Consider the following 70,876-nt stretch of genomic DNA (forward strand, 5'->3'; position numbering starts at 1 on the left):
AGGGCAATACTAAATGCAGTCAGAGAGAAGATTTTCATGAAAGACAGAGTTATAACCAGCTTATCTACTCATAAATGTGGGCCCACACACTATTGAATTTAGCATTGTGGACTTAAAATATAAAATATACTGATATTAAATGAAATTGAAAAATTAAGAAATGAAGAAAAAAAACCCCCAGAAATTGAATGGAATGAAATTAGGTGCAGTGAAGTTAGCCATAACTTCATGAAATGATAGTCATTGAAATCTCAGGATTTCATTTCCTTTCATGGAAATGAAGAATTTTCCATAAAAAGAAATGCAATGAAAATCAAGGAATGGAGTGAAATGAAAAGACATGAAAGGAAATACAAGGAAATGAAATTGAAAAGAGAATTCTTAGGACAAGTTAAATTCTTGAAAGGGAATGGAATGAAATTAAGTGCAGTGGAATTACGCAAAACTTCAAGAAATGATACTCAATGAAATTGCGAAATTTCATTTCCTTTCCTAAAATGAAGAATTCCATTTCATGAAAGGAAATAAAATCTTGAAAACAGTGAACAAAGTGAAACAAATACATTGGGAAGGACATATGAGGAAATCAAATGCAAGTGGAAAAAAAAGAAAAGGAAAATTTGTAACTGGAGTGAATACATAGACATAGATTAGGATTAAATCAGGGGCAGTGAAAATAATGGAAACTTGCAGAAAACCCCCTTTTCCACTTCCAATTTAGATTATACCAGAAAATTAGAAAAAAGCAAGGCAGCCAATTCATTTAATTAATGGAAGAAAGAGGAGACCAAAGTTTCCCTGGATGTCCATTTTCTTCTGTGCGTTTTCTTCTGTGCTTTCTCTGTTGGAGGAAAGCCTTGGTTTTTTCCTAAAGAGGTTGGGGTAAAATGAGATAAGCTTTGAAAGTTGCTGAAAGACAGGTGAGAAAGTTTGTGAGAACTGTATTGGCACTTTGTCATTTCCACTGTAGCAAACAAATACTGAGAGCTCCACACTTCTGAGCCAAAGTCTAGTTAATATCTTTGAGCACCTGTTTGCACAGTTATAAGAGCAGGGATATCAAATAAGAAGATTCAAACTACTGGAAAATGTTTTGGAAAATCTAACTGAATTTGCCATAACTCTGTTAAGCATATTTCTGGCATCAGGCTTGCCCAAGGACCAAGAAAAAATATCTTCAATGTCAGTAACTTGCAGTATATCACCCATTTCTTTTCATAACCAGATTCTGGGATTAAAAAAAAATAATTTCTTCTGATCTTACTAACAGGGAAAGGTGCTCAAATCATTGTTGAAAATAGTAAATCCTTTTTTTTTGGAAAAAATAGCAGGAATAGCCACAGAGAATGAGAATATTCTTCCTTCTGCAAAGAGAAGTTACCACAGATAAAACTGTCCACACATGCCAGTAAAATGTCCCTTTGAACTGTGATGTAACTGTGATGATATTACTGAAATTGAAGGTTTTGGATGATTAGATTAATTTTGAGAAGACTGGTAGTAGTCTTGTTATCATGGCCTTCTTCATATGTAGATAAAGAACATTTGTCAGGAGAAAGTCATGTATTGGATTACCATTTCAACTGGAATAAACCTGTGACCTCAGGGCAAAAATTAATAAAAATTAGGAAAGCAGAGAAGATAAAATAATTTATTTCCTTAATGTTGAAACAGTTATGTTTTTCATATGTATTTTGTCCTTTTGTCTTTGTTTTTTCTCAATGTCAGTTTCAGAGTAATAATGAGCTCAAACAAAATATTTCAACTAGTCTGGTTTCCAGTAAATGTAGTAAGTGAAAAGAATCTAAGCCTAATTTTATCAGTAGTGTCTCATAAAATTATTAAATTCCCATAAAAATAAGTTCATTAAAATTTTAACTTTGGGACCAGGCAGTATTCTCAGTCCCATTCCATCTCAACTTTTTAAAATCAAAGTGCCTGAATCCTTCTCGAACCTCACAGTCTTCAATATGAAGGACAGCAGGTAGATCTGTCCTCTTAGAGTACAAGATCCATGTCATGTGTCATCTGTACTCTGATTTTTCCTTTTAGGTGTCAGCAGTACAGCAGTACTTTTCTTATGAAAAAACTTTTGATCAGAAAGTACTCCAAAAGTCTCCAGAACTCTGGAGCTATGTACTAATGGTATTTCCTCTCTATCTTTACATGCAAATTCACCAAAGCCATGTGACTAGCTTAATTCAATTTTTTTTCTACATTCCAGACTAGGTTCTCATAAATGAATTAGGTATACATTCAGTGTGTGTCTATTCCACAATGTGTTTGCATTCTGTATTGCCTATAAACATGGAGTAATTTTGCTGCGGTACACGACAGTAAGATAATATAAACATCAAGGTTGAGTTTATAATATATCTCAAGTAGGCACTATATTTATCGAATGGTGAAGATCTGAACTAGGAAATCTCTGTCCTTGGTCAGATTCCAAAGCCAGCTGGGCACAGTGCTGCTCAGCCTCGTGCCGAGGTCACCAAAGGTAACTGCTTTGGCAATGAAGTTGGACTAAATGATCTCCTGAGCCTTCTTCAACTGCAGGCATGTTGTTTTTCTGTGATACACTGTGGGCAAAGATGGTTAAAATCTCCTCTATTGAATTGGCTCAAATATCTGTCATTAAAAAAGGCCGAGTCCCCTGTTGCTGCTACCTGGCTATTCAGCAGATAAGCTGTTGGACAAAGGTCTCCCTTTTGTTGCTAAGAACCAGGTATGTGACTGGAAACGTTCCTTCTGATGGGATTACAACTCTGCCCAACATTATCAGGAGCCAGGACTCAGCTCTTCTGCTCCTTACTTGTCCCATATCCTGTAGTGGTCTGGGCTTTTATGCAGGGCCCTGTGTTGAATGACAAATAACAAGGTCAAATTTCTGCTCCTTAGCCCCATGATGAACTTCAGCTTAGCTGCCTATGACAGTAAGGCAACAGCAGGCTGGTTGTAGCTGTTGTTTCCATTCTGCTAAATTTTTGTAATTTAGATAGCAAATAATGATAACATTTACTATAGAGAAAAATGTTAATGTTATTTTACTCTTTAAAGCGTGGAGAACAAAATAAAACTGGATAAAATTAATGAGCTTTATGCTATGCTCAGTAAAGCTTTAACTAGGGTAAGGCTTAAAATTTTTTTGTTATCTTACTCTTTTGAGGATGCAGAAAAAAATAAAACTGGATTAAACTCATATGGATTATACCATGATTATTAAATCTCTAACTAAGTCAAGGCTTCAGTCATGACTTCAGTAATTAAGTACTCATCTTAATGGCCATAAAAAGGAGGGAAGAAACTATTTTCCCAACCATTTCTTCACATACTTGAATGTGGCAAGATCATTTTCACTCAAAGTCTCATAAAAATATAGCCTCTGGCAACAAGTTACATTCTTCGCCTGAAAGGATTTGGAATGATTGACAGAATTGACATGATCCATTCTTCATAAAATAATATGAAACAGTACTCACAGGCCCTATAACTACATCCACCTAGAGCAGGCTAAACCTCTCTATTTTTAATTATAACTGTCAGCTAAGCAAACAGAACAGTGAAATAAAAGCCTGAAAACTGATCTTTTCACGAGCTGTAACCTGAGAATGAGCTTAACTGTGTACTTTAATCAAACATTGCATAATAGAGCACATATTGAAGCTTAAGCAATATTTTAGATTAGTTATTTTATTTATGCATTACAGGATAAATATTGATTCTGGCTAGACTCCTGTGACATGAGGCCAAGTTAAAATGAATTATTTAAAGAGTATGCATCATAGAACAGACCAAAGTAGCATTTAGCCATGCATGCTAGGTACAAGTGTGGACAACAGAAGATCCGACATTTAGTGATAATTATTCAAAATTGTTTCCTAGACTCCTACCTGTCTCCTAAAGACATCTTGAATCTGGATGTTCTTGTATTTCACAGCCCTCTGGGAATTTATCTTCCATGAGACTGTTACTGCCCTTTGAAAGCGTCTTAAATTTAGGGCAGTGTCCTGCAGTAGGGTTTTGCTTCAACTGGTTACATACTTTTAGAATGTATCAAGAGCTATGACTTCTCTTACTTCTAGCATGGCAGATCTTCCCTTCATGAAGAAGGGCATGATCTTCAGGTATCATGCATAGCATGCCAGCTTGAGCCTCCTGGTTTATTTTTTAGCCTAATAAAAATGGTTGCCATAAACCAAACAGATGATGTTTGTGTGTGTCATCCCTAGATGCTGCTTCTGTTGTTGGTTGTGTCACTACACAGTAAAGCTACAATTTACTGTGGCTTTGCTTTTGTTTCATGGATTTCTAACATACTTCAGACCTGCCTTGCTACAAGGCTTGCTTCTGGAAGCAGGAGGCGGACCCTTAGCCATAATTTTGATGTTTACATCACTGAGTGGTATCATTTAGTCACCTACAGGTAACAGCTTTTTTTGATAATAAGTTGGGAATATTTTGTAACCACCAGTGTTTGCTTTACATATTAAGACACTACTGTAATGAACAGACTGGGCAGCTACTTACCTGACTGGCATAAATGTGGAAGAGTGATGGGTAGATGTTCCTGCCCTGGACTTTGGTCTTGGCTACTTTTTCCCTCCACTCAAATCTGCTCTGAAGTGAAAAATGAAGCACTGGTCCCAGACTTCTGAGACTTTTCACATGAGCAGTGCTGGGACCTCAAGGCGATTTGCTGTGCCATATGTATGGTAGATAGAAGTTTTCTGTGGGATGGATGTGTCTTTGCTCAGACTGTGGAAGTCTGCTGAGGTCTTCTCAGGGTGTTGGCCTCTGGGGCTTTCCTAGAGGCTCAGAAGAAACTTCCCAGATAAGCTTCAGCTATTCCTCCACAAGCACAGCCTGCCCAAGCACAGAAAGGTTTGTAACAGCAGCTCATGCTATGAGGTCGGTGTGCTGGCCTAAAGGACAGCTGTGCCTTCCCTGGGAGTGAAGGACATCTCTGCAGCCTAAGGAACCTGACAGAACTTGGCATGAACAATGCTCATGCAGTGACTGAGCAGCATCATTTTCCTCCAGACCAGCATTAAAGATTCTGAGACAAATATTTTTTCCCTGCTACTGGCTGCTGCAGACAAAGATGAGACATGGCTCTGAGCCTGATTATAGAAGGTCTGTCTTACACAAATGCTTTTGTCTTGTTGGTTCTCTCCATACAACGGGAGAGTGCTTCCAAGAAACCTGCCATGCATTTATGCAAGTATTCTTCTGCAAGAGTTAGTTCCCCATATAACAGATGACAGGTTTTGCTACCTGCGCTTTTCAGGTGTTGGATCAATATTTCTGTGGAGTAAATAAAGTTCACAAATGAATTAATTAAAGATTCAAGACTCATAAAAATACATATTCTTTTTAATAAAAGAGGGCTTTGATGTATAAAATCTATTGCCTCTCTCATGGGGGCATTTCTTCAGAGCAGCTCTTTACCCCTCTCTTCAAAGTTACGTTTTTCATTTGTCCCTCACCCTGCAATTTTCCAGCCTGACAGTATTCAAGTTTGAGGAAAAGGATATTTTTTGCATTTCTTCCTCTTCCCCAGTGTGCTTGTACTTGGTATGTGTCACCCTAGCTGGAGATCACTCTACTCTTACCCAAGTCAAGAGCTACTAAAGGTTGGTGAGAACTCAGCTGGGAAGTGTGGCAGTTAAGACCTAATTAGTGAAATATTTTCCCACTATAGTCTGGTCTGTGTATAAGGAGGCTTTCATGAAGGAGTTTTGCTATTTAACCTGAAATTCTTTGTATGATATAGTAATCATTCTTATCTGTGTCTCTTTCAGGTGAAATCCATTCGTAACCTTAAGTATGTCATCAGTTCATTGAAGAAAGGGATGATCCAGCAAAGCTAGTCTCGATGGCCTCTGGTCAGTGGCCTCACTCCTTCCTGAGGCTTTGAAGGACTCCAGTTACCAGCTTCTGCTGCTGGTCATGAGACAGAGACGAAGTGTGGGAACAACACTGGAATTAATGAAGAGTGAAAAATATACTAACTTGACATTCTACAGTAGCAGGAGCATTTTTGTTTTCTTGTTGCACTGACTTTTAGATCTCAGCAATTCTGATGCAGTCTGCACCTACAGCTGTTATACAATTGTTATATAAAATGGGAAATACAGTTTTCAAGCCATATGGTGAGACAGACTTGAAGCTGGACTGGACACAGGTGTCTGTGCTATCTTACTGTCATAAAGCACTCTTCCATTATTGGCTGGAAAAGAAAGGCCTGGAGGACTGAGCTTCAAAACCAGTTCCTAAGTGCTGTCCCTGGTACATCAAGGAAAATATCATCAGTTTAAGAATTCTGTAAAACAGGATGGTAAAAGCTGTGAGTAGTTAGGAGTTTTCTCAATAAATATCTGCATTCATTCTTCAAAGGCAGCAACTTTGGGGTTACTATGAAGCAGAAAAGCCATAAATGTTAGAAGAAAATTAATTAAATGAGATAAATTGCTCACTTGAAAAGAGACATAAATCTTTTTTCCAAACGATTTGTGGAAATTTGTTTCACGAACAGATTAGTGAGTCTGGTGAGCTGTGCTACTGCTGAATATTTTTATCTGTTTTGAATGTAAAATCTCTTCAACTTTATACAGTGAAGCAAATCTCCATATAGGGAATGGATTTTACCTAGGGAATATGGAAAGAAAGACAAAAGGTCATGCTAGGATCAAAAAGGTGAATGGTAAAGATGAGGGAGTCTTGAAATGAAGAAAGAAGTAATGTGAAATAGAAAGAAGGGAGAAAGTTTCATATTTTTCTGTCTGTGTTTTTCCTGAGATCAAAGGGTACTGTGTATTTTGAATAACTTGAAGCTATAAAAGTGCCTCAGATTGCAGATTTGAAGAGACAGTTGACCAGTATCAGGTACATCAAATGAAATATGAACACTGCTTTTCCCTCTGGAATTAATCTGGAGGTATTGAATGGAATCTAATTAGAAAAAGTGAGACACAAGCAATCCTGCTGGAGCTCAAACTAATTAATTGATTAAATGAATCAAACCTGCTGACCATATGAAAAAAAGAAGAGAAAAATCATGAGGGTATTAAAAATAAAAAGTGAGTTTTACATTTTTTTAAACTTTATGCTTAACATTTGACATTTGGCCCATGATGAATGCACCTAAGCAGAGTCCCTCAGCAGAGCACTCCTAGGAGACAGGCCAAGATCCAAGCAGACACACAAATGGACTCTTTGCTTGGTTCTGGGGATTGCCTGGGCACTGTAGAGGAATTTCAGCTAGTCTGGCACACACATCTTTGCTGAAATAATCTTCTGTATTCATTAGCAATGAATACAGAATGCAGAGTTTCCTCAGGGAGAAAATAAAGTGCAGAAATATCGCATTGTTATTGATGAGATGCTGCATGAAGCTGGGGAGGACACATGGACAGTTGTGAGATACCTGTATTTGAACTTGAAAAAAGACTTATTGGGAAGCTAGATACTGATACAGTAGCTTTGTTAGTCTGTGTCTTGCAGGGCTTGAATTGCCTGTTTGTCATCAGCTTTGCCTCTCAGGAAGTGGTTAGATGTCTTTGTATTGCGGTTGCCACCTGGTCCTTCTAGAAAAAATTGTTTGCTAAGACTCAGTGCTGCACAGTCACTGGAGTGAGCTTGTGTTTGTTAGAGGTGATGCTACCAAGAGAGCTATGTTGCTAAGTTTATCCTGAAGGCAGCAGAAAAGCAGTTACCACACAATGGTTATCATACCAGAGAGTGGTTAACCAGGTATTTCAAAGGAAGAGATGCTCAAAGTCTTGTTTCCCTCTCTGTTCCTTTACATCAACAGAGGTGTCCTGTTCCCTCCTCTCCATACCCTCTAAGGGTAGGTGCAACGGATGCCCTCCTCCCAGTTTTTCTTCCAGCCCTTGTCTTTCTCTGCAACACACCACTGGTGCTTCAGAGGCAGCAGGAGGTGAAAGAATTGGGCCAAGATCATGGGCCAAGATCATAGGTGGTTATTGGTCATGCCCATCTTCCCGATAGCTAGGCAATTAGCATTTGAATTAGCCCCCAGGCCATTAGCTATCAATTCTTCTTTAAACTTTTTAAAGGATTGATTAACAGTGCCATGTCTGGAACTCAATAAAAGCCACTACAAAACATGTGCTGAGAAAAATCAGAGAACATTTTGGAGTTCTTTTTGCATGATTTTCTAGCCATAATACCATGATATTTGAATAAAACTAAATGTCTGATAATTCAAGTGGAAGAAACCCCAGTTCAAATAATGTCTTCAGAAAAGGAATTAAATTATCTTTGAGCATACTTAATTTTCACCTTATGCTTAAGACCCGAGATGCAAGAATATACCTACTGATGTCTTATGTGCTCTACTGAGCAAGTTGCATTGATAATCCTGATTTGTGCATTCAAATTCACATACTGAAAATTAAAATGTCTTTTTCATTTTCAAAAGAATGTGGCAGGACTAATTATTTTCATGCATCTGGATGACCTGTTTCAAATGCCTCTTTAATCAGCTTAATTTAGCATACTTTACATTTGCCTTTTATATTCAGCCTCATTTGTATTGCCACATTACACTTTGAATGATATAATTACTTCTGTACTAAAGGCTCCAGAGCTTTGATTATTTGAGGGGCATAGACCAGAATGGGATTAATGGCAGGTGTGAAGGTAAGAAGACATTACTGCATTGGCAAGAATCAGAAAGTCTTCCATGACATCACTGAGTGTTTTGTGGCATTCTTCTTTGCTCCTTCCTCCCCTTCCTCTTTTAATGTCAAATTGTATAGATACATGATGAGGCAACAGATGATTTCTTGAGGTCCCTGGCTTGGCTCCTCACATTTATTGATGAAGTTCTAGCCAGAGACTTCCAGCTTTAAAATCAATTTTACCAAAATAGTTGGGGAAGATCTGATAAAACAAAAAAAAAAACAAACAAGGAAATAAATTTTTGTGGTTTGTCAGGGTTAAATCCCAGCCAGCAGCTAAGTACCATGCAACTTCTCACTCAGATCATCACCCTCCTCTTCTACTGGTGACATGGGGAGGAGAATCAGATAGAAGTTAAACCTGTGTGTTAAGAACAATTCAATAACTGAAATAAACTATAATAAAAACAAAATAATATTATTCATAAAAACTAATAATAATTCTGAAAAGAAAAATAGAATAAAGCCCAGGAGAAACAAGGGCTGCACAACACGATTTCTCACCAGCCACTGCCCAATGCCCATTCCATCCCTGAGCAGTGATCAGCCCCTCCTGGCCAACTCTCCCAGTTCATTTACTGGGCAGGACACTCTCTGGGCTATGGAGTGTCCCTTTAGCCAGTCTGGGTCAGCTGTCCTGGCTGTGCTCCCTCCCAGCTCCTCGTGCACCTGCTGGCTGGCAGAGCACGGGAAACTGAAAAGTCCTTGGCTTGGGGTGAGCACTAACAGCAACAACTAAAACATCAGTGTGTTATCAACATTATTCTCATTCTGAATCCAAAACACAGCACTCTACCAGCTACTGGGAAGAAAATTAACTCTGTAGTCATTGAGACCAGATAATGGTTAGGGAATTTGTTGACATATATCTGATATTTTTAGGTTAGTATAAGATTATTTTTCCAGCATTGTCTGTCATGACATTATCTGTATTTACTGGCCTACTCTTTCATACTATCTTGTGTAGTATTAATGGGAGGGAGAGGGCAGTTAGCCATTGCAACTTTGGCAACTAACCAATACATTAATAGAGATTATGAAAGCTGTGGAAAATTGCTTATTTCCTACCTTGTTCTAGAGTGGAGATTACAAGAATGGAAACTCTCCAAAAACAGCAAAGTTGAGCCTCAAAAAACAGCTGTTGAGAGGAAAGTTAAGAAGAGACGTGGGAAATTTTGGGTAGCAGAAGGAGCAGAATATGCGTCCATAGACAAACTATAGTGGAGTAATCTGATATGATGACAAGCTTTGATCTGATCAGGGAAAAGGACCAGCATGAAGAAGAATCTACTATTCTAGAAGAAAAGAAAAGATGAAGGAGGATCCTAGAAAAGTTTACAACACATTAGTTCCCTGGCCCAAAGGGTCGTTTAGAGAAGTCAAGAAAATCCACCCTGATCTGGTACTGAGGATTAGCTATTTTTCATCCCTGTAGCAGTACTTTCTATATGGTAAAGTCAACATTATGCATGATGCTAAAAGATCCTTCCTTCCTTCCTTCCTTCCTTCCTTCCTTCCTTCCTTCCTTCCTTCCTTCCTTCCTTCCTTCCTTCCTTCCGACACTTCCTTCCGACACTTCCTTCCGACACTTCCTTCCGACACTTCCTTCCGACACTTCCTTCCGACACTTCCTTCCGACACTTCCTTCCGACACTTCCTTCCTTCCTTCCGACACTTCCTTCCTTCCTTCCTTCCGACACTTCCTTCCGACACTTCCTTCCTTCCTTCCTTCTTTCCTTCCTTCCTTCCTTCCTTCCTTCCTTCCTTCCTTCCTTCCGACACTTCCTTCCTTCCTTCCGACACTTCCTTCCTTCCGACACTTCCTTCCTTCCTTCCGACACTTCCTTCCGAAACTTCCTTCCGACACTTCCTTCCTTCCTTCCTTCCTTCCGACACTTCCTTCCGACACTTCCTTCCGACACTTCCTTCCGACACTTCCTTCCTTCCTTCCGACACGTCCTTCCTTCCGACACTTCCTTCCTTCCTTCCTTACGACACTTCCTTACTTCCTTCCGACACTTCCTTCCGACACTTCCTTCCGACATTTCCTTCCTTCCGACACTTCCTTCCTTCCGACACTTCCTTCCGACACTTCCTTCCGACGCTTCCTTCCTTCCTTCCTTCCGACACTTCCTTCCTTCCTTCCGACACTTCCTTCCGACACTTCCTTCCTTCCTTCCTTCCTTCCTTCCTTCCTTCCTTCCTTCCTTCCTTCCGACACTTACTTACTTCCTTCCTTCCGACACCTCCTTCCGACACTTCCTTCCGACACTTCCTTCCGACACTTCCTTCCTTCCTTCCGACACTTCCTTCCTTCCTTCCTTCCTTCCTTCCTTCCTTCCTTCCTTCCTTCCTTCCTTCCGACACTTCCTTCCTTCCGACACTTCCTTCCTTCCTTCCTTCCTTCCTTCCTTCCTTCCTTCCTTCCGACACTTCCTTCCGACACTTCCTTCCGACACTTCCTTCCGACACTTCCTTCCGACACTTCCTTCCTTCCTTCCTTCCGACACTTCCTTCCGACACTTCCTTCCTTCCGACACTTCCTTCCTTCCTTCCGACACTTCCTTCCTTCCTTCCTTCCTTCCGACACTTCCTTCCTTCCTTCCGACACTTCCTTCCGACACTTCCTTCCTTCCTTCCTTCCTTCCTTCCTTCCTTCCTTCCTTCCGACACTTCCTTCCGACACTTCCTTCCGACACTTCCTTCCTTCCTTCCGACACTTCCTTCCGACACTTCCTTCTGAGACTTCCTTCCGTCCTTCCTTCCGACACTTCCTTCCGACACTTCCTTCCTTCCTTCCTTCCGACACTTCCTTCCTTCCGACACTTCCTTCCTTCCTTCCGACACTTCCTTCCTTCCTTCCGACACTTCCTTCCGACACTTCCTTCCGACATTTCCTTCCTTCCGACACTTCCTTCCTTCCGACACTTCCTTCCGACACTTCCTTCCGACACTTCCTTCCTTCCTTCCGACACTTCCTTCCTTCCTTCCGACACTTCCTTCCGACACTTCCTTCCGACACTTCCTTCCTTCCGACACTTCCTTCCTTCCTTCCTTCCTTCCTTGCGACACTCCCTTCCTTCCGACACTTCCTTCCTTCCTTCCGACACTTCCTTCCTTCCTTCCTTCCTTCCTTCCTTCCTTCCTTCCTACACTTCCTTCCGACACTTCCTTCCTTCCTTCCTTCCTTCCTTCCTTCCTTCCTTCCTTCCTTCCTTCCTTCCGACACTTCCTTCCGACACTTCCTTCCGACATTTCCTTCCTTCCAACACTTCCTTCCTTCCGACACTTCCTTCCGACACTTCCTTCCTTCCTTCCGACACTTCCTTCCTTCCTTCCGACACTTCCTTCCGACACTTCCTTCCTTCCTTCCTTCCTTCCTTCCTTCCTTCCTTCCTTCCGACACTTCCTTCCGACACTTCCTTCCTTCCGACACGTCCTTCCTTCCTTCCGACACTTCCTTCCGACATTTCCTTCCTTCCTTCCTTCCTTCCTTCCTTCCTTCCTTCCGACACTTCCTTCCGACACTTCCTTCCGACACTTCCTTCCGACACTTCCTTCCTTCCTTCCTTCCTTCCTTCCTTCCTTCCTTCCTTCCTTCCTTCCTTCCGACACTTCCTTCCTTCCGACACTTCCTTCCGACACTTCCTTCCGACACTTCCTTCCTTCCTTCCTTCCGACACTCCCTTCCTTCCGACACTTCCTTCCTTCCTTCCTTCCTTCCTTCCTTCCTTCCTTCCTTCCTTCCTTCCTTCCTTCCTTCCGACACTTCCTTCCTTCCGACACTTCCTTCCTTCCGACACTTCCTTCCGACACTTCCTTCCGACACTTCCTTCCTTCCTTCCTTCCTTCCGACACTCCCTTCCTTCCGACACTCCCTTCCTTCCTTCCGACACTTCCTTCCGACACTTCCTTCCGACACTTCCTTCCTTCCTTCCGACACTTCCTTCCGACACTTCCTTCCGACACTTCCTTCCTTCCGACACTTCCTTCCTTCCTTCCTTCCTTCCTTCCTTCCTTCCGACACTCCCTTCCTTCCGACACTTCCTTCCTTCCTTCCTTCCTTCCTTCCTTCCTTCCTTCCTTCCTTCCTTCCTTCCTTCCTTCCGACACTTCCTTCCGACACTTCCTTCCGACACTTCCTTCCGACACTTCCTTCCTTCCTTCCTTCCTTCCTTCCTTCCTTCCTTCCTTCCTTCCTTCCTTCCTTCCGACACTTCCTTCCGACACTTCCTTCCTTCCTTCCTTCCTTCCTTCCTTCCTTCCTTCCTTCCTTCCTTCCTTCCTTCCGACACTTCCTTCCGACACTTCCTTCCTTCCTTCCGACACTTCCTTCCGACACTTCCTTCCAACACTTCCTTCCTTCCGACACTTCCTTCCTTCCTTCCGACACTTCCTTCCGACACTTCCTTCCGACACTTCCTTCCGACACTTCCTTCCTTCCTTCCGACACTTCCTTCCGACACTTCCTTCCGACACTTCCTTCCTTCCTTCCGACACTTCCTTCCGACACTTCCTTCCGACGCTTCCTTCCGACACTTCCTTCCGACACTTCCTTCCTTCCGACACTTCCTTCCTTCCTTCCTTCCTTCCTTCCTTCCTTCCTTCCTTCCGACACTTCCTTCCTTCCGACACTTCCTTCCTTCCTTCCTTCCGACACTTCCTCCTTCCTTCCGACACTTCCTTCCGACACTTCCTTCCGACACTTCCTTCCTTCCTTCCTTCCTTCCTTCCTTCCTTCCTTCCTTCCTTCCGGCACTTCCTTCCGACACTTCCTTCCGACACTTCCTTCCGACACTTCCTTCCTTCCTTCCTTCCTTCCGACACTTCCTTCCTTCCGACACTTCCTTCCGACACTTCCGACACTTCCTTCCGACACTTCCTTCCTTCCTTCCGACACTTCCTTCCTTCCTTCCGACACTTCCTTCCGACACTTCCTTCCTTCCTTCTTTCCTTCCTTCCTTCCTTCCTTCCTTCCTTCCTTCCTTCCTTCCTTCCTTCCGACACTTCCTTCCTTCCTTCCTTCCGACACTTCCTTCCTTCCTTCTGACACTTCCTTCCGACACTTCCTTCCTTCCTTCCTTCCTTCCTTCCTTCCGACACTTCCTTCCGACACTTCCTTCCGACACTTCCTTCCTTCCGACACTTCCTTCCTTCCGACACTTCCTTCCTTCCTTCCGACACTTCCTTCCTTCCTTACGACACTTCCTTCCTTCCTTCCGACACTTCCTTCCGACACTTCCTTCTGACATTTCCTTCCTTCCGACACTTCCTTCCTTCCTTCCGACACTTCCTTCCGACACTTCCTTCCGACACTTCCTTCCTTCCGACACTTCCTTCCGACACTTCCTTCCGACACTTCCTTCCGACACTTCCTTCCGACACTTCCTTCCTTCCGACACTTCCTTCCTTCCTTCCTTCCTTCCTTCCTTCCTTCCGACACTCCCTTCCTTCCGACACTTCCTTCCTTCCTTCCTTCCTTCCTTCCTTCCTTCCTTCCTTCCTTCCTTCCGACACTTCCTTCCGACACTTCCTTCCGACACTTCCTTCCTTCCTTCCTTCCTTCCTTCCTTCCTTCCTTCCTTCCTTCCGACACTTCCTTCCGACACTTCCTTCCGACACTTCCTTCCTTCCTTCCTTCCTTCCTTCCTTCCTTCCTTCCTTCCTTCCTTCCTTCCTTCCTTCCTTCCTTCCGACACTTCCTTCCGACACTTCCTTCCTTCCGACACTTCCTTCCTTCCTTCCTTCCTTCCGACACTTCCTTCCTTCCTTCCTTCCGACACTTCCTTCCGACACTTCCTTCCTTCCTTCCTTCCTTCCTTCCTTCCTTCCTTCCTTCCGACACTTCCTTCCTTCCGACACTTCCTTCCGACACTTCCGACACTTCCTTCCGACACTTCCTTCCTTCCTTCCGACACTTCCTTCCTTCCTTCCGACACTTCCTTCCGACACTTCCTTCCTTCCTTCCTTCTTTCCTTCCTTCCTTCCTTCCTTCCTTCCTTCCTTCCTTCCTTCCTTCCGACACTTCCTTCCTTCCGACACTTCCTTCCTTCCTTCCTTCCGACACTTCCTTCCTTCCTTCCGACACTTCCTTCCGACACTTCCTTCCTTCCTTCCTTCCTTCCTTCCTTCCTTCCTTCCTTCCTTCCTTCCTTCCGACACTTCCTTCCTTCCGACACTTCCTTCCTTCCTTCCGACACTTCCTTCCTTCCTTACGACACTTCCTTCCTTCCTTCCGACACTTCCTTCCGACACTTCCTTCTGACATTTCCTTCCTTCCGACACTTCCTTCCTTCCGACACTTCCTTCCGACACTTCCTTCCGACACTTCCTTCCTTACGACACTTCCTTCCGACACTTCCTTCCGACACTTCCTTCCGACACTTCCTTCCTTCCGACACTTCCTTCCTTCCTTCCTTCCTTCCTTCCTTCCTTCCGACACTCCCTTCCTTCCGACACTTCCTTCCTTCCTTCCTTCCTTCCTTCCTTCCTTCCTTCCTTCCTTCCTTCCTTCCTTCCTTCCTTCCTTCCGACACTTCCTTCCGACACTTCCTTCCGACACTTCCTTCCGACACTTCCTTCCTTCCTTCCTTCCTTCCTTCCTTCCTTCCTTCCGACACTTCCTTCCGACACTTCCTTCCGACACTTCCTTCCTTCCTTCCTTCCTTCCTTCCTTCCTTCCTTCCTTCCTTCCTTCCTTCCTTCCTTCCTTCCTTCCTTCCAACACTTCCTTCCTTCCGACACTTCCTTCCTTCCTTCCGACACTTCCTTCCGACACTTCCTTCCGACACTTCCTTCCTTCCGACATTTCCTTCCGACACTTCCTTCCGACGCTTCCTTCCGACACTTCCTTCCGACACTTCCTTCCAACACTTCCTTCCGACACTTCCTTCCTTCCTTCCGACACTTCCTTCCTTCCGACACTTCCTTCCTTCCTTCCTTCCTTCCGACACTTCCTTCCTTCCTTCCGACACTTCCTTCCGACACTCCCTTCCTTCCGACACTTCCTTCCTTCCTTCCGACACTTCCTTCCTTCCTTCCTTCCTTCCTTCCTTCCTTCCTTCCTTCCTTCCTTCCTTCCTTCCTTCCTTCCGACACTTCCTTCCGACACTTCCTTCCTTCCTTCCGACACTTCCTTCCGACACTTCCTTCCGACACTTCCTTCCTTCCTTCCTTCCTTCCTTCCTTCCTTCCTTCCTTCCTTCCTTCCGACACTTCCTTCCTTCCTTCCTTCCTTCCTTCCTTCCTTCCTTCCTTCCTTCCTTCCTTCCGACACTTCCTTCCTTCCTTCCGACACTTCCTTCCGACACTTCCTTCCGACACTTCCTTCCGACACTTCCTTCCTTCCGACACTTCCTTCGTTCCTTCCGACACTTCCTTCCGACACTTCCTTCCTTCCTTCCTTCCTTCCTTCCTTCCTTCCTTCCTTCCTTCCTTCCGACACTTCCTTCCTTCCTTCCGACACTTCCTTCCGACACTTCCTTCCTTCCTTCCTTCCTTCCTTCCTTCCTTCCTTCCTTCCTTCCTTCCTTCCTTCCGACACTTCCTTCCTTCCTTCCGACACTTCCTTCCGACACTTCCTTCCGACACTTCCTTCCTTCCTTCCTTCCTTCCTTCCTTCCTTCCTTCCTTCCTTCCTTCCTTCCTTCCTTCCTTCCTTCCTTCCTTCCTTCCTTCCTTCCTTCCTTCCTTCCCTCCTTCCCACACTTCCTTCCGACACTTCCTTCCTTCCTTCCGACACTTCCTTCCTTCCTTCCTTCCTTCCTTCCTTCCTTCCTTCCTTCCTTCCTTCCTTCCTTCCTTCCTTCCTTCCTTCCTTCCTTCCTTCCTTCCTTCCTTCCCTCCTTCCCACACTTCCTTCCGACACTTCCTTCCTTCCTTCCGACACTTCCTTCCTTCCTTCCTTCCTTCCTTCCTTCCTTCCTTCCTTCCTTCCGACACTTCCGACACTTCCGACACTTCCGACACTTCCGACACTTCCGACACTTCCGACACTTCCTTCCGACTGCTCAGGTGCCATGGCAGATGTCTGTATCAAAGGCTCACCTTATGAAATCTGATCCTTCTCCATTTTTTCATCAAGAAATATAACTACCCTAAAAATCCCTCCTCATTACTTATGTCTCCTAATTATTTTTTCCTCCACAAATACAGGGTTTGGCTTTTTATTTTTTTTCTGGTTCATGAGAATGAAATATTCTTCCCAGGAATAATTGGCCTGACTGCCCTTTCTTGCAAAAATACACTGGAAATCCTCGGAAGGTTTCTCTGGAATACTTTTCCAGAGAAAAGTATTTTGGAAACCCTACTCTAACACGATGCTATTGCATGACATGACACTCATAATTTACAGGTCATTTTCCCTCTTTTTCCACAATTAGGGATGACTGTCCCAACTAATTCTTATGCCAACAGGTAAAAATGCTTACTAAACACATTTTCTTATCTTTAGTCCAGGACATGAGGTTCAATGCCAAGGGAAGATAAAGAAGAAAAATTAAGTAAGCTGCTTTTTGCTTTGCTAGGGTGGCTAGCTGCACATGAAGAATCAGCACAAGTGCTATTTCATAGGACAGCAACTTTTAGCTGATGTCAGTCAAATAAATGGTGCAGGTGGTGCCAACTTTGTGCCCTTTGGCACTCGTCATTGATCAGATGGACCAGGCCATGTGATATCCACTGGTTTCAGATTATGCCTGTACAATAGTTAGCCTTTCTGTGCTGACAATATTTTACAGAAAGCAGGGAGATGAAGGGAAAAGCGAAAGATTTTGTATGGACTGGGAAAAGTAGATGTAAAAATGCAGGGCTAGATCATCCCATGAGCACTGCATTACGGCTCAGGGACCAGGGAGAGCCCTGGATCTCTCTTGAATCCCTGGGGGAGAGCAAATGGCAAAAGCATGCAGGTATGTAGTTGCTGGTCCCCTTCCTTCCAGTGCCCAACAGGCAGCAGTCAAGAGATGGAGATAAGAAAGGATGGCATGTAAATTCTTGGCATACATTTTGAGGGAGAAATATTTTCTCATTTTTTGTGACACATCAATCCTTTTGCCAGAGACTTAAATATTGAACCTGAGCCTAAAGCCAGTTCCTTTACTGGGGTCACTGCAGTCAGCAGCTCATCATGTGAAGTGCAGGATAAACACTACTCACTGTAGCTCAGGTTATATTTTCACCACCTCCCTAAGCACTGATCAGTTGTTAAACAATGACTGAGCTCATTAAAGAAATGTAGAAATGAGTAATTTTTGTGTAAGCACCAGGAAAACAGGCCTCTGTAGTGCAGTCTGACGAGTGGCCCAAGAGTGCCTGTGCCCCTGTGCCCTCCTGGGCTCCAGCGGCCGGGAGCAGCCGGCCACACTCACAGGAGTGTCCTCAGCTCAGTCTCTAGTGCACTGAACACCTCTCCCAGTCCCAACACATTTTATCTAACTTTGGTGAGAATGATGAGTGATATAATACAGAAAAAAAAGAAAATCCCAGCATTGAGTGTTGGAAAAAGATGAACTGCTTTGAGGATTTTGATCATGACATTTCAATTCCAATCTGCATTCTATTCTATCTAACTGCATGTCATTCTATTTTCTTATATTCTGTTTATAAACTCTGAGTTGTAATCACAGAATTATTAGCATGATGCCTGAAAATTTTCTAAGTCATTTTCCTAGAATGCAATTGCATTTGTCTGCTTATCTTGTTAGTTTATGTTCAACTTCTATTGATTTCAAAGGTTCATATTGCATAAGGTCTTTGACTGCTACTGCATATTTTACAGCTTCAGAAAGAGGTAAGTTCTTGTTCATAGGGTCAAGAAAAAAAAAAAAAGAACTAACCAAGCACCATTTAAATGACAATCTGTGGGTTTCTCCTTCTACACAGCAGTTCATTCAGTGACAGAGAGAGAAGAAGAATGGAAAAGTCCAGGAAAACAGTTTTTGATTTCCTAGATGAGAATGATGAGTGGTATAGTAAAGAAAAAAAGAAAATACTAGCAGCAAGTACTGGAAAGAGATGAGCTGCCTTGAGGATTTTCATCATGATATTTCAATTCCAATCTGCAATTCCTGTCATTCTATTTTGTTCTATTCTGTTTCTAAACTCTGTGTTGTAATCACAGAATTTTAGGCATGATGTTTAGAAATTATCTAAGCCCTTTATCCTAGAATGTAATTGCATTTGTCTGCTTATCTTCTTAGTTTATGTTCAACTTCTATTGATTTCAAAGGTCTTTGACTGTAGCTGTATATATCTTTACAGGTTCAGAAACAGGTAAGTTTATTGCTCATAGGGTTAAGAAAAAAAAATAACAAACCAAGCACCTATTAAAGGACAATCTGTGGGTTTCTCCTTCTACACAGCATTTCACACTGTGACAGAGCCTGTGTCTGAGTGAGAGAAAGAAGAAGAATGGAGAAGTCCAGGAAAATATTTATTGGTTTGCTAGATAAGGCAGTGGCAGCTGCCAGCTCCATGCATCGTGATGAACTGCTCTTTTCTTACAAGGGAATTCTCTACCCTACTACTCTTTGCAGTCCTGAAATTTTCAAAGCCTTGGAGTCCTTTGAAGCCAGAAAGGATGATGTAATTTTGGCAGGATACCCTAAATCTGGTGAATATATTTAAATTCTTTTTATAAACAAGGTTCTGTAATAGCAAGTAACAAGGTTTGTACTAAATATATGAAATATATATGATATGATACATAACTTATGCTAAATAATTGTATTTAGAATGTTCACCAATATTTTAAAACTGATTTCATTCTCCAAAAGCTCCAGAAATTGTTTACGAATATTTGACATAGGAAATTTTCCATTAGACTGTGAAAAACATTCTGGTTTTCTTTCCTATAGCATCAGATGGTTTTTGTTATTTTTACTTTTATAGTCATGAAGGTAAATGCACAAATTGGAGAGAATCAAAATACAGTTTTTTACACCAAAGGTAACTAGATCGCCTGATATTCCATGATCTACTCAGTTAAGAGTTTTATATTTTTACAATGAAGCCCTTGGTACCTTCAAATGGTATATTCAATATTCTTTAGTTTATTTCACATAGATGTAAGGAAATAGCTATCAAAAATACTTTTGTAGTCCTTGAAGTGATTACATTGTTTTTTAAGTATTCTTTAAGGAAAATCAAGAGGACATCTTTCCTAGGGTTGCAAGTTTACCCTACCTATTTCCTCAATCTGCCTCAAAGCACTGGTCCACATGAAATTCAAAAATTTGGATTAGCTGTGCCTCAGACACACTTTAATCTTGGTGTTTCTCTCTTACAGCAATTGGTTCACACTGCTTTACAGTGGATAGTCACAGCTGAGAGGATTGTGAAGTTTTTGCTTTTTTATTGAACTTTCTTTTTGAAGAAATGTTATGCACTGGATTGCACTAGCTAAGACTACAGTGAGAAAGATGTAGGCACCCAGTGTCCAGAAGTCAGGAAATGGTTAATTAGGAATGGGAGATCTCTGCAGGCTTTTTGTTATCTTTTGAAGAAAAAGATACTAAATGTGTCTGGAAAATGTCACTTCAGAGGGTTTTTCCTATTGTTAAAGAAAATGAGTGCAAAATTTTTTGATCTAGTTCTGCTCCTGTCTTGAAGTGCAGTGACCCATCTTTCTTCCAAAGATAATCCAGTAAACCAGAAAACTCTTAATACATTATGTTTTTGAGTACAGGTTCATCACCCCAGTCTCCCTTATATGTCTCACAATAAATTTATTACATTAAGGTGGGTTTTCCTTGTTGAATCTCTGTGGTTCTTCTCCCTGATTAGTCAGTTTACAGTATACAAGTTAGTTTACAGTGTACTGAAGTGTTCAAGTTGGAGAAATATCTCCTTATGAGGAGCAAAGGTAGGATCCTGGGTGGTGGTTGACCAGACAGTCAACTGTGATTGTATGGCATGAAAGGAGACCAGGTAACTCACCTGGTAGTACTAGCACCTATTGACTTCCCTGGTAAATCCATTTCTGTCCATTCCAAATGTTTTATTGTACTTTTCTTCTTTCAGGCACAAACTGGCTAAGTCAAATCTTAACTGATCTGATAGCCATATCTCAAAAGAAAACACCAGGTAGTGAAAGCAGCGTGAATGCTGAAGAACCAGAAGAATTCCCCTACCTCGAAGTTGGAGATGCTGAGAAATATGAGGTGGGAACAGAATATGTATGGAAATGATCAACATTATGCGCTTCAAATACTGAGTATATGAAGTATGATCTATTCTATTGTTTCATATGAACTTTACCACTCCTCTTTATGTGGCATCTGGTCAGGATTAATTTACCCTGGACTGTCAAATACTGAACACATACAAATAAACAGACACTTCATTGGGACTGAGAGGAGGACATACCCATGAGATACATATAAACTTCAGAAATTCAACATAGCATCTTTTGTATTTAAGAAGAGCTTCATGAAGTGTCAAATCATGTAATATTAGCATTTGTCTCTTCTACTAGCTCTTCCTCCTCCTCCTCCCCTCTCTCAGTCCTTGAGATGCTTCAGCTTTCAGAGACAGCTAATCTGTACCCCACCTCTAGGTTTGATCCCTTGTCTACCAGACCTGAGGAGAATTATCACTGAAGAGAACAAACAATGGATAGTCCTTTCTCCAATTGCTCATAGGCTTTTGAAGATTAGAGCTACTCAGAGCAGCCCACTAGTATCCCAGGACAACACTGACTAAATAACAAAATAACCCCACTTCAATCAGCCAATAACTGTAGATAAGTTCATCAATGCCACATTTCAGCACAGTTTAATGAAAAGAATACTTGTACTAACTGACCTTTCCACTTTCTTCTTTCCAATTCTTCAAGCGAATGACCAAATTACCTTCTCCAAGATTTATAGTTACTCATCTCCGTGCTGAAAATCTTCCCAAATCTATCTTCCAAAACAATGCCAAGGTGAGTGCTGATTGTAATGTATTAAAGCAAACAATTCAACGGATTTATTTTTTAAAGAGCCAATGTAGTGCTTTCTTGCCAATATTCAGAATCACACTTTTTTACACAAGTGTTTAGCCTGGCCATTTCTACGTGTTTAAGGCTCTACATATTTAAGAACTGCCATTCACCTCACTTAACCACAGTTTGCCCTTATTTGCCCCTTTGCGACAGTTTCCACAAGAGAGTTGCAGTATTTAAACAAATCCTCCAGAGACAAAATGGATTTTGATGTGATTTCCTGTGGGAGCAATTTTATGGCATTGTTCAATGTGTCAAATTTCCATGAGAATTTATATTTTTGTGAGTTTTCCACTTAAATGATGAACTATGCTTGTATTGAGCAAAACATACTTAGATTCTGCAAAAATAATTTGGTTAATCAGTTAAAGATAATAATTATAGGCAACCATCTTCTTATGGTACCAAAGCAAAATTAATTGCTGCATTTCCGGATCTGGGAATGAAATTGCTACTTCTTGCAGGAGCACACAAGGCATTAGAAATCCCCAACTGCAGTTATAAAGTATATTATTGTTATTTCTTTTTTTGTGCTGTAGTCTACCCTGTCTTTCTCTATAAATAGTAATACAATTATTTTCTAGATATTGTTACTGATTCGTAATCCAAAAGATGTTGCTACATCTTTCTACCACTTTTGCAATGGCCTGACTGCTCTTCCCTCCTATGAGACCTGGGATGATTTCTTCACAGATTTCATGACAAAGAAAAGTACAGTATAATTTTTTATCTGTTTCAATTGTCCAATGATTTCTTGTTGTGTTAAAACCTTTGTTCTTTGGTAAATCAGCTTCTCTAGGAATTTTTAGTTTACAGTACAAACCAGAGATTAAACACTGAGAGTTAGAATTCTGAAATTTTCCATGCTTGCCTTACTGCTTGAGGATAAATATTTGTCAAAACACTTCACTTCCACAGGCTTTTAAAATTTGTACAAACTGGTATTTTTCCTAGAAGAGGTAGTTCTTCCTTATCTCTGTCTTGGGTCCCCTCTATCCCCTGCCCTCCTATGTCCATCATGTTCTGTCCATGGAACTCTATAATCACCTCCAAGACAAATTGCATGAAAGGAATTATTTGGACTAAGTCTAGTGCATTAAAAAGGGGACAAATTCTAATGAATTTTTAAAAAGTAATAGCACTAGTTTAAAGTTATGAGTTTTAGGTAGCACATGTCCAGCAGAAGAGTGGTTCAACAGGGTTTTAGACTGGATTAAGGGAATCTTACAAGATGGTCTGCAAGATGATAGCTTTTCTGGTGCACTCAAAGCTGTCTTGAAATGTTAACAAGTTTTATTTTCTGAATTCCAAATGGTATCATATACCTAAGACTGGAGCACAACTGATAATTCCCACAGAAGGGTGTGAACTTTGTCATAAACCTGATTAATAAAGCCCTTGGCTGACACAACTTAATGAGCAAAACTTGCATAATCTAAATTTATTCTTAATCTTTGGATCCTTTTGCTTTATTTAGTGGCCTGGGGATGCTATTTTGAATACCTCTCTGAATGGAACAAATATGCTGACAAAGAAAATGTTATGACAATAACTTATGAAGAGGTAAAAGAGGTAAGGGTTTCAATATTTACAAATACTTTATACTTGAAGGGATTTTTTTTTTTTTAACTAATATACCCTTATATGAATGCAGGGCATCCAAGGTGTGTGAGACAGATTCTTCTTTTAAGAATCTGTTTTAAAGGGAAAAAGTGCTGAAATTCAAACATAAAGGCCCTCTTAAAATTTGGCTTGTGCAAATGATTCTTGTTTTTTATTTATCTGTAAGTCTGGATATGGCACTCAATACCATGGTTTAGTTGAGGTGTTAGAGCATGGGTTGGACTCAATGATCTCTAAGGTGTCTTCAAACCCAGTCATTCTGTGAATTCTGTAATATAAACCCAAATAATTGTAAATCTAAATCAACAGTAATCAATCTTTGGGAAGGAGCTCTTGTGTTTTCAGCATGGTTTATTTTACACAACTGTAAATGATATATAATATTTTGTTATCTACAGGAAGGCAGCTCATGTCTCCTCCAAAATAATTAAGGAGAAGAGAAACATTATGACCCAGCCTAGTCCTAGAGAGCTCTGTGAATATGATATGTATGCAGCCAGCAGAGAAATATAGGGAAGTGCAAACACCTTGGAAAGCAGTCATTTGTTTGAAAGTCATGCCATATGTTACATTGCTCTTTCCAGAATCCTGCCCTGAGTGTGAAAAACATAGCCACGTTCTTTGGAATTCCTCTGACTGAGGAACAGCTCCAGCTGGTGGTAGACAGGAGCAGCTTCCAGTCCATGAAGAAAAAATCAGACAAGACCCATGGGTCATTTGGCAATGTTCTCTTTCGCAAAGGTAGGAAGCTCCAAGGGGCTCATAGATAGAAATGTGCCACTCTCTGGGACTTGGGCCATTGTCTGGTTCCTTTTCCTGCACTCACGTTACAATTGTAAGGTAGTGTCAAGCAGGTGATCACTGCTTTGCTTGAGAAGAGTATCCAAGGAGGGCTGGTGAGGAAGATGCACAGCAAGGGTCTCACAGCAGAGCCACTCTTGGCTGCTCACAGGTGGCTGGCAGGAAGAGGACCTGTCATGTGTCTGAATTCCTCTCCCCCTCTGTGCCTGGATCACCAAGTGCCCAGCCTTTGGAGCTGGCAGCACTGGGCCAAACTCAGCCTGAGTGGAGGGACCACACGTTGTAGGAGAGTATGGGAATCTTCTGAGAGGGCCACTGCCAAATTCCTGTTCACTCTTACACACTAGAACTAAGTCAAGCTAGCAAGAATCCAGGTGGACACAAGAGAGGGAAGAAAAGGGAGTAACCTTTGCAGTGTAGTGGGGGGCACATGGACATGAGAAGTGCATCATGCCTGTCAGAATATATTTCTGCATTTTACATTAAAGAAATGACTACTTAAACCTGAAGCTGCTGAAGGAGCAGAAAGTCAGCTCTGCCTGCTGGCTGATGATTATTAATTGATTCTTCATGATCTTCTCCTTTTCCAGTCATAGCTGTCTAGAGGAGAGAGATGGAGTGAAACAGGATTTTAGGCTGCCTTTTTGAACAAAGTCACGTAAAGAGGAGTTTGTTCTTTTACATTGTAGGAAAAGATGATTCACATATCTATATAACTCCACCGATTGCACAAAATTACATTGGTATAGAAAAATGTTTAATCTGGTAAATGGATCAACACAATTTAGTGCACAATGCAATAAAAATGACAGCTGTATAGAAAAAAAAATGAAATATCTTGATTTTTATAAGTCTGTTCCTGCTTCTTTGAAGGTGGTGTAAGTGACTGGAAGAATCTTTTCACTGAAGATCAGAATGAGAAAATGGACAAAGCATTTGAAGGACATATAGCAGGAACGAAACTTGGGAAAAAGTTGAAGTATGACTTGTACTGCAAAGCCTGAAGACAAATGAAATAAGGTTAGAATAAGAACTTTGCAAGGCAGACTCAGACCATCTGAATGCTTTACACTGGAAACCTAGATCAAAGGATCTAAGCACCTTAGAATTGCTGAAATAGGCATTACTGCAGACTTTACAGTGACACTGATGAGTGATGAGCATTTTGTTTTAGTGTGAGATCTTTGGCTACATCCATTTCCTGAAGAAGATGTCAACTAATCATATTTACAAAAACTCAACAGCCCTTTTCCAGCTGTCACCTGGAAGGAAATGCCTCTTTTCTTTCTAGACAAATTCTATCTCTATAGATGATTTCTAATTATTTAGTATGCAGATTATTTTTTCTTCAAAAATGTTTCCAATCAGTCAACATCTTCACAGAAAATATCACTGGCCAAAATAGGGATATGACAGAAGCTTTATGACAAACAACATCATCCATGAATTTGGCACATATTGAATCAAAGCTAGAGAAAGCTGAAAGAAGGGGGAAATAGATCAGCATCCTTAAGGCTCTTCATCTTTCTAAATGCAAAATACCAAGATGGATTTCAGATTATGGGCTGAAGTTAACAGGCAAGATTCACTTGGAGGCACTTCTTTCTAGAGAATCACAGAGCAGCCCAGGTTGGAAGAGACTTTGAAAAATCATCTGGTACAACCTTTCATGGGAAAGGGAGCCTGGAAGAGATTCTATCTGGATATCATATCTTGAAAACCTCCAGTGATGAGCATTCTACCACATTGCTGGAGGTTTTCTTCCAGCAACTGGTTGTTCTTGCTGTAAAGAACTTACTTCATTTATCAAGATTAAACATCCCCTATTGAAACTTGACCTCACTGCCTCCTTTCTTCTCCATGTGGTGTCTGGTGAATAGCGAGCCTTTATCCTCTTGGTAGCCGCCCTTTAAGCACTAGAAACTGTGTTGAGGTTGACCTTGAAGTGTCTCAACTTTTTGGTCTTCCCTTGGAACCTCCCTGCTTTCTTTGTGTCGTTCTTGAAAATGTCTCCACTGAGACAGTGGTGTTCTCAAGAGTGATGGTGTGAGACATTGCTCTACCCAGATCTCTTGTACTGACATTGGGATTTGCCTCACTAGACAGAGTATTTCAGATTTTTCCAGGGACCTGTTCTGGAAACATAAGGCAACATGAGGTCCTCTAAATACAATTGAATTAAAACCAGGAAAACCCCAGCCAACATATAGATCCATCCCCTGGGCAGATAAAATGTAAACATAAAAGATAGAGTTGGCAGGAATGAAATATTGAAAGATTTTTGTTTCATTCTTCAAAAGCTGGTTGATTCTGCTTGGACATAAGTGGACATGCAGAGTTTTGTAAAGAAATTGAAATGCTAGAAGTAAGACTTAGAATATTTAGAAAAGAAATGAAAGGATTCAAAAGCAGAGCAGCAGAAAATCCTGCGGCAAGGCATGTTTGAACAACTGCAAGTCATCTCGAAGCAAGCAGAAAGGTACCAGATTCCTGGAGGAGAATATACAAAACTTCAGTGTTTAAAAACTAGAGAAGGAAGAACCAGTATAGAACAGTCACCTTAACTTGATACTTAGGAATGTAGTAGCAAAAATGACAAAGCAACTGACCGTGGAACATTTTGAAGAAAATGAAAGAAATTATGAATTCTGGTAAAGAAGTTTGTGATCCTCCTTAAGATACCTCTTGAATAAGCCACTGACAGAAAATACAAGAGATGACAGCATTGGGGGCCTGAAATTATGTGAATTAAGAGAAACAAATTGATGTGGAGATGGTAATGTACAAATGTGGTTACAGAACTGACAGTACTGGAAGTAGACTTAGAAATTCATACCACAGAAATACAAGGCATTCAGAAGCAATGACAGCAGCAGCAATACTTTCAGGAATATCCACTTGTTCCCATGGGTATGAGGAACTTGTTTGCAATAGTTTGCTTATGGTCACACTGCATATACTGGTTGATAGCAAAACTGGGAGGGCAATTAAAGCAATCTCCTTTAGTGGTGAGTTCTGATCACATTCAATCTTGTTTTTAATACTGGTGGGCAGACTAATATCATAGAATGTATCATAAATGACTGACTTTTAAATCTGGGGATCAGAATAGAGGGCTGAAAATACTAGGAAAAAACGCAAAACAATTTGAAACATTACACATTGAGAAGATTAGGGAAACCAATGTTTAGTAATGGTAAGTGTAAAATTCTGTATTTCGAAAAGTGAAGCCAAAGGAGCAGGTTCTTGATGGGGGTAAATCCATCAGGCAGCAACTAGCATAAGAACACCTGAGGAATCACTTAGCAAGGACTAACATGATGACAGTGCCAGAAAAAAAGGCTCAGATCTTATTCTGCTCTTGCTGATTTGGTTGAAAACCAGACTTTGATCTGACTTTGCATTTTATCCTCTCCTGTGTCATCCCAAGGCTTGAATTAATTTCTTTTGTACCCTTAACAATCTCACTCTGAAGAACAGAGCTATTCAGAGCAGTAACACCTCATGTGCTTTTGCTCCATTAAACATACTCAGTGGGCCCTTGTATTCAGGGGGGGAAGGAGATGGAAGAAGTGAAGATGGAAAAGGCAAGCATGCCAAAATGAATGTGGGCAAGGAAACTGGATGGATGAGTGACATTTTGAGGGAGTGAAAAGTAAGCAGAGATGAGGCCAGTGAGTGTGAGAATCAATTCAGAAAAACTTGGGAATCTGTTTTGAAGGTTAGACATAACTGACTCACACAGTAACAGTGACTCTCAAAATGTATTAATTTTAGGTTCAACGAATTTTCAAAAGAAAAAGGAAAAAGAAAAGTATCTAAGTATCTTTCTATTTGGTCTAGTCTATTTTGTTGCCTATGCCTAAATAGAGAAATTTCCAATGAAAATTATGTTTATATTTTTGTCTGTTTGCTTTATAAATTATATTTATCCATCTTCCACTTCATGTCCTTTCCTCATTCCATTTCCTAGAGTAAAGTTAGGCTGAGTCTTCCATTCAGGTGCATCTTCTCTTTATGGTGTACTGCCAATGCTCCTGATGACAGCATTTCCATCCAAGTCAGATCTTCCTGTGGCTAACTGAGCAACTCAGAGTTGTCCCTGAGGAGCACTGGGGCCGTTCCACATTGACTGAGCTGCACAGCCCAAGACACTTTGTTTGCTGGGCAGACAGTGCTGGGACTGGGACTTGGATTGCTGGCATCCTCAGGATCCCTGGTTGCGCTGAGCCTCTCTAGAGAGACAGGGCTGCTGTGACCCCCCTTGTGTGCAGCTCCTGACAGACAGACAGACAGACATCTGGCTGTGGCAGCACTGGAGACCCTGCTCATGAGCAGAGAGCAGAGTCTGAGGGTTGAAGGAGCTGGAGGCACCTGTGTCCCCAGTGGCCCAGGGGACAGGTTGCTACATTTCATGCTGAGGTATTTTAGTGATCTGGCTCCCTCAGGATTCAGGCAGATTGCTGCAAAGAAAATTTCTTTGGCAGCTAGCATAAAGGTTAAAAAATTATAATTTTTTGATGCCCTTACTCTTTAGTACTGGAAAGCAGGTGGAAATTTTCCTCAGAAATTCAGATTTACCACATGGACAAAGAGCTGAAAAGAATAACTAAAACAAAGCTTACAGAAAGCATAATATATGAACAGTGTCTTCAACTTTTAAGAGTAAAATAGTACTGATAGAGAAAGCATTATTTTCAATAAAATGGTTTATTTTGATGGTTCTGCAATTTGAGATACCAGACAAATAATTATAAAATATTCTTTGTAGGTTAATTTAAGCAACCTTCAAAGTCTAGCAGATACTATTTTCATTTGCTAATGTCTCATGTTTAATTAATCTTGTGTCTAACATCCATTTATGAAGAAAGAGACAAGGATGTGATAAGAGGGTTTTATATAAGTGTAGTGAATGAGACCCATAGTGTATTCAAGGGCACGAAAGAGAGTAAAAACCCCTTCACAGGGTAATTCACCTTCCTGTATTGCCTGTTCTTTGTTGGGATGACCAGTGGAGAAAACATTTCACCATCTCAGCACTCCTTACCTTCTAAAAAGGTGTCCCCCAGAAAACAACTAACAGCCCCAGAAGGAACAATTCCACCCAAAGATTAAATTATGGACATGAGGACAGAGAAAAGGAAGTGAGTAGTACATGTAGAGTTTGATTCCCATATTGCACTAAAACTTCACATGCAAGTAGACCTTCTGTCAGACTGAATGGCATAAAATTCTCAGATGTGAGTATTTCATCCTGAGAAATCTGGTTTGGGTGATACCTGTCCTCAGGTCTGGACATTGCCTTACAGTGCCTGGATGCAGGACAGAGCCATTGCCTGCAAGGAACCTTTATCCTGGGATGTGTATCCATTTCTGGAGTAGTGTGTGGTAACCAATAAGTAGGGAAGTTGAAAGGAGTTGAAAAGTCCAATAGAGGTCTGCCTCTGCTTCTGCCAAGGGATGAGATGTGACCCTGAAGCAAGCAAGGTAGCACTCCACAGTATCTGCTCAACAGCTCTGCCCCTTTGACCTTGGGCACACCCTGGTTGATTATTCACCAGGGCTGTGATTTACCCTCAGCTGGAAACTCCCAGCTCAACTCAGTGGCCCCACAGGGCCACTCATTCTTTCACCTGCAATGGGATGGGGGAGGGAAACAGAGTGAGAGGAGTCATGGCTGAAATAAAGACAATTAAATACCTGAAGCAAGAGCTATGTGTGCAAGCAAAGCAAAGTAAGGAATTCATTCTATCCTTCCACCAGTCAAATGTTCAGCTGTGTCCCGGGCTCCATCACCCATGACAGTGACATGGTAAGACAAGTGCCTGAGCTCTCAGCATCTCTCTTTCCTTCCTCTTCCCTCACATTTTATTGCTGAGCATGACTCCATATGGAATAGAATAATCCTTGGATCAGTTGGTGTCAGCTGTCCCATCTGTGTCCCCTTTTAATTTCTTGTGCACCTTCAAGCTACTCTCTGGCAGCTCAGTGTGAGAATCAGAGGAGGCCCTGACACTGTGCAATTACTGCCAGCAATGACTAAAACATCTCTGTGTTACCAACATTGTTTTCAGCACAAATTCAACACATAGCTCCATACCAGCCACTATGGGGAAAATTAATTCCATTGCTGTGAAAACCAGCACACACGCATTTGTTGAAAGGTTAAATTACAACATTGAACCAAAGTGGTTCACTTGAAACCAATTTGACAGTATTTACATCTGCCAGGTGTACATGAAAAAGTGAAGTGTAATGGATGTCCTACTGGTGTCTTTATCTTTTCAGGAACCAATTGGCTTGAACAAATGGTAAAGGAGTTGGCAGATGCCAAATATGCAGAAGAGGAAATGAAAGAGAAAATAAATGCTGAAAAGAAGCTTGAGACATTTCAGCATCTAGAATTTGGGGATCCTGAGATATATGAGACAAGCAGGGAAATTCTGGGTAGAAGAAAGAGCATGGTATGCTTGTGTAGATAATCTATAGTGGAGTAATCTGATATTATGACAAGCTTTGACCTAGTCAGGAAAAGTGACCAGCATGAAAAAGACTCTACTACTCTAGAGGAATATAAAATATGAATGAGGATCCTAGAAAAGTTTACAGGACATTACTTCTCTGGCCCAAAGTGTCTTTTAGAGAAGACAAGAAAATCCACCCTGATCTGGTACTGAGGATTAGTTATTTTTCATCTCCGTTTCAGTACTATCTAAATTGTAAAGGCAACATTAGTAGTATCATGCAGGCTGGTACATAATTTGTTTCCTGGCAGTTGCTTCATACCTGTCATGCAATCCTGACATAATAGGTCACGTGCAATCATGAGAGATTGTTCCTCTGCATTTCTTTATGTGCCTATACTCCCAGACAGCAGCCCCTGCCAGTCTTCAGAAGTTCTCCTGCACTGATCATTCTGATGGACCATCTTCCCACCAGGACACTGGGTCTGAAGCTCTCCTGGAACAGCCATAGAAGGGTCCTGGACAGGCTCCAGTCCCTTTATTAAGAGTCCTTAACTTGCATTCCACTCTGCCTGAGCTCCTCTGAGCTTGTGGAGACAGGCCTTGGATGAGCTGATGCCACGGGAGTCTGTGGGCAGGGTAATGTTTTGATTCCCCCTTCACTGCTCTGCTGTGTTCCTTTGTGGGTGTGCAGACAGCTTTGGCCACATAACCTAAGCCATCCTCACCCCCTGGGCTCGGTTTGAAGGCTTTGATTCTCCTCTGATCAGATCCACATGAAATTTTTAAAAGGGGAAACTTACTCATATATTTCCATTGTAGAGCAAATTCTGATTTAAGCCCTGCTTTTCATTCACAGAAACCCAGGGCATCTGCATCTCACTACCCTTGCAGGCTTCCCTTCCCTTCCCTTCCCTTCCCTTCCCTTCCCTTCCCTTCCCTTCCCTTCCCTTCCCTTCCCTTCCCTTCCCTTCCCTTCCCTTCCCTTCCCTTCCCTTCCCTTCCCTTCCCTTCCCTTCCCTTCCCTTCCCTTCCCTTCCCTTCCCTTCCCTTCCCTTCCCTTCCCTTCCCTTCCCTTCCCTTCCCTTCCCTTCCCCTGTTTCCTTCTCTCTGTCTCTTTCTCTCTCTTTCCTTCTTTCCTTCTCACTTTCTCTCTTTCTTTCTGTCTTTTGTTGTTGTAAATGAATGAACAGAGCAGTTTTAAGGCATTTTCTTGACTGCATCAATCTTACAGGAACTATTTAAAAATTGATTTGGTTATTTTAAAGGACTAATTTATGGCAGCCTTCCTCAGAGTTTTACTGAGGCAAATGCAGATCATAGAAATAATTATAAAAACATACCTCCTCTTATTTAGCATTTGGGAGCACATGATTTGAAGCTCTCATTCTTTGAAGCTGTTTCATTTAACAGGGAATGGATCTGCATGGGCAGAACTGTGCACCGTGTAAGAGCCAGCTGGCACTGTCCTGTAGCTGTCACAGAAATGTCTCCAGCCTCCTTCTGCAAAGCTCCATAACCAGGTCTGGTCAGTGTGGGAAGTCAGAAACCTTCAGAGCAACGGTGGTGGCTTGAACAACAAATACCATTAATCTGGGGAGAATCAAATCCTTTAACCTGTTTTTAATCTTTTTTTAATCACTATATGTTTTAAAGCTGTTTTTTGGAAATTTTGAATCAAGTGATGCTTTCTTGTCAGTCTCTGGATTCACTGTTTAGCAGGATCACAGGGTCATGTATCACATGGGTGGGGCTAGGCACTTCTCAGCCCATTCCTCAGCTCAGGTGCCATGGCAGATGTCTGTATCAAAGGCTCACTTTATGAAACCTTGATCCTGCTTCTTTTTGTAGTCAAGAAATATGACTGCCCTCAAAATCCCTTCTCATTACTTATGTCTCCTAATTATTTTTTCCTCCACAAATACAGGGTTTGGCTTTTTATTTTTTTTCTGGTTCATGAGAATGAAATATTCTTCCCAGGAATAATTGGCCTGACTGCCCTTTCTTGCAAAAATACACTGGAAATCCTCGGAAGGTTTCTCTGGAATACTTTTCCAGAGAAAAGTATTTTGGAAACCCTACTCTAACACGATGCTATTGCATGACATGACACTCATAATTTACAGGTCATTTTCCCTCTTTTTCCACAATTAGGGATGACTGTCCCAACTAATTCTTATGCCAACAGGTAAAAATGCTTACTAAACACATTTTCTTATCTTTAGTCCAGGACATGAGGTTCAATGCCAAGGGAAGATAAAGAAGAAAAATTAAGTAAGCTGCTTTTTGCTTTGCTAGGGTGGCTAGCTGCACATGAAGAATCAGCACAAGTGCTATTTCATAGGACAGCAACTTTTAGCTGATGTCAGTCAAATAAATGGTGCAGGTGGTGCCAACTTTGTGCCCTTTGGCACTCGTCATTGATCAGATGGACCAGGCCATGTGATATCCACTGGTTTCAGATTATGCCTGTACAATAGTTAGCCTTTCTGTGCTGACAATATTTTACAGAAAGCAGGGAGATGAAGGGAAAAGCGAAAGATTTTGTATGGACTGGGAAAAGTAGATGTAAAAATGCAGGGCTAGATCATCCCATGAGCACTGCATTACGGCTCAGGGACCAGGGAGAGCCCTGGATCTCTCTTGAATCCCTGGGGGAGAGCAAATGGCAAATGCATGCAGGTATGTAGTTGCTGGTCCCCTTCCTTCCAGGGCCCAACAGGCAGCAGTCAAGAGATGGAGATAAGAAAGGATGGCATGTAAATTCTTGGCATACATTTTGAGGGAGAAATATTTTCTCATTTTTTGTGACACATCAATCCTTTTGCCAGAGACTTAAATATTGAACCTGAGCCTAAAGCCAGTTCCTTTACTGGGGTCACTGCAGTCAGCAGCTCATCATGTGAAGTGCAGGATAAACACTACTCACTGTAGCTCAGGTTATATTTTCACCACCTCCCTAAGCACTGATCAGTTGTTAAACAATGACTGAGCTCATTAAAGAAATGTAGAAATGAGTAATTTTTGTGTAAGCACCAGGAAAACAGGCCTCTGTAGTGCAGTCTGACGAGTGGCCCAAGAGTGCCTGTGCCCCTGTGCCCTCCTGGGCTCCAGCGGCCGGGAGCAGCCGGCCACACTCACAGGAGTGTCCTCAGCTCAGTCTCTAGTGCACTGAACACCTCTCCCAGTCCCAACACATTTTATCTAACTTTGGTGAGAATGATGAGTGATATAGTAAAGAAAAAAAGAAAATACTAGCAGCAAGTACTGGAAAGAGATGAGCTGCCTTAAGGATTTTCATCATGATATTTCAATTCCAATCTGCAATTCCTGTCATTCTATTTTGTTCTATTCTGTTTCTAAACTCTGTGTTGTAATCACAGAATTTTAGGCATGATGTTTAGAAATTATCTAAGCCCTTTATCCTAGAATGTAATTGCATTTGTCTGCTTATCTTCTTAGTTTATGTTCAACTTCTATTGATTTCAAAGGTCTTTGACTGTAGCTGTATATATCTTTACAGGTTCAGAAACATGTAAGTTTATTGCTCATAGGGTTAAGGAAAAAAAAATAACAAACCAAGCACCATTTAAATGACAATCTGTGGGTTTCTCCTTCTACACAGCATTTCACACTGTGACAGAGCCTGTGTCTGAGTGAGAGAAAGAAGAAGAATGGAGAAGTCCAGGAAAATATTTATTGGTTTGGTCGATAAGGCAATGGCAGCTGCCAAATCAATGCGTCCTGATGAACTGCTCTTTTCTTACAAGGGAATTCTCTATCCTGCTACTGTTTGCAGTCCTGAAATTTTCAAAGCCTTGGAGTCCTTTGAAGCCAGAAAGGATGATGTAATTTTGGCAGGATACCCTAAATCTGGTGAATATATTTAAATTATTTTCATAAACAAGGTTCTGTAATAGCAAGTAACAAGGTTTGTACTAAATATATGAAATATATATGATATGATACATAACTTATGCTAAATAATTGTATTTAGAATGTTCACCAATATTTTAAAACTGATTTCATTCTCCAAAAGCTCCAGAAATTGTTTACGAATATTTGACATAGGAAATTTTCCATTAGACTGTGAAAAACATTCTGGTTTTCTTTCCTATAGCATCAGATGGTTTTTGTTATTTTTACTTTTATAGTCATGAAGGTAAATGCACAAATTGGAGAGAATCAAAATACAGTTTTTTACACCAAAGGTAACTAGATCACCTGATATTCCATGATCTACTCAGTTAAGAGTTTTATATTTTTACAATGAAGCCCTTGGTACCTTCAAATGGTATATTCAATATTCTTTAGTTTATTTCACATAGATGTAAGGAAATAGCTATCAAAAATACTTTTGTAGTCCTTGAAGTGATTACATTGTTTTTTAAGTATTCTTTAAGGAAAATCAAGAGGACATCTTTCCTAGGGTTGCAAGTTTACCCTACCTATTTCCTCAATCTGCCTCAAAGCACTGGTCCACATGAAATTCAAAAATTTGGATTAGCTGTGCCTCAGACACACTTTAATCTTGGTGTTTCTCTCTTACAGCAATTGGTTCACACTGCTTTACAGTGGATAGTCACAGCTGAGAGGATTGTGAAGTTTTTGCTTTTTTATTGAACTTTCTTTTTGAAGAAATGTTATGCACTGGATTGCACTAGCTAAGACTACAGTGAGAAAGATGTAGGCACCCAGTGTCCAGAAGTCAGGAAATGGTTAATTAGGAATGGGAGATCTCTGCAGGCTTTTTGTTATCTTTTGAAGAAAAAGATACTAAATGTGTCTGGAAAATGTCACTTCAGAGGGTTTTTCCTATTGTTAAAGAAAATGAGTGCAAAATTTTTTGATCTAGTTCTGCTCCTGTCTTGAAGTGCAGTGACCCATCTTTCTTCCAAAGATAATCCAGTAAACCAGAAAACTCTTAATACATTATGTTTTTGAGTACAGGTTCATCACCCCAGTCTCCCTTATATGTCTCACAATAAATTTATTACATTAAGGTGGGTTTTCCTTGTTGAATCTCTGTGGTTCTTCTCCCTGATTAGTCAGTTTACAGTATACAAGTTAGTTTACAGCGTACTGAAGTGTTCAAGTTGGAGAAATATCTCCTTATGAGGAGCAAAGGTAGGATCCTGGGTGGTGGTTGACCAGACAGTCAACTGTGATTGTATGGCATGAAAGGAGACCAGGTAACTCACCTGGTAGTACTAGCACCTATTGACTTCCCTGGTAAATCCATTTCTGTCCATTCCAAATGTTTTATTGTACTTTTCTTCTTTCAGGCACAAACTGGCTAAGTCAAATCTTAACTGATCTGATAGCCATATCTCAAAAGAAAACACCAGGTAGTGAAAGCAGCGTGAATGCTGAAGAACCAGAAGAATTCCCCTACCTCGAAGTTGGAGATGCTGAGAAATATGAGGTGGGAACAGAATATGTATGGAAATGATCAACATTATGCGCTTCAAATACTGAGTATATGAAGTATGATCTATTCTATTGTTTCATATGAACTTTACCACTCCTCTTTATGTGGCATCTGGTCAGGATTAATTTACCCTGGACTGTCAAATACTGAACACATACAAATAAACAGACACTTCATTGGGACTGAGAGGAGGACATACCCATGAGATACATATAAACTTCAGAAATTCAACATAGCATCTTTTGTATTTAAGAAGAGCTTCATGAAGTGTCAAATCATGTAATATTAGCATTTGTCTCTTCTACTAGCTCTTCCTCCTCCTCCTCCCCTCTCTCAGTCCTTGAGATGCTTCAGCTTTCAGAGACAGCTAATCTGTACCCCACCTCTAGGTTTGATCCCTTGTCTACCAGACCTGAGGAGAATTATCACTGAAGAGAACAAACAATGGATAGTCCTTTCTCCAATTGCTCATAGGCTTTTGAAGATTAGAGCTACTCAGAGCAGCCCACTAGTATCCCAGGACAACACTGACTAAATAACAAAATAACCCCACTTCAATCAGCCAATAACTGTAGATAAGTTCATCAATGCCACATTTCAGCACAGTTTAATGAAAAGAATACTTGTACTAACTGACCTTTCCACTTTCTTCTTTCCAATTCTTCAAGCGAATGACCAAATTACCTTCTCCAAGATTTATAGTTACTCATCTCCGTGCTGAAAATCTTCCCAAATCTATCTTCCAAAACAATGCCAAGGTGAGTGCTGATTGTAATGTATTAAAGCAAACAATTCAACGGATTTATTTTTTAAAGAGCCAATGTAGTGCTTTCTTGCCAATATTCAGAATCACACTTTTTTACACAAGTGTTTAGCCTGGCCATTTCTACGTGTTTAAGGCTCTACATATTTAAGAACTGCCATTCACCTCACTTAACCACAGTTTGCCCTTATTTGCCCCTTTGCGACAGTTTCCACAAGAGAGTTGCAGTATTTAAACAAATCCTCCAGAGACAAAATGGATTTTGATGTGATTTCCTGTGGGAGCAATTTTATGGCATTGTTCAATGTGTCAAATTTCCATGAGAATTTATATTTTTGTGAGTTTTCCACTTAAATGATGAACTATGCTTGTATTGAGCAAAACATACTTAAATTCTGGAAAAATAATTTGGTTAATCAGTTAAAGATAATAATTATAGGCAACCATCTTCTTATGGTACCAAAGCAAAATTAATTGCTGCATTTCCGGATCTGGGAATGAAACTGCTACTTCTTGCAGGAGCACACAAGGCATTAGAAATCCCCAACTGCAGTTATAAAGTATATTATTGTTATTTCTTTTTTTGTGCTGTAGTCTACCCTGTCTTTCTCTATAGTAATACAATTATTTTCTAGATATTGTTACTGATTCGTAATCCAAAAGATGTTGCTACATCTTTCTACCACTTTTGCAATGGCCTGCCTACTCTTCCCTCCTATGAGACCTGGGGTGATTTCTTCACAGATTTCATGACAAAGAAAAGTACAGTATAATTTTTTATCTGTTTCAATTGTCCAATGATTTCTTGTTGTGTTAAAACCTTTGTTCTTTGGTAAATCAGCTTCTCTAGGAATTTTTAGTTTACAGTACAAACCAGAGATTAAACACTGAGAGTTAGAATTCTGAAATTTTCCATGCTTGCCTTACTGCTTGAGGATAAATATTTGTCAAAACACTTCACTTCCACAGGCTTTTAAAATTTGTACAAACTGGTATTTTTCCTAGAAGAGGTAGTTCTTCCTTATCTCTGTCTTGGGTCCCCTCTATCCCCTGCCCTCCTATGTCCATCATGTTCTGTCCATGGAACTCTATAATCACCTCCAAGACAAATTGCATGAAAGGAATTATTTGGACTAAGTCTAGTGCATTAAAAAGGGGACAAATTCTAATGAATTTTTAAAAAGTAATAGCACTAGTTTAAAGTTATGAGTTTTAGGTAGCACATGTCCAGCAGAAGAGTGGTTCAACAGGGTTTTAGACTGGATTAAGGGAATCTTACAAGATGGTCTGCAAGATGATAGCTTTTCTGGTGCACTCAAAGCTGTCTTGAAATGTTAACAAGTTTTATTTTCTGAATTCCAAATGGTATCATATACCTAAGACTGGAGCACAACTGATAATTCCCACAGAAGGGTGTGAACTTTGTCATAAACCTGATTAATAAAGCCCTTGGCTGACACAACTTAATGAGCAAAACTTGCATAATCTAAATTTATTCTTAATCTTTGGATCCTTTTGCTTTATTTAGTGGCCTGGGGATGCTATTTTGAATACCTCTCTGAATGGAACAAATATGCTGACAAAGAAAATGTTATGACAATAACTTATGAAGAGGTAAAAGAGGTAAGGGTTTCAATATTTACAAATACTTTATACTTGAAGGGATTTTTTTTTTTAACTAATATACCCTTATATGAATGCAGGGCATCCAAGGTGTGTGAGACAGATTCTTCTTTTAAGAATCTGTTTTAAAGGGAAAAAGTGCTGAAATTCAAACATAAAGGCCCTCTTAAAATTTGGCTTGTGCAAATGATTCTTGTTTTTTATTTATCTGTAAGTCTGGATATGGCACTCAATACCATGGTTTAGTTGAGGTGTTAGAGCATGGGTTGGACTCAATGATCTCTAAGGTGTCTTCAAACCCAGTCATTCTGTGAATTCTGTAATATAAGCCCAAATAATTGTAAATCTAAATCAACAGTAATCAATCTTTGGGAAGGAGCTCTTGTGTTTTCAGCATGGTTTATTTTACACAACTGTAAATGATATATAATATTTTGTTATCTACAGGAAGGCAGCTCATGTCTCCTCCAAAATAATTAAGGAGAAGAGAAACATTATGACCCAGCCTAGTCCTAGAGAGCTCTGTGAATATGATATGTATGCAGCCAGCAGAGAAATATAGGGAAGTGCAAACACCTTGGAAAGCAGTCATTTGTTTGAAAGTCATGCCATATGTTACATTGCTCTTTCCAGAATCCTGCCCTGAGTGTGAAAAACATAGCCACGTTCTTTGGAATTCCTCTGACTGAGGAACAGCTCCAGCTGGTGGTAGACAGGAGCAGCTTCCAGTCCATGAAGAAAAACTCAGACAAGACCCATGGATCACTTGGCAGTGTTCTCTTTCGCAAAGGTAGGAAGCTCCAAGGGGCTCATAGATAGAAATGTGCCACTCTCTGGGACTTGGGCCATTGTCTGGTTCTTTTTCCTGCACTCACGTTACAATTGTAAGGTAGTGTCAAGCAGGTGATCACTGCTTTGCTTGAGAAGAGTATCCAAGGAGGGCTGGTGAGGAAGATGCACAGCAAGGGTCTCACAGCAGAGCCACTCTTGGCTGCTCACAGGTGGCTGGCAGGAAGAGGACCTGTCATGTGTCTGAATTCCTCTCCCCCTCTGTGCCTGGATCACCAAGTGCCCAGCCTTTGGAGCTGGCAGCACTGGGCCAAACTCAGCCTGAGTGGAGGGACCACACGTTGTAGGAGAGTATGGGAATCTTCTGAGAGGGCCACTGCCAAATTCCTGTTCACTCTTACACACTAGAACTAAGTCAAGCTAGCAAGAATCCAGGTGGACACAAGAGAGGGAAGAAAAGGGAGTAACCTTTGCAGTGTAGTGGGGGGCACATGGACATGAGAAGTGCATCATGCCTGTCAGAATATATTTCTGCATTTTACATTAAAGAAATGACTACTTAAACCTGAAGCTGCTGAAGGAGCAGAAAGTCAGCTCTGCCTGCTGGCTGATGATTATTAATTGATTCTTCATGATCTTCTCCTTTTCCAGTCATAGCTGTCTAGAGGAGAGAGATGGAGTGAAACAGGATTTTAGGCTGCCTTTTTGAACAAAGTCACGTAAAGAGGAGTTTGTTCTTTTACATTGTAGGAAAAGATGATTCACATATCTATATAACTCCACCGATTGCACAAAATTACATTGGTATAGAAAAATGTTTAATCTGGTAAATGGATCAACACAATTTAGTGCACAATGCAATAAAAATGACAGCTGTATAGAAAAAAAAATGAAATATCTTGATTTTTATAAGTCTGTTCCTGCTTCTTTGAAGGTGGTGTAAGTGACTGGAAGAATCTTTTCACTGAAGATCAGAATGAGAAAATGGACAAAGCATTTGAAGGACATATAGCAGGAACGAAACTTGGGAAAAAGTTGAAGTATGACTTGTACTGCAAAGCCTGAAGACAAATGAAATAAGGTTAGAATAAGAACTTTGCAAGGCAGACTCAGACCATCTGAATGCTTTACACTGGAAACCTAGATCAAAGGATCTAAGCACCTTAGAATTGCTGAAATAGGCATTACTGCAGACTTTACAGTGACACTGATGAGTGATGAGCATTTTGTTTTAGTGTGAGATCTTTGGCTACATCCATTTCCTGAAGAAGATGTCAACTAATCATATTTACAAAAACTCAACAGCCCTTTTCCAGCTGTCACCTGGAAGGAAATGCCTCTTTTCTTTCTAGACAAATTCTATCTCTATAGATGATTTCTAATTATTTAGTATGCAGATTATTTTTTCTTCAAAAATGTTTCCAATCAGTCAACATCTTCACAGAAAATATCACTGGCCAAAATAGGGATATGACAGAAGCTTTATGACAAACAACATCATCCATGAATTTGGCACATATTGAATCAAAGCTAGAGAAAGCTGAAAGAAGGGGGAAATAGATCAGCATCCTTAAGGCTCTTCATCTTTCTAAATGCAAAATACCAAGATGGATTTCAGATTATGGGCTGAAGTTAACAGGCAAGATTCACTTGGAGGCACTTCTTTCTAGAGAATCACAGAGCAGCCCAGGTTGGAAGAGACTTTGAAAAATCATCTGGTACAACCTTTCATGGGAAAGGGAGCCTGGAAGAGATTCTATCTGGATATCATATCTTGAAAACCTCCAGTGATGAGCATTCTACCACATTGCTGGAGGTTTTCTTCCAGCAACTGGTTGTTCTTGCTGTAAAGAACTTACTTCATTTATCAAGATTAAACATCCCCTATTGAAACTTGACCTCACTGCCTCCTTTCTTCTCCATGTGGTGTCTGGTGAATAGCGAGCCTTTATCCTCTTGGTAGCCGCCCTTTAAGCACTAGAAACTGTGTTGAGGTTGACCTTGAAGTGTCTCAACTTTTTGGTCTTCCCTTGGAACCTCCCTGCTTTCTTTGTGTCGTTCTTGAAAATGTCTCCACTGAGACAGTGGTGTTCTCAAGAGTGATGGTGTGAGACATTGCTCTACCCAGATCTCTTGTACTGACATTGGGATTTGCCTCACTAGACAGAGTATTTCAGATTTTTCCAGGGACCTGTTCTGGAAACATAAGGCAACATGAGGTCCTCTAAATACAATTGAATTAAAACCAGGAAAACCCCAGCCAACATATAGATCCATCCCCTGGGCAGATAAAATGTAAACATAAAAGATAGAGTTGGCAGGAATGAAATATTGAAAGATTTTTGTTTCATTCTTCAAAAGCTGGTTGATTCTGCTTGGACATAAGTGGACATGCAGAGTTTTGTAAAGAAATTGAAATGCTAGAAGTAAGACTTAGAATATTTAGAAAAGAAATGAAAGGATTCAAAAGCAGAGCAGCAGAAAATCCTGCGGCAAGGCATGTTTGAACAACTGCAAGTCATCTCGAAGCAAGCAGAAAGGTACCAGATTCCTGGAGGAGAATATACAAAACTTCAGTGTTTAAAAACTAGAGAAGGAAGAACCAGTATAGAACAGTCACCTTAACTTGATACTTAGGAATGTAGTAGCAAAAATGACAAAGCAACTGACCGTGGAACATTTTGAAGAAAATGAAAGAAATTATGAATTCTGGTAAAGAAGTTTGTGATCCTCCTTAAGATACCTCTTGAATAAGCCACTGACAGAAAATACAAGAGATGACAGCATTGGGGGCCTGAAATTATGTGAATTAAGAGAAACAAATTGATGTGGAGATGGTAATGTACAAATGTGGTTACAGAACTGACAGTACTGGAAGTAGACTTAGAAATTCATACCACAGAAATACAAGGCATTCAGAAGCAATGACAGCAGCAGCAATACTTTCAGGAATATCCACTTGTTCCCATGGGTATGAGGAACTTGTTTGCAATAGTTTGCTTATGGTCACACTGCATATACTGGTTGATAGCAAAACTGGGAGGGCAATTAAAGCAATCTCCTTTAGTGGTGAGTTCTGATCACATTCAATCTTGTTTTTAATACTGGTGGGCAGACTAATATCATAGAATGTATCATAAATGACTGACTTTTAAATCTGGGGATCAGAATAGAGGGCTGAAAATACTAGGAAAAAACGCAAAACAATTTGAAACATTACACATTGAGAAGATTAGGGAAACCAATGTTTAGTAATGGTAAGTGTAAAATTCTGTATTTCGAAAAGTGAAGCCAAAGGAGCAGGTTCTTGATGGGGGTAAATCCATCAGGCAGCAACTAGCATAAGAACACCTGAGGAATCACTTAGCAAGGACTAACATGATGACAGTGCCAGAAAAAAAGGCTCAGATCTTATTCTGCTCTTGCTGATTTGGTTGAAAACCAGACTTTGATCTGACTTTGCATTTTATCCTCTCCTGTGTCATCCCAAGGCTTGAATTAATTTCTTTTGTACCCTTAACAATCTCACTCTGAAGAACAGAGCTATTCAGAGCAGTAACACCTCATGTGCTTTTGCTCCATTAAACATACTCAGTGGGCCCTTGTATTCAGGGGGGGAAGGAGATGGAAGAAGTGAAGATGGAAAAGGCAAGCATGCCAAAATGAATGTGGGCAAGGAAACTGGATGGATGAGTGACATTTTGAGGGAGTGAAAAGTAAGCAGAGATGAGGCCAGTGAGTGTGAGAATCAATTCAGAAAAACTTGGGAATCTGTTTTGAAGGTTAGACATAACTGACTCACACAGTAACAGTGACTCTCAAAATGTATTAATTTTAGGTTCAACGAATTTTCAAAAGAAAAAGGAAAAAGAAAAGTATCTAAGTATCTTTCTATTTGGTCTAGTCTATTTTGTTGCCTATGCCTAAATAGAGAAATTTCCAATGAAAATTATGTTTATATTTTTGTCTGTTTGCTTTATAAATTATATTTATCCATCTTCCACTTCATGTCCTTTCCTCATTCCATTTCCAAAGCAAAGTTAGGCTGAGTCTTCCATTCAGGTGCATCTTCTCTTTATGGTGTACTGCAAATGCTCCTGATGACAGCATTTCCATCCAAGTCAGATCTTCCTGTGGCTAACTGAGCAACTCAGAGTTGTCCCTGAGGAGCACTGGGGCCGTTCCACATTGACTGAGCTGCACAGCCCAAGACACTTTGTTTGCTGGGCAGACAGTGCTGGGACTGGGACTTGGATTGCTGGCATCCTCAGGATCCCTGGTTGCGCTGAGCCTCTCTAGATAGACAGGGCTGCTGTGACCCCCCTTGTGTGCAGCTCCTGACAGACAGACAGACAGACATCTGGCTGTGGCAGCACTGGAGACCCTGCTCATGAGCAGAGAGCAGAGTCTGAGGGTTGAAGGAGCTGGAGGCACCTGTGTCCCCAGTGGCCCAGGGGACAGGTTGCTACATTTCATGCTGAGGTATTTTAGTGATCTGGCTCCCTCAGGATTCAGGCAGATTGCTGCAAAGAAAATTTCTTTGGCAGCTAGCATAAAGGTTAAAAAATTATAATTTTTTGATGCCCTTACTCTTTAGTACTGGAAAGCAGGTGGAAATTTTCCTCAGAAATTCAGATTTACCACATGGACAAAGAGCTGAAAAGAATAACTAAAACAAAGCTTACAGAAAGCATAATATATGAACAGTGTCTTCAACTTTTAAGAGTAAAATAGTACTGATAGAGAAAGCATTATTTTCAATAAAATGGTTTATTTTGATGGTTCTGCAATTTGAGATACCAGACAAATAATTATAAAATATTCTTTGTAGGTTAATTTAAGCAACCTTCAAAGTCTAGCAGATACTATTTTCATTTGCTAATGTCTCATGTTTAATTAATCTTGTGTCTAACATCCATTTATGAAGAAAGAGACAAGGATGTGATAAGAGGGTTTTATATAAGTGTAGTGAATGAGACCCATAGTGTATTCAAGGGCACGAAAGAGAGTAAAAACCCCTTCACAGGGTAATTCACCTTCCTGTATTGCCTGTTCTTTGTTGGGATGACCAGTGGAGAAAACATTTCACCATCTCAGCACTCCTTACCTTCTAAAAAGGTGTCCCCCAGAAAACAACTAACAGCCCCAGAAGGAACAATTCCACCCAAAGATTAAATTATGGACATGAGGACAGAGAAAAGGAAGTGAGTAGTACATGTAGAGTTTGATTCCCATATTGCACTAAAACTTCACATGCAAGTAGACCTTCTGTCAGACTGAATGGCATAAAATTCTCAGATGTGAGTATTTCATCCTGAGAAATCTGGTTTGGGTGATACCTGTCCTCAGGTCTGGACATTGCCTTACAGTGCCTGGATGCAGGACAGAGCCATTGCCTGCAAGGAACCTTTATCCTGGGATGTGTATCCATTTCTGGAGTAGTGTGTGGTAACCAATAAGTAGGGAAGTTGAAAGGAGTTGAAAAGTCCAATAGAGGTCTGCCTCTGCTTCTGCCAAGGGATGAGATGTGACCCTGAAGCAAGCAAGGTAGCACTCCACAGTATCTGCTCAACAGCTCTGCCCCTTTGACCTTGGGCACACCCTGGTTGATTATTCACCAGGGCTGTGATTTACCCTCAGCTGGAAACTCCCAGCTCAACTCAGTGGCCCCACAGGGCCACTCATTCTTTCACCTGCAATGGGATGGGGGAGGGAAACAGAGTGAGAGGAGTCATGGCTGAAATAAAGACAATTAAATACCTGAAGCAAGAGCTATGTGTGCAAGCAAAGCAAAGTAAGGAATTCATTCTATCCTTCCACCAGTCAAATGTTCAGCTGTGTCCCGGGCTCCATCACCCATGACAGTGACATGGTAAGACAAGTGCCTGAGCTCTCAGCATCTCTCTTTCCTTCTTCTTCCCTCACATTTTATTGCTGAGCATGACTCCATATGGAATAGAATAATCCTTGGATCAGTTGGGGTCAGCTGTCCCATCTGTGTCCCCTTTTAATTTCTTGTGCACCTTCAAGCTACTCTCTGGCAGCTCAGTGTGAGAATCAGAGGAGGCCCTGACACTGTGCAATTACTGCCAGCAGTAACATCTGCCAGTACATCTGCAATTACTGCCAGTTGGTAACATCTCTGTGTTACCAACATTGTTTTCAGCACAAATTCAACACATAGCTCCATACCAGCCACTATGGGGAAAATTAATTCCATTGCTGTGAAAACCAGCACACACGCATTTGTTGAAAGGTTAAATTACAACATTGAACCAAAGTGGTTCACTTGAAACTAATTTGACAGGACTTAGATCAGCCAGGTGTACATGAAAAAGTGAAGTGTAATGGATGTCCTACTGGTGTCTTTATCCTTTCAGGAACTAATTGGCTTGAACAAATGGTAAAGGAGTTGGCAGATGCCAAATATGCAGAAGAGGAAATGAAAGAGAGAATAAATGCTGAAAAGAAGCTTGAGACATTTCAGCATCTAGAATTTGGGGATCCTGAGATATATGAGACAAGCAGGGAAATTCTGGGTAGAAGAAAGAGCATGGTATGCTTGTGTAGATAATCTATAGTGGAGTAATCTGATATTATGACAAGCTTTGACCTAGTCAGGAAAAGTGACCAGCATGAAAAAGACTCTACTACTCTAGAGGAATATAAAATATGAATGAGGATCCTAGAAAAGTTTACAGGACATTACTTCTCTGGCCCAAAGTGTCTTTTAGAGAAGACAAGAAAATCCACCCTGATCTGGTACTGAGGATTAGTTATTTTTCATCTCCGTTTCAGTACTATCTAAATTGTAAAGGCAACATTAGTAGTATCATGCAGGCTGGTACATAATTTGTTTCCTGGCAGTTGCTTCATACCTGTCATGCAATCCTGACATAATAGGTCACGTGCAATCATGAGAGATTGTTCCTCTGCATTTCTTTATGTGCCTATACTCCCAGACAGCAGCCCCTGCCAGTCTTCAGAAGTTCTCCTGCACTGATCATTCTGATGGACCATCTTCCCACCAGGACACTGGGTCTGAAGCTCTCCTGGAACAGCCATAGAAGGGTCCTGGACAGGCTCCAGTCCCTTTATTAAGAGTCCTTAACTTGCATTCCACTCTGCCTGAGCTCCTCTGAGCTTGTGGAGACAGGCCTTGGATGAGCTGATGCCACGGGAGTCTGTGGGCAGGGTAATGTTTTGATTCCCCCTTCACTGCTCTGCTGTGTTCCTTTGTGGGTGTGCAGACAGCTTTGGCCACATAACCTAAGCCATCCTCACCCCCTGGGCTCGGTTTGAAGGCTTTGATTCTCCTCTGATCAGATCCACATGAAATTTTTAAAAGGGGAAACTTACTCATATATTTCCATTGTAGAGCAAATTCTGATTTAAGCCCTGCTTTTCATTCACAGAAACCCAGGGCATCTGCATCTCACTACCCTTGCAGGCTTCCCTTCCCTTCCCTTCCCTTCCCTTCCCTTCCCTTCCCTTCCCTTCCCTTCCCTTCCCTTCCCTTCCCTTCCCTTCCCTTCCCTTCCCTTCCCTTCCCTTCCCTTCCCTTCCCTTCCCTTCCCTTCCCTTCCCTTCCCTTCCCTTCCCTTCCCTTCCCTTCCCTTCCCTTCCCTTCCCTTCCCTTCCCTTCCCTTCCCCTGTTTCCTTCTCTCTGTCTCTTTCTCTCTCTTTCCTTCTTTCCTTCTCACTTTCTCTCTTTCTTTCTGTCTTTTGTTGTTGTAAATGAATGAACAGAGCAGTTTTAAGGCATTTTCTTGACTGCATCAATCTTACAGGAACTATTTAAAAATTGATTTGGTTATTTTAAAGGACTAATTTATGGCAGCCTTCCTCAGAGTTTTACTGAGGCAAATGCAGATCATAGAAATAATTATAAAAACATACCTCCTCTTATTTAGCATTTGGGAGCACATGATTTGAAGCTCTCATTCTTTGAAGCTGTTTCATTTAACAGGGAATGGATCTGCATGGGCAGAACTGTGCACCGTGTAAGAGCCAGCTGGCACTGTCCTGTAGCTGTCACAGAAATGTCTCCAGCCTCCTTCTGCAAAGCTCCATAACCAGGTCTGGTCAGTGTGGGAAGTCAGAAACCTTCAGAGCAACGGTGGTGGCTTGAACAACAAATACCATTAATCTGGGGAGAATCAAATCCTTTAACCTGTTTTTAATCTTTTTTTAATCACTATATGTTTTAAAGCTGTTTTTTGGAAATTTTGAATCAAGTGATGCTTTCTTGTCAGTCTCTGGATTCACTGTTTAGCAGGATCACAGGGTCATGTATCACATGGGTGGGGCTAGGCACTTCTCAGCCCATTCCTCAGCTCAGGTGCCATGGCAGATGTCTGTATCAAAGGCTCACCTTATGAAATCTGATCCTTCTCCGTTTTTTCATCAAGAAATATGACTGCCCTAAAAACCCCTCCTCATTACTTATGTGTCCTAATTATTTTTTCCTCCACAAATACAGGGTTTGACCATTTTTATTTTTCTTGTTCCTGAGAATGAAATATTCTTCCCAGGAATAATTGGCCTGACTGCCCTTTCTTGCAAAAATACACTGGAAATCCTCGGAAGGTTTCTCTGGAATACCTTCTACATTTTGGAAACACTACTCCAATGCTACGCTATTGCATGACATGGCACTCATAATTTACAGGTCATTTTCCCACTTCTTCCACCCCTAGGAAGGATTGTCCCAACTAATTTTTTGATAACAGGTAAAAATAACAAGTAAACTAATTTTCTTATCTTCAGTCTATGACAATTTAATACCAAGAGAAGATAAGGATGAAAAGTAAGCTGCTTTTTGCTTTGCTCGGGTGGCTAGTTGCACATCAAGAATCACCAGAAGTGCTACTTCATAGGACAGCAACTTTTACCTGATATCAGTGAAATAAATGGTGCAGGTGATGCCAACTTTGTGCCCTTTGGCACTCGTCTTTGATCAGATGGACCAGGCCATGTGATATCCACTGGTTTCAGATTATGCCTGTACATAGTTAGCCTTTCTATGCTGACAATGTTTTACAGAAAGAAGGAAGGTGAAGGGAGAAGCAAAGGATTTTGTATGGACTGGGAAAAGTAGATGTAAAAATGCAGGGCTAGATCATCCCATGAGCACTGCATTACGGCTCAGGGACCAGGGAGAGCCCTGGATCTCTCTTGAATCCCTGGGGGAGAGCAAATGGCAAATGCATGCAGGTATGTAGTTGCTGGTCCCCTTCCTTCCAGTGCCCAACAGGCAGCAGTCAAGAGATGGAGATAAGAAAGGATGGCATGTAAATTCTTGGCATACATTTTGAGGGAGAAATATTTTCTCATTTTTTGTGACACATCAATCCTTTTGCCAGAGACTTAAATATTGAACCTGAGCCTAAAGCCAGTTCCTTTACTGGGGTCACTGCAGTCAGCAGCTCATCATGTGAAGTGCAGGATAAACACTACTCACTGTAGCTCAGGTTATATTTTCACCACCTCCCTAAGCACTGATCAGTTGTTAAACAATGACTGAGCTCATTAAAGAAATGTAGAAATGTGTTACAGGGCTTGCAAGGGTTTTTCAGTGTGAAGCGAGAATGTTGACCTCATGTTCAGAAGGCTTGATTTATTATTTTATTATATATATTACATTATGACTATACTAAAAGGAATAGAGAGAAAAGTTCTCAGAAGCTTGCTAAGCTAAGAATAGAACAGGAATGAATAAACAAAGGTCTGTGTCTCAGCACAGAGTGAGACCCAGCTCTGCCGTGAGTGGGCAGTAAATCCAAACATTCACCCAAGACCAATCATGCATCCACTTGTTGCATTCCACAGCAGCAAATAACCATTGTTTACATTTTGTTGCTGAGGCCACAGCTTCTCAGAAGGGGGAAACATCCTAAAGGAAGGATTTTTCACAAAAGATGTCTGGGACAGAAATGAGTAATTTTTGTGTAAGCACCAGGAAAACAGGCCTCTGTAGTGCAGTCTGACGAGTGGCCCAAGAGTGCCTGTGCCCCTGTGCCCTCCTGGGCTCCAGCGGCCGGGAGCAGCCGGCCACACTCACAGGAGTGTCCTCAGCTCAGTCTCTAGTGCACTGAACACCTCTCCCAGTCCCAACACATTTTATCTAACTTTGGTGAGAATGATGAGTGATATAATACAGAAAAAAAAGAAAATCCCAGCAGTGAGTGCTGGAAAAAGATGAACTGCTTTGAGGATTTTGATCATGACATTTCAATTCCAATCTGCATTCTATTCTATCTAACTGCATGTCATTCTATTTTCTTATATTCTGTTTATAAACTCTGAGTTGTAATCACAGAATTATTAGCATGATGCCTGAAAATTTTCTAAGTAATTTTCCTAGAATGCAATTGCATTTGTCTGCTTATCTTGTTCATTTATGATCAACTTCTATTGATTTCAAAGGTTCATATTGTGTAAGGTCTTTGACTGCTACTGCATATTTTACAGCTTCAGAAAGAGGTAAGTTCTTGTTCATAGGGTCAAGAAAAAAAAAAAAGAACTAACCAAGCACCATTTAAATGACAATCTGTGGGTTTCTCCTTCTACACAGCAGTTCATTCAGTGACAGAGAGAGAAGAAGAATGGAAAAGTCCAGGAAAACAGTTTTTGATTTCCTAGATGAGGCAATAGCAGCTGCGAACTCCATGCATCGTGATGAACTGCTCTTTTCTTACAAGGGAATTCTCTACCCTACTACACTTTGCAGTTCTGAAACTTTCAAGTCCTTGGAGTCCTTTGAAGCCAGAAGGGATGATGTAATTTTGGCAGGATACCCTAAATCCGGTGAATATATTTTAATTCTTTTTATAAACAAGTTCCTGTAATAGCAAGTAATAAGGTTTGTACTAAATATATGAAATATATATGATATGATACAAAATAATATATTATGCTAAATAATTGTATTTAGAATGTTCCCCAAATTTTGTAAAATTGATTTCATTCTCAGAAAGTACCAGAAATTGTTTATAAATATTTGATATGGTAAAAAAAGACTCTGAAAAACATTCTGATTTTATTTTCTATAGCATGTAAAGGTTTTTGTTATTTTTACTTTTCATAATTATAAAATTAAATGCACAAATTGGAGAGAATCAAAATACAAGTTTTTACACCAGAGTTAACTAGATCTCCTGATATTCCACCATATACTCCGACATGTATATTGGTAAAGTTAAGAGTTTTATATTTTTACAATGGAGCCTTTGGTACCTTCAAATGGTATATTCAATATTCTTTAGTTGATTTCACATAGCTGTTAGGAAATAGATATCAAAAATATTTTTGTAGTCCTTGAAGTGATTGCATTGTTTTTTAAATATTCTTTAAGGAAAATCAAGAGGACATCTTTCCTATGGTTGCAAGTTTACCCTACCTATTTCCTCAATCTACCTCAAAGCTCTGGTCCACATGAAATTCAAAAATTTGGATTAGCTGTGCCTCAGACACACTTTAATCTTGGTGTTTCTCTCTTACAGCAATTGGTTCACACTGCTTTACAGTGGATAGTCACAGCTGATAGGATTGTGAAGATTTTGCTATTTGATTGTATTTTCTTTTTGAAGAAATGTTATGCTCTGGGATGCACTTGTTAAGATTGCAGTGAGAAAGACGTAGGGACCCAGCGTCCAGAAGTCAGAACACGGTAAATCAGAGATGGGAGATCTATGCAGGCTCTTTGTTATCTTTTGAAGATAAAGATAACAAGTGTGTCTAGGAAATGCCACTTCAGAGAGGTTTTTGTCGTTGTTTAAGAAAATGTGCGTACAATTTTCAGATCTTGTTCTGCTCCTGTCTTGAAGTACTGTGACCCATCTTTCTTCCAAAGATAATCCAGCACACCAAAAAACTCTTAATACATTAGGTTTTTGAGTACAGGTTCACCACCCCAGTCTCCCTTATATGTCTCACAATAAATTTTATTACATGCAGGTTTTCCTAGTTGAATCTCAATGGTTCTTCTCCTGATTAGTCAGTTTACAGTATACAAGTTAATTTACGGCACTGAAGTGTTCAAGTTGGAGAAATATCTCCTTATGAGGAGCAAAGGTAGGATCCTGGGTGGTGGTTGACCAGACAGTCAGCTGTGATTGTATGACATGAGAGGAGACCAGGTAACTCACCTGGTAGTACTAGCGCCTCTTGACTTCCCTGGTAAATCCATTTCTGTCCATTTTAAAAGTTTTACAACCACTTCTATGTTTTTCTACTTTCAGGCACAAACTGGCTAAGTCAAATCTTAACTGATCTGATAGCCATATCTCAAAAGAAAACACCAGGTAGTGAAAGCAGCGTGAATGCTGAAGAACAAGAAGCATACTTTGAAGTTGGAGATGCTGAGAAATATGAGGTGGGAAGAGATTATGTATGGAAATGATCAACACTATGTGCTTCAAATACTGAATATATGATATATGATCTATTCTATTGTTTCATACGAACTTTACCACTCCTCTTTATGTGGCATCTGGTCAGGAGTAGTCTCATCTGGACTGTCACTTACTGAACACATACAAATAAACAGACACATCATTGGGACTGAGAGGAGGACATACCTGTGAGACATAAGAAGTTCAGAAAAATTCAACATAGCATCTTTTGTATTTAAGAAGAGCTTCATGAACATCACCAATTGCCCAGCCTTTGGAGCTGGCAGCACTGGCCCAAACTCAGCCTGAGTCGATTGACCACACTTTCTAGGAGAGTATGGGAATCTTCTGAGATAGCAACTGCCAAATGACTGTTCACTCTTGCACGTTAGAACTAAGCCAAGCAAGCAAGAATTTTGTAATATTAGCATTTGTCTCTTTTACTAGCTCTTCCTCCTCCTCCTCCCCTCTCTCAGTCCTTGAGATGCTTCAGCTTTCACAGAGAGCTAATCTGTACCTCACCTCTGGATTAGATCCCTTGTCTACCAGACCTGAGGAGAATTATCACTGAAGAGAACAAACAATGGATAGTCCTTTTTCCAATTGCTCATAGGGTTTTGAAGATTAGAGCTACTCAGAGCAGCCCACTAATATCCCAGGAAAACATTCACTAAAACCCAAAAACCCCACTTCAATCAGCTAATAACTGTACATAAGTTCATCAAGGCCACATTTTAGAATAGGTAATGAAAAGAATACTTGTACTAACTGTCCACTTTCCCCCTTCCAATTTTTCAAGCGAATGACCAAATTACCTTCTCCAAGATTAATGGTTACTCATCTCCGTCCTGAAAACCTTCCCAAATCTATCCTCCAAAACAATGCCAAGGTGAGTGCTGATTTTAAGGTATTAAAGCAAACAATTCAACTGATTTATTTTTTTTAAATAAAGAGCCAACATAATACTTTTCTGGCAATTTTCAGAATCACTCTTACACTTAAGAGTTAAGCCTGGCCATTTCTACATATTTAAAGCTCTACACGTTTAAGAAGTGCTATTCACCTCACCTAACCACAGTTTACCCTTATTGGCCCCTTTGTGACAGTTTCCACAAGAGAGTTGAAGGGCTTGAACAAATCCTCCAGAGGCAAAATGGATTTTGACGGGATTTCCTGTGGGAGGAATTTTATGGCATTGTTGCAAGTGAGGGCTTCAATGTGCCAAATTTCCATGAGCATTTATATTTTTGTGAATTTTCCCTGCCACTTAAATGATGAACTATGCTTGTATTGAGCAAAACATACGTAGATTCTGAATAAATAATTTGGGTAAACTGTAAAAGGTAATAATTCTAGGGAACCATCTTCTTATGGTACCAAAGCAAAGTTAGTTACTGCATCTCCAGATCTGGGAATGAAATCGCTACTTCTGCAAGGAGCACACAGGGTATTAGAAATCCCCAACTGCAGTTATAAAGTATATTATTGTTATTTCTTTTTTTTTTATGCTGTACTCTTCTACGTCTTTCCCTATAAATAATATTTCAATTTTTTTTCTAGATATTGTTACTGATTCGTAATCCAAAAGACGTTGCTACATCTTATTTCCATTTTTCCAATGGCTTGGCAGTTCTTCCCTCCTATGAGACCTGGGATGATTTCTTCACAGATTTCATGACAAAGAAAAGTACAGTATATTTTTTCTGTCTATGTCAATTGTCCAATGATTTGTCTTTGTTCAAAAAACTTTGTTCTTGGATAAATCAGGTTCACTAAGATTTTTTGGTTTACAGTACAAAAGTGAGAGAGACATTAAAGACAGAGAATTAGAAATCTGAACTGAAGTTTATGTTACTTGTCTTACTGCTTGAGGTTAATGTTTATTAAAACTGCAATTTCAGAGACTCCTTGAATTTGTACATACTGGTATTTCTCCTGGAAAAAAGCAGTTCTTTCTAAACTCTATCTTGGGTCCCCTTTGCCTCTTGCTCTCCCATGTCCAACATCATGTGACTGTGGTGACATATAATCACCTCCATGCCAAATTGGACAAAAGAAATTATTTGGACTAAGCCTAGTGCATTATAAAGGGGACTAATTCTAATGCATTGCAAAAGAGAAAAAGTGATAGCACTGGTTTAAGTTTATGAGTTTGGCATAGCTCATGGCCAGCAGAAAAGAAGGTTCAACAAGGTCTTAGACTGGATTAAGGCGGTCTTACAAGATGGTTGGCAAGATGATGGCTTTTTTGGTGAACACAGAGCTGTCTTGAAAAGCTTACAAATTTTATTTCCTGACTTACAAATAGTATCATATGTTTGGTCCTGGAGTGAAATCTATATGTCCTACAGAAGTGTGTAAACCCTGCCTTAGACATGATTAATAAAGCTCTTGGCAAACCCAACATAATCAGCAAAACCTGTATAATCTTAATTTATGCTTCATCTTAGAATCCTTTATTTTATTTAGTGGCCTGGGGATGCTATTTTGAATACCTTTCTGAATGGAACAAATATGCTGACAAAGAAAATATTATGACAATTACTTATGAAGAAGTAAAAGAGGTAAGGTTGTCAATAGTTACAACTACTTTATACTTCAAGGGGCGTTTTATTCCTGAACCAATACACACTTATATGCATGCAGGGTATCCATGTTGAGTGTGAAAAGTTTTTGTTTTAGGTGATGAAAAGGTGAAATTCAAACCTACAAACCATTGTAAAATTTTGCTTGTGAAAATGATTGTTGTTTTTTATTTATCTGTGATATAAGCCCAAATAATTAAAAATCTAAATGGCCAGTAATATTTTTGGGAAGGAGCTCAAATATTTTCAGCAGTGTAGATTTTGCTCACCTGTAAATCATATATAATATTTTGTAATCTACAGAAAGGCAGCTTGTATCCCCTCCAAAATAATTGTGTAGAAGAGGTACACTCCAGGCCACCATAGTCCTAGAGAACTCTGTGAACAACCTATGTATGCAGCCAGCAGAGAGATATAGGGAAGTGCAAACACCTTGGAAAGCAGAGTCATTTGTTTGAAAGTCATGCCATATGTTACATTGCTCTTTCCAGAATCCTGCCCTGAGTGTGAAAAACATAGCCACGTTCTTTGGAATTCCTCTGACTGAGGAACAGCTCCAGCTGGTGGTAGACAGGAGCAGCTTCCAGTCCATGAAGAAAAACTCAGACAAGACCCATGGGTCATTTGGCAATATTATCTTTCGCAAAGGTAGGAAGCTCCAAGGGGCTTGTAGATAGAAATGTGCCACTCTCTGGGACTTGGGCCATTGTCTGGTTCTTTTTCCTGCACTCACGTTACAATTGTAAGTTAGTATCAAGCAGGTGATCACTGCTTTGCTTGAGAAGAGTATCCAAGGAGGGCTGGTGAGGAAGATGCACAGCAAGGGTCTCACAGCAGAGCCACTCTTGGCTGCTCACAGGTGGCTGGCAGGAAGGAGGACCTGTCATGTGTCTGAATTCCTCTCCCCCTCTGTGCCTGGATCACCAAGTGCCCAGCCTTTGGAGCTGGCAGCACTGGGCCAAACTCAGCCTGAGTGGAGGGACCACACTGTAGGAGAGTATGGGAATCTTCTGAGAGGGCCACTGCCAAATTCCTGTTCACTCTTACACATTAGAACTAAGCCAAGCTAGCAAGAATCCAGAAGGACACAAGAGAGGGAAGGGAAGGGAGTGACCTTGGCAGTGTAGGGTGGGGGACATGGACATGAGAAGAGCATCCTGCCTGTCAGAATATATTTCTGCATTTTATATTTCAGTTTTTACCCAGTTATTAGAGCAATAACAGGACAAAAACTGAAACTCCCAAAGGAGCAGCTCTGCCTCCTGGAAGGTGATTCTTAATTAATTCTTCATGATCTTCCACTTTGCCAGTCATAGCTGATGGGAGGAGAGAGATGGAGGGAAACAGAATTTTAGGCTGCCTTTTTGAAAATGGTGTCCTAGAGTGCAGTGTGTTCCTTTGCATTTTAGCAAAGGTGATTCACATATATATGTAAGTCCATTGATTGCATGAAATTATATTGGTAAAAAAAATGTTCCATCTGGAAAATGGATCAACATGATTTTGTGTGCAATGCAATAAAAATGACAGTTCTATAGAATATAAAATGAAATGTCTTGGTTTTCAAGAGTTTGTTCCTGCTTCTTTGAAGGTGGTGTAAGTGACTGGAAGAATCTTTTCACTGATGATCAGAGTCAGGAAATGGACAAAGCATTTGAAGAACATATAGCAGGAACGAAACTTGGGAAAAAGTTGAAGTATGACTTGTACTGCAAAGCCTGAAGACAAATGAAATGTGATTATAATAAGAACTCTGCAAGGCAGACTCAGACCATCTGAATGCTATACACTGGAAACCTAGATCAAAGGATCAAAGCACCTTAGAATGAATTTAGGAGTCATTGCAGCAGCCTTTACAGTGACAGTGACGAGCATTTTGTTTTAGTGTGAGACTTCGGGCTACACTCATTTGCTGAAGAAGATGGCAACTAATTATATTTACAAAAACTAAACAGCCCTGTTCAAGGTATCACCTGGAAGGAAATGTCTCTTTTCTTTCTAGACAAATTCTGTCTTCATAGATGATTTCTAATTATTTAGCATGCACATTATTTTTTCTTCAAAAATGTTTCCAATTAGTCAACATCTTCACAGAAAATATCACTAGCCAAAATTGAGATATAACAGAAGCAAAGGAGATCCTCCATGAATTCAGCACAAAATAAATCAAAGCTAGAGAAAGCTGAATGAAGGGGAATATGGATCCACATTCTTAAGTCTCTTAATCTCTCTGAATTGAAAATATCAATATGGATTTCAGATTATGGGCTGATGTTAACAGGCAAGAGTCACTTGAAGGCACTCCTTTTTATAGGATCATAGAGCAGCCGAGGCTGCAAGAGACCTTGAAAAATCATCTGGTACAACCTTTCATGGGAAAGGGAGCCTGGAAGAGATTCTATCTAGATATCATGTCTTGAAAACCTCCAGTGATGAGGATTCTCCCTCATTTCTGTAGGCATTGTTCCAGCAAATGATTGTTCTTGCTGTAAAGAATTTACTTCATTTATCAAGATTAAACATCCCCTATTGAAACTTGATCTCACTGCCTCCTTTCCTCTCCATGTGGTATCTGGTAGCGAGCCTTTATCCTCTTTGTAGCTGCCCTTTCAGTACTGGAAACTGTGTTGAAGTTGACCTTGAACTGTCCCAGCTTTGTGGTCTTCCCTTGGAACCTCCCTGCTTTCTTTGTGTCGTTCTTGAAAATGTCTCCACTGAGACAGTGGTGTTCTCAAGAGTGATGGTGTGAGACATTGCTCTACCCAGATCTCTTGTACTGACATTGGGATTTGCCTCACTAGACAGAGTATTTCAGATTTTTCCAGGGACCTGTTCTGGAAACATAATGCAAAATAATGTACTGTAAGTATAGTTGAATTAAAATCTGGAGTAACCCCAGCCAACTTATAGATCCCTCAATTGAGCAGACAAGGTGTAAAAATAAAAGAGTTGGAAAGAATGAAATATTGAAAGACTTTTTGTTTCATTCTTCAAAAGCTGGTTGTTTCTTCTTGGACATAAGTGGACATGCAGAGGTTTGGAAAGAAATTGGAATGCTAGAAGAAATTGGAATACTTAGAATATTTAGAAAAGAAATGAATGGACTCAAAAGCAGAGCAGCAGATAATCCCATGGCAAGGCATCTTTGAACAACTACAAGTTATTTGTAAGCAAGCAGAAATGTAGCAGATTCCTGGAGGAGAATAGACAAAACAGCAGTGATTGAAAACTTGAGATGGACGAATCATAATATAACCGTCTCCTTCACTTGATACTTAGAAATGTAGTAGCAAAAATGACAAAGCACCAACCATGGAACATTTTGAAGAAAATTAAAGAGTAAATAAAAATTATAGTTAATAATTTGGTGATCCTCCTTAAGATAACTTACCTCTTAAGTAAGCCACTGAGATAAGATACAAGAGACGATAGCATTGGGGGGCCTGAAATTATGTGACTAAAACAACACAAATTGATGTGGAGACGGTAATATACAAATGTGGTTATAAAAATGACAGTACTGGAAGTAGACTTAGAAATTCATACCACAGCAATACACGGCATTCAGAAGCAATGACAGCAGCAGCAATACTTTCAGGAATACCCACTTGTTCCCATGGATATGATGAACTTGTTTGCAATAGTTTGCTTATGGTCACACTGCATATACTGGTTGATAGCAAAACTGGGAGGGCAATTAAAGCAATCTCTTTAGTGGTGAGATCTGATCACATTCAATCTTGTTTTTAACACTGGTGGGCAGACTAATATCATAGAATGCATCATAAATGACTGACTTGTAAAGTCTGGGGATCAGAATAGAGGGCTGAAAGTACTAAGATTTTGTCCTGGTTTAGGGCAAATTTGGTAGATAATTTCCAAAGGAGGGCCCTTCCCAAAAGCAAACCTACACAGCCCCTCCACCCAAACCGGTTTGGGAAGAATTCCTCAGAGAGAAGTGGAAAGAACCTTTTTATTCAACAGGCACAGCACCCCCCAGCACACAAAATGAACAATACTGGATGACGCCACTCTGAAAAAAGATGACAAATTCAGAAAGTCTCTGTCGGGGAGTGGTCCCTCTGTTCTCAGTCCCTCCGGCGCTGGGGCAGCTGCTGCAGCCATAAGGTGTAAACTCTCGGTGTTCCAGGTCCCAGTCCTGAGCATGTTCGAGATGGTCGGAAAAAGAAGGAAAGGAGAAACAGTCCAGAAAGAAATTGGACTGTTTGGCTAAAATAGCTAATAAACAAAAGCAGAAGCAAGCAGAAGCAGAGCAGAAGCAAGCAAGAGAGAGAGCGAAGTGAAAAACAAAAGCAGAAAAAATAAAAGCTGCAGTCGCTGTGTCCCAGCCAGGCTGATAAGAAAAACCAAACAAAACTTTCGCTCTTCAGAGCCAGTCTTAAGGGTACAGTACATAATATCCAGCATTAACAGAACATATGAATGGGGATATGTTGGAATCCATAAGGTTAGAGGATTTTTAAGAAATGGTTAAAAAAAGTATGTAGGCCTTAGATTGGAGTTTTGTTAGCATTGCAGAAAAGTTTCCCATGCAAGCAGAAAAGTTTCCCAAGCAGTAGACGTGACAAACAACAATAGGCCTCTGTAGAATTGGCTTTAGGATGGCAACAAGGTTATTTAATGTATATCTTTAGAAGTTAGCATGAATAGAACTTTGTTCTTTGTCTCTTATGAACCAGTCTTTGTTTTAGCTACGATTACGTATGTTTTATAAGATTGGATAGAATGCTTGTCAATATGTGTTTTCTGTGTGTGATTGGCTGAAATCTAGACTGAGATGATTTTATATATTTCTATATCAGCTCTCCCATAGAGGACATTTTGGTGTGGATCAGTGAGCTGTCATGTCTCCATTTTGTATTTTGAGACTGATGTGATGGAAATAAAAGCAAAAATCTCTTCACTGGTCTGGTTACAATGTTATCCATATTTGGATATTTTGCCGTGGCCTAGTGGGTTCCTTTTTTAAGACGTGGGTTCCTGACACAAGTGTACTTATATCTACCCTTCCCCCGCAGGGATACAAGCATCTTAACGTCACCCTAGGACATAAGAAAATGGCAAAACAATTTGAAATATTACACATTGAGAAAATAAGAGAATACAAAATTTGGTAAAAGTAAATGTAAAACTCTGTGTTTAGATAAGGGAAGCCAAAGTAAAAAGTACTTGATGGGCGGGGTAAATCAGTTAGGCAGCAACTGGCATAAAAACACCAGAGGAATCACTTAGCAAGGGCTAACATGATAACAGTGCCAGAAAAAAAAGGCTCAGATATTATTGTGGTCTTGCTGATCTGGTTGAAAACCGACCATGACCTGTTTCTGCATTTTTATCCTCTCCTATGTCATCCCAAGGATTGAATTCAGTCCCTTTGTGCCCTTAACAATCTCACTCTGAAGGTCAGAGCTATTCAGAGCAGTAACACCTCATGTGCTTTTGCTCCATTAGAGATACTCAGTGGGCCCTTGCATTCAGGGGGGGTAAAGAGGTGGAAGAATGGAAAATGGAAAAGGCAAGCATGCCAAAATGAATGTAGACAAGGAAATTTGATGGATGAGTGACATTTTGAGGGAGTGAAAAGTAAGCAGAGATGAGGCCAGTAAGTATGAGAATCAATTCAGAAAAACTTGGGTGTTACTGAGCTGGCAAGGGTCTTCAGGATGAAGAGAGGAAACGAGAATGTTGACCTCATGTTCAGAAGGCTTAATTTATTATTTTATGATATATATTACATTATTACTTTGCAAATAGGAATAGAAGGAAAGTTCTCCGAGGCTAGCTAAGCTAAGAATAGAAAAGGAATGAATAACAAATGTCTGTGTCCTAGCAGAAAGCGAGAACAGCTCTGCCGTGAGTGGTTAATAAATACAAACATCCAGGAGACCAATCATGGATCCACCTGCTACATTCCACAGCAGCAGATAACCATTGTTTACATTTGTTGCTGAGGCCTCAGCTTCTCAGAAGGGAGAAAAATCCTAAAGAAAGGATTTTTCACAAAAGATGTCTGTTGTTAGGGTTAGGGTTAGGGTTAGGTCTTTTGCCTTTTAAATTCTATTAAATTAAAAAGAAAAGTGTTTGTAATTTTCTCTGCTGTGCACATGCAGAGGAATATCTGTTGCCAGTCCAAATCTCAATCAAGTGCTGGTGTGAAATGAACAGGAATTTCTTCACCTGTAGAACATACAATTCTATCAAATCACTAAAACAATCTTACAATATAAGAAAATACAAAAACAATGCAAAGAAAATTCCAGTCCAAGCAGCTGAGCTTCAGGAAAAGTCCATGGACTGAAGGTGTTCCTTTTGGACACACCTGAAAGTCCTTTTTGGTCCTGAAACAGGCTTGCTGCAGAAAAGTCCATCAATAGTTATCAAAAGCCATTGACAGTCATCAAACAATTTTGAGACAACTTCTGGAATGTCTTGGCCACAGCCCTTTATTGAACACTTTGGACTGAAGGTAATTTTTGTCCCTTCAATGCTGCAGAGCTGCTGCCAGCTATTCAATATTCAAGTCTCTTAATTTTTTTTTTTTTTTTTTTTTTTTTTTTTTTTTTTTTTTTTTTTTTGTGATCGAAAAGAGCAGGAGCAGTAGAGCAGCCAGAGAAAGGCCCTGGCGGGCCCTGGCCCATATGGACGGACCAGAAACGCCAGATCTGGCCCACAAAAAGGTGTGCCAGGACCAGAAGGCGAAAGCAAAGCCCCCAAAGCCATCAGGAGGCCAGGAGGTAGCCCTGGCCCAGGGACCTGGGCCCAACAGCCCAGGCCAAACCCATGAGGCAGGCTCTGCCTTGCCATAGGCCTGCACCCTGCTGCCAGTACAATGGCAGAACGGGTGGTGAGACGCTTCTTTTCCCCTAAAACACCAAGGCATGCCAGCAGCAGGGAAATAGAAGCAGTCCCAAGCGCCCTCATCTCGGGTCTAGGAATGTTTCTTCCCCACAGCAAAAAAGCCATGATCTCTTCCAGCTATGCCCTCTGCCTCTGCAATGCAAATACAACAGATGTGTCTCCCATCTGCCTCACGGCACCATCCCCTCTGGGCTGGGGACCAAAGGCAGAACTTTCGGCAGAACCCACCTGCCCCTCGCTGCTGGGGCACGCAAGGGGCGGCAGAGATGGCAACCTCCATGGGTCAGCAACCGACCAAACAGCTCCCAACTAGCCAAGAATGCTGATCTTGAACGCCGGCAGATGGGCCCAACCCAGCTGTTGGGCCATGCCAGCTCCACAGAAGGAGTGGTGATGCCCTCTTTCCCTGTCCCAGCTCCCCCCGCAGGGGCAGCCCCAGGACAGCCCAAAAAACTCGGGGGAGAAATCGCACTAGGTGCAGGAGCTGCCGCGACAGCTGCTGCTGGGAGCGGCGGGACCGCAGGCTTCTCTGCCTCTGCAGGAGAGGCCGGCGGGCACGACACAGGGTCGGCAGTGTCTTCTGCCCCTGGCTCTGGGGTCAGCTGTGGAGATGCAGTTGCAGAAGCTGGTGGAGTGTGCACAGGAGGCGGCGGAGCCAGCACGGGCAGCAGCGGAACAGCCGGGGGGAGTGGCAGCGGAGGATCGCTGTCGCCTACCAACAGTGGCTCAGCTGCAGGGAGCGGTGTTTCTGAGCTCTCAGGCGCAGGCGGGGAAGCCAGCAGAGGCGCGGGTGGGACTGCCCGGGGAGGTGGCCGCGGGGCGGGTCTGGGAGGCGCTTGTGGCGCTGGCCGGGGCGGGGCCCGCCGGACTGCCAGGGGTAGTGCTCACGGCGCTGGCTGGGGCCGTGCAGCCCACCCCCATCCTCCCGGAGAGAGAGAAGTGGGGGGAAGGAATGGTTCCATCCGAGTATGCTCCGAAGACGCAGTAAAAAAACTTCTTCGGCTGCTGGCAAAACTTTGCCCCCCCGCCGGGATGCAGGGGGGCTGGAGAGTAGCGATTCATCTTCCTCCAAAGGGTCTTCTCCCGCTGAATTCGGGGGAAATGGAGCTTGCCCTTTGCAGTTAGCAATCCAGGGAAAAACAGCTGCTCTCCATTTCAAAACAAGAAGGAGCATTCTGAATGCTGTATAGATCCCAGGGTAACCAAACCCACGGTCCAAAATGAATTGGAAAATGGAATCCATGCACTCCCATACAAAAATATCGAGGGCATATAGCACATTCGTAAAGAACCCAAAAAGCTTTGCCCATCAAAAAAAAATCATAGAAATCTGTCTCCAACAGGAGAATTCCATCCTCTTCATCCCATTTTTGCCAGAGGGCAATAAGTTTCTCCTCTGAAGGAGAGAAAGGAACCTCATCCTCTATGGGAGAAATCCTCCGCATCAGCAGACACAAACTACGAAGGGCTGCATTTTCAGGAAGGGAAAAGCCAACAGTACCTTGAGAAAGAGTCCAGCATGCTCTGGCCAGCTCCAAGGTGCTGCTGCGCTGTCCGAACATCTTCCTGGAGGCTTTTCAGAAGGTTCTCTTTGTGGTCAGCCTATGAGGTCTGTGACACTTGGGAACCTGTTTTGAAGGTAAGACATAATTGACTGACACAGTAACAGAGCTCTCAGAGTTTCTAGTGTCCTGGTTTGAAAGAAGTGAGTTTTTTGGGATGCTGTGGTCAAACCAATAGGTGCTCAGATATTACCGCGACCTGAGTGGGTCGCTGCTGGTGAGAGAGAGACGATGAATCTTGTATCTTGATCAGAAGGCTTATTTATTAATATATGATATATAATACATTATTACTATACTAATAGAATATAGAGAGAGGTTTGCAGAGCAGCTAGCTAAGCTAAGAAGAGATAGAAAAGCATCCATAACAAAGTTGTGTCCAGGGACTCAGTCCCCTATCTTGCACTGATGATTGGCCCTTAATTATAAACACAGAAAATGAGCCAATCAAGGTGAATCCTATTGCATTCCACAGCAGCTGATAATAATTGTTTACCTTCTCTTCGGGGGCCTCTGGCCTCCCGAAGATGCAGAAATCTGAAAGAAAGTATTTCTGTGGAGAAATGTCTGCGACACTCAGATTTTAATATTGCCACCTGGTATGGCCACTGAGGACATGGATAAGTCTCTGATAACACAGGGGGTTAAAAGCAGAGATCTCAGAGGGGGAAGCTCTCTTGGTTCCCATTGGTGAAAGAGGTCAGAGCCCCCCTGCCCAGATGCGGCTGCGGGCTGGGTGGGCGAGGGGAAGCCATGCGGCCGGGTGAGGTAGGGCCTTGGAGAGAGAGGGGAGGTGAAGGCCCCTGAAGGATGGGAGGGTGGAGTCATCCCCGCCTCCAGAGAGAGAGAGGGAGAGAGCGCCTGTTTTTGTGCCTGTGCCCCCTTGTAATTGGATATCCTGTACTGGCAGCATGACCGAAGGAGAAGCGGGGGGCACAGCGAGGGTGCAGTGAGAGAAGGTGCCCAGCAGGGCAGCGCGGGAGTTCTGGGCAGGGAGAGCCCGAGATTTTAACCCTTTTCTTGGATGATGGAAACCTTACAAATGCTGATCCTCCTGGAGCTGAATGAGAAGAGAGATAGAGAGGACATAGGAGGAAACGGGCCAGTGTGGTGCAAGTTTGTGCAAGTGAAAGATGTCCGAGAGAAGTTGAGAAGAATCCTAGGTGGGAGGAGATGATGGAGTGGCCTTTGGCTGGACTTCTCCGCTACAGCCATGGACAGAACCATTTTGTTTTTCCTGTGACACTGAGACTGCATTTAGGGGGAGGCAATGGCTAGGAGCCAAGAGAATGCAGTGATGTTATGTGAAGGAGTGCGTGAACAGAGATGACGGGTGAGGAGGTTGGTGGTGCCCTCGATCTTCAGTGGAAGAGAAGATCTCTGTTCTTGAGACCACTCGACCCCAGGGAGTGAATCTAGGGGGGACAGGTGTCCCACAAGTGAGAGACTGTGCTTTTTTTGGAACTCGGCAAAGCATTCTTAAAAAGGGAACCCTAGAAGCAGCTCTGGTCCATGGGCAGTGGTGAGAGCCTGTACAGGGAAGGAAGAGGTCACAATGGCAAATGTTCTCTGGGTGGTGCCATGTGTGACATGGAAACACATAAGGTTTCAACTGTGTTTCCTGGGGAAGCCTATGGTACAAGAGGGACTCCTCACTTCTTGATGAACTGAGAATTGATTATCTGAAGGGACGTGATGGTGGGAGAGTTAGTTATTTGAGGGGTGGTAGCTGAATTGAGAATCATAGGTTTTGCCCTGCTGTGATGTATTGGAAATGTATTGGGGGAGGAGGAATGTTTTTGGAAGGTTTTCATTCTGAGTTCTGTTTGTGTTTCTTTTTACATACAGTTGTAGGTCAATAAAGTTTTTTTTCTTCATTCCTAAGCTGGGGCCTGCTTTGCTCTAATCCTGGTCACATCTCACAGCAGAAACTAGGGAAAATATATTTTCATGGGGACAGTGGCATTGGACCAGCGTCAAACCATGACAATTGCTTCTAGTTTCCTACCAAACGTAAAAAAAAAAAAAAAGAAAAAGTACTTTTCTTTTTGGTCCAGTCTATTATGTTGTCTACAATGCCTAAACAGAGAAATTTTCACTGAAAATATATTTATATTGCATTTTTAACTACTTACTTAAAAGTGAATTAAAGAACCGGAAAAATTATATTAACCCATCTTCCACCTCAAATCTTTTCCCCAGTCCATTTCCAAAGCAAAGTTAGGCTGAGTCTTCCATTCAGGTGCATCTTCTCTTTATGGTGTACTGCAAATGTTCCTGATGACAGCATTTCCATCCAAGTCAGATATTCCTGTGGCTAACTGAGCAACTCAGAGTTGTCCCTGAGGAGCACTGGGGCCGTTCCACATTGACTGAGCTGCACAGCCCAAGACACTTTGTTTGCTGGGCAGACAGTGCTGGGACTGGGACTTGGATTGCTGGCATCCTCAGGATCCCTGGTTGCGCTGAGCCTCTCTAGATAGACAGGGCTGCTGTGACCCCCCTTGTGTGCAGCTCCTGACAGACAGACAGACAGACATCTGGCTGTGGCAGCACTGGAGACCCTGCTCATGAGCAGAGAGCAGAGTCTGAGGGTTGAAGGAGCTGGAGGCACCTGTGTCCCCAGTGGCCCAGGGGACAGGTTGCTACATTTCATGCTGAGGTATTTTAGTGATCTGGCTCCCTCAGGATTCAGGCAGATTGCTCCAAAGAAAATTTCTTAGGCAGCTGGTCTAAAGAATAAAAAAAATGATAATTTCTTGTTGCCCTTACTCTTTTGTACTGGAGAAGAGAAAGAAATTTTCCTCAGCAATTCAGCATTATCTTATGAACAAAGAGCTGAAAAGAATAACTAAAACAAAGCTTACAAAAAGCATAATATATGAACAGTGTATTCAACTTTTAAGAGTAAAATAGTACTGATAGAGGAAGTATCATTTTCAATAAAATGGTCTATTTTGATGGTACAACATTTTGGAAGACAATATGAATAATTTTAAATTATTATTTGTAAGTAATTTTATGCAATCTTCCAAGTGTTGCAGGTACGATTTTCATTTGATAATATCTCATGTTTAATTAATCTTGTGTCTAACATCCATTTATGAAGAAAGAGACAAGGATGTGATAAGAGGGTTTTATATAAGTGTAGTGAATGAGACCCATAGTGTATTCAAGGGCACGAAAGAGAGTGAAAGGCCTCTTCACAGGGTAATTCACCTTCCTGTATTGCCTGTTCTCTGTTGGGATGACCAGTGGAAATACCCATTTCACCATCTCAGCACTCCTTACCTTCTAAAAAGGTGTCCCCCAGAACACATGTAACAGCCCCAGAAGGAACAATTCCACCCAAAGATTAAATTATGGACATGAGGACAGAGAAAAGGAAGTGAGTAGTACATGTAGAGTTTGATTCCCATATTGCACTAAAACTTCACATGCAAGTAGACCTCCTGTCAGACTGAATGGCATAAAATTCTCAGATGTGAGTATTTCATCCAGAGAAATCTGGTTTGGGTGATACCTGTCCTCAGGTCTGGACATTGCCTTACAGTGCCTGGATGCAGGACACAGCCATTGTCTGTAAGGAACCTTTATCCTGGGAGGTGTATCCATTTCTGGAGTAGTGTGTGGTAACCAATAAGTAGGGAAGTTGAAAGGAGTTGAAAAGAGCAATAGAGGTCAGCTTCTGCTTCTGCCAAGGGATGAGATGTGACCCTGAAGCAAGCAAGGTAGCACTCCACAGTATCTGCTCAACAGCTCTGCCCCTTTGACCTTGGGCACACCCTGGTTGATTATTCACCAGGGCTGTGATTTACCCTCAGCTGGAAACTCCCAGCTCAACTCAGTGGCCCCACAGGGCCACTCACTCTTTCACCTGCAATGGGATGGGGGAGGGAAACAGAGTGAGAGGAGTCATGGCTGAAATAAAGACAATTAAATACCTGAAGCAAGAGCTATGTGTGCAAGCAAAGCAAAGTAAGGAATTCATTCTATCCTTCCACCAGTCAAATGTTCAGCTGTGTCCCGGGCTCCATCACCCATGACAGTGACATGGTAAGACAAGTGCCTGAGCTCTCAGCATCTCTCTTTCCTTCTTCTTCCCTCACATTTTATTGCTGAGCATGACTCCATATGGAATAGAATAATCCTTGGATCAGTTGGTGTCAGCTGTCCCATCTGTGTCCCCTTTTAATTTCTTGTGCACCTTCAAGCTACTCTCTGGCAGCTCAGTGTGAGAATCAGAGGAGGCCCTGACACTGTGCAATTACTGCCAGCAATGACTAAAACATCTCTGTGTTACCAACATTGTTTTCAGCACAAATTCAACACATAGCTCCATACCAGCCACTATGGGGAAAATTAATTCCATTGCTGTGAAAACCAGCGCACACACATTTGTTGAAAGGTTAAAGTACAACATTGAACCAAACTTGAAACTTGGTTGACTTGAAACCAATTGAGAGTATACCATCAGCCAGGTGTACATGAAAAAGTGAAGTGTAATGGATGTCCTACTGGTGTCTTTATCCTTTCAGGAACCAATTGGCTTGAACAAATGGTGAAGGAGTTGGCGGATGCCAAATATACAGAACAGGAAATGAATGAGAGAATAAATGCTGCAAAGAATCTAGAGACATTTCAGCGTCTAGAATTTGGGGATTGTGGGATATATGAGATAAGCAGGGAAATTCTGGGTAGAAGAAAGAGCAAGGTATGCTTGTCTAGATAATCGATAATCAGATATTATGACAAGTTTTGATCTGATGGGGGAAGATGACCATAATGAAAAAGACTCTGCCATTCTAGAGGGAAAGAAAAGATGAAGGAGGATCCAAGAAATGTGTGCAACACATTAGTTCTCTGGCCCAAAGGGTCTTTTAGGGAAGTTAAGAAAATCCATCCTGATCTGGTACTGGGGATTAGTTATTTTTCATCTCCGTTTCAGTACTATCTAAATTGTAAAGGCAACATTAGTAGTATCATGCAGGCTGGTACGTAATTTGTTTCCTGGCAGTTGCTTCATACCTGTCATGTAATCCTGAACATAGTAAGGCACATGCAATCACGAAAGATTGTTCCTCTGCATTTCTTTATGTGCCTATACCCACCAGACAGCAGCCCCTGCCAGTCTTCAGAAGTTCTCCTGCACTGATCATTCTGATGGACCATCTTCCCACCAGGACACTGGGTCTGAAGCTCTCCTGGAACAGCCATAGAAGGGTCCTGGACAGGCTCCAGTCCCTTTATTAAGAGTCCTTAACTTGCATTCCACTCTGCCTGAGCTCCTCTGAGCTTGTGGAGATAGGCCTTGGATGAGCTGATGCCATGGGAGTCTGTGGGCAGGGTGATGTTTTGATTCCCCCTTCACTGCTCTGCTGTGTTCCTTTGTGGGTGTGCAGACAGCTTTGGCCACATAACCTAAGCCATCCTCACCCCCTGGGCTCGGTTTGAAGGCTTTGATTCTCCTCTGATCAGATCCACACTAACTTATGCAAAAGGGGAGAATGACACGTATGACATTTCCATTTTAGAGCAAATCCTACTTTATGCCCAGCTTCTCATGGGCTCAATCACAGAAGGCCAGGACATCTCACAACCCTTGCAGGCTTTTCTTTGCTGGCTTTGTTGTTGTTGTTGCTGTTGTTGTTGCTGTTATTGCAGATGAATGATCAGGGGAGTTTTTAGCTACCTTCTTGAAGGCATCAATCATAATGGAACTACCTAAACACGGAGTAGGTTCTTTTAGAGAACTAATATATGGAAGCCTTCTCCAGAGTTTTACTGAGATAAATACAGATCATAGAAATAATTATAAAAGCATACCTCTTCTTATTTAGCACATGAGAGCACGTGTTTTGAAGCTTTCATACTTTGAAGCTGTTTCATTTAACAGGGAATGGATCTGCATGGGCAGAACTGTGCACCATGTAATGGCCAGCTGGCACTGTCCTGTAGCTGTCACAGAAATGTCTCCAGCCTCCTTCTGCAAAGCTCCATAACCAGGTCTGGTCAGTGTGGGAAGTCAGAAACCTTCAAAGAAATGGTGGTAGCTTGAACAACAAATACCATTAATCTGGAGATAATAAAATCCTTTTATCTGTTTTTCATTTCCTTTTAATCTCTATATGTTTTAAAGCTGCTTCTTAGAAATTTTGAATCAGGTGATGCTTTCTTGTCAGTCTCTGGGTTCACTGTTTAGCAGGATCACTGCTGTGTCTTATATCCTACAGGTGGGGCTAGGCACTTCTCCTCCTGTCTCTCAGCTCAGTGCCATGGCAGATGTCTGTATCAAAGGCTCACACTATGAAATCTGGATCCTGACTTTTTTTTTTGTCAAGAAATATAATTGCCCTCAAAATCCCTCCTCATGACATATATCTTCTAATTATATCTTTCTCCACAAATACGGGGTTTGGCCTTTTTCTTTTTCCTCTAGTTCCTAAAGATAAAATATGCTTCCTGGAAATAATTGGCCCAACTGCCCTTTCTTGCAAAAATACACTGGAAATACTCGGGAAGTTAGTCTGGAATATGTTTTTCATTTTGACAACCCTACTCCAATGGTAAGCTATTACATCCCACTACACTAATAATTTACAGGTCATTTTCCCTCTTATTCCAACCTTAGGGATGACTGTACCAAATAATTCTTTTGCCAGCAGGTAAAAATACTAAATAAACACATTTTTTATCTTTAGTCCATGACAATTTATTTTCAAGGGAAGATAGGAAAGAAAAATTAAGTAAGCTGTTTTGTGTTTTGCTAGGGTGGCTGGTTTCACATCACGAATCAGCAAAATGCTACTTCATAGGACAGCAATTTTTAGCTGATATCAGTGAAATAAATGGAGCAGGTAGTGCCAACTTTGTGCCCTTTGGCACTCGTCATTGATCAGATGGACCAGGCCATGTGATATCCACTGGTTTCATATTATGTCTGCACATAGGTAGTCTTTCTATGCTGACAATGTTTTACAGAAAGAAGGGAAATGAAGGGAAAGCAAAGGATTTTGTATGGACTGGAAAAAGTAGATGTAAAAATGTAGGGCTAGATCATCCCATGAGCACTGCACTATGGCTCAGGGACCAGGGAGAGCCCTGGATCTCCCTTGAATCCCTTGGGGAGAGCAAATGGCAAATGCATGCAGGTATGTAGTTTCTGGTCTGATTCCTTCCAGGGCCCAACAGGCAGCAGTCAAGAGATGGAGATAAGAAAGGATGGCATGTAAATTCTTGGCATACATTTTGAGGGAGAACTATTTTCTCATTTTTTGTGATACGTCAATCCTTTTGTCAGAGACTTAAATATTGAACCTGAGCCTAAAGCCAGTTCCTTTACTGTGGTCACTGCAGTCAGCAGCTCATCATGTGAAGTGCAGGATAAACACTACTCACTGTAGCTCAGGTTATATTTTCATCACCTCCCTAAGCACTGATCAGTTGTCAAACAATGATTGAGCTCATTAAAGAAATGTAGAAATGAATAATTTTTGTGTAACCACCAGAAAACAGGCCTCTGTAGTGCAGTCTGACGAGTGGCCCAAGAGTGCCTGTGCCCCTGTGCCCTCCTGGGCTCCAGCGGCCGGGAGCAGCCGGCCACACTCACAGGAGTGTCCTCAGCTCAGTCTCTAGTGCACTGAACACCTCTCCCAGTCCCAACACATTTTATCTAACTTTGGTGAGAATGATGAACGAGTGATATAATAAAGAAAAAAGGAAATCCTAGCAGTAAGTACTGAAAAGAGATGAACTGCGTTGAGGATTTTGATCATGACTTTTCAATTCTAATCTGCAATTCATGTAGTTCTATTTTGTTACATTCAGTTTATAAAATCAGTGTTGTAGACACAGAATTATTGGCATGATATTTTAAAATTACCTAAGTCATTTTAGTAGAATGCAATTGCATATGGCTGCTTATCTGGTTTGTTTATGTGCAACTTCTATTGATTTCAAAGGTCTTTGACTGGAGCTGCCTGTATCTTCACAGGTTCAACAAAAGGTAAATTATTGTTCATAGGGTCAAGATAAAAAAAGAACAACACCCCAAGCATTTATTAAAGGACAATCTGTGGGTTTCTCCTTCTACACAGCATTTCACACTGTGACAGAGTCTGTGTCTGAGTGAGAAGAAGAATGGAGAAATCCAAGAACACATCTCATGATTTCATAGATAAGCAAATGATAGCTGCCAGCTCCAAGCATCGTGATGAACTGCTTTTTTCTTATAAGGGAATTCTCTATCCTGCTACTGTTTGCTATCCAGAA

At 41.3% G+C, this 70,876-nt stretch overlaps 3 protein-coding genes and 1 pseudogene across 6 annotated transcripts; all 4 read left to right on the forward strand.

The window, feature by feature from the left end:
• The first annotated feature begins 18,474 nt into the window (after window positions 1-18,474).
• Window positions 18,475-25,931, forward strand: LOC131555656 (sulfotransferase 6B1-like). Of its 2 annotated transcripts, none has more exons than XM_058801823.1 (8): window positions 18,475-18,495; window positions 19,067-19,317; window positions 20,727-20,866; window positions 21,541-21,630; window positions 22,275-22,401; window positions 23,168-23,262; window positions 23,898-24,054; window positions 24,988-25,931. In XM_058801823.1, the coding sequence occupies exons 2-8, from the start codon at window positions 19,116-19,118 to the stop codon at window positions 25,116-25,118; spliced, it is 942 nt and encodes a 313-aa protein (XP_058657806.1). In that variant the 5' UTR covers window positions 18,475-18,495; window positions 19,067-19,115; the 3' UTR covers window positions 25,119-25,931. The 2 variants fall into 2 exon arrangements, with proteins under 2 accessions (XP_058657806.1, XP_058657805.1); XM_058801822.1 differs by lacking the exon at window positions 18,475-18,495 and adding an exon at window positions 18,643-18,977.
• Window positions 25,932-26,924: 993 nt separating this feature from the next.
• On the forward strand, window positions 26,925-43,157 carry LOC131555657 (sulfotransferase 6B1-like). Of its 2 annotated transcripts, XM_058801824.1 has the most exons (9): window positions 26,925-27,024; window positions 31,992-32,101; window positions 34,204-34,454; window positions 35,864-36,003; window positions 36,678-36,767; window positions 37,408-37,534; window positions 38,301-38,395; window positions 39,029-39,185; window positions 40,119-43,157. In XM_058801824.1, the coding sequence occupies exons 3-9, from the start codon at window positions 34,253-34,255 to the stop codon at window positions 40,247-40,249; spliced, it is 942 nt and encodes a 313-aa protein (XP_058657807.1). In that variant the 5' UTR covers window positions 26,925-27,024; window positions 31,992-32,101; window positions 34,204-34,252; the 3' UTR covers window positions 40,250-43,157. The 2 variants fall into 2 exon arrangements, with proteins under 2 accessions (XP_058657807.1, XP_058657808.1); XM_058801825.1 differs by lacking the exons at window positions 26,925-27,024; window positions 31,992-32,101 and adding an exon at window positions 33,905-34,113.
• Window positions 43,158-49,663: 6,506 nt separating this feature from the next.
• LOC131555810 (sulfotransferase 6B1-like) lies at window positions 49,664-57,450 on the forward strand. 2 transcript variants are annotated; one of them, XM_058802067.1, is made up of 8 exons: window positions 49,664-49,669; window positions 49,761-49,993; window positions 51,427-51,560; window positions 52,379-52,468; window positions 53,140-53,266; window positions 54,049-54,143; window positions 54,656-54,812; window positions 55,756-57,450. In XM_058802067.1, the coding sequence occupies exons 2-8, from the start codon at window positions 49,792-49,794 to the stop codon at window positions 55,884-55,886; spliced, it is 936 nt and encodes a 311-aa protein (XP_058658050.1). In that variant the 5' UTR covers window positions 49,664-49,669; window positions 49,761-49,791; the 3' UTR covers window positions 55,887-57,450. The 2 variants fall into 2 exon arrangements, with proteins under 2 accessions (XP_058658050.1, XP_058658049.1); XM_058802066.1 differs by lacking the exon at window positions 49,664-49,669 and having other exon boundaries at window positions 49,717-49,993.
• An 11,054-nt stretch (window positions 57,451-68,504) lies between these two features.
• The window catches only part of LOC131555923 (sulfotransferase 6B1-like), an 8,144-nt pseudogene continuing 5,772 nt past the window's right edge, over window positions 68,505-70,876 (forward strand).

The sequence above is a fragment of the Ammospiza caudacuta genome, chromosome 3 (assembly GCF_027887145.1).
Source record: "Ammospiza caudacuta isolate bAmmCau1 chromosome 3, bAmmCau1.pri, whole genome shotgun sequence".
Lineage (NCBI taxonomy): Eukaryota > Metazoa > Chordata > Aves > Passeriformes > Passerellidae > Ammospiza > Ammospiza caudacuta.

Coding starts and splice junctions, on each gene's coding strand:
- LOC131555656 (XM_058801823.1), top strand. CDS start 19,116: ATGGAGAAGTCCAGGAAAATATTTATTGGTTTGCTAGATAAGGCAGTG. Junction 19,318..20,726: donor GGCAGGATACCCTAAATCTG/GTGAATATATTT, acceptor TTCTTCTTTCAG/GCACAAACTGGCTAAGTCAA. Junction 23,263..23,897: donor CTTATGAAGAGGTAAAAGAG/GTAAGGGTTTCA, acceptor TGCTCTTTCCAG/AATCCTGCCCTGAGTGTGAA.
- LOC131555657 (XM_058801824.1), top strand. CDS start 34,253: ATGGAGAAGTCCAGGAAAATATTTATTGGTTTGGTCGATAAGGCAATG. Junction 34,455..35,863: donor GGCAGGATACCCTAAATCTG/GTGAATATATTT, acceptor TTCTTCTTTCAG/GCACAAACTGGCTAAGTCAA. Junction 39,186..40,118: donor CAGTGTTCTCTTTCGCAAAG/GTAGGAAGCTCC, acceptor GCTTCTTTGAAG/GTGGTGTAAGTGACTGGAAG.
- LOC131555810 (XM_058802066.1), top strand. CDS start 49,729: ATGACAATCTGTGGGTTTCTCCTTCTACACAGCAGTTCATTCAGTGAC. Junction 52,469..53,139: donor TCCTCCAAAACAATGCCAAG/GTGAGTGCTGAT, acceptor TTTTTTTTCTAG/ATATTGTTACTGATTCGTAA. Junction 54,144..54,655: donor CTTATGAAGAAGTAAAAGAG/GTAAGGTTGTCA, acceptor TGCTCTTTCCAG/AATCCTGCCCTGAGTGTGAA.